We start from the raw sequence: 72,089 nt of genomic DNA, 5'->3' as shown, positions 1-72,089 counted from the left end.
ATTCGGTAAGAACATGGTAACTTATACTACATCAATTTTAAGCATATAAATTACTCAAACACAATCAAATTCACATTCGGTCTTGGTACATAATAAGGTAGCCGACTCTTTTCCCTTAGCACCCAATGCTCACATATGATTATTTGTATAGTTCAAACACTCATCTACCATTGTTCATCTAAATTTAGCATGAAACAACAACCATCACCCTTATTAATTACCATAGCCGAAAGCCCTAATCATTCCCATAATCAAAAATTCAACATGGGTTACTAAAATAACTTGGTATCTCATTCAAGATTAACCAAAATTTCAAGAATTAACATAACTTCTTACCTTAATGTTAACTTAAGGTGACCGAATGCCTTTCTCCCATCTTCCTCTTTACATTCGGCCAAGAAGAAAAAATGCAAGCTTTGTTTTCATCACCCTTCATTTCCTTATTTCAATTACTTTTTTCCTTTTTATTTATTTATGTTATAAAATATAAAGCTACTAACTAATAATTAATACATATTATATGTATATAACCCATCATGGCCGGCCACTACTTATCATAAGTGGAAATTTGACATGCAAACCCATTATTTTATATAACATGAACTAATAGATCCTTATAGATTAACCTATCACATTTCAAAAGTGTCACACATAAGTCCTATTAACTAAATTCACATGCCATCGACTAAATCGAAGCTTAAAACTTTCACACATTCATATTCACATATTTTTGACAATAAATATCATATTCAAATACTTCGGTGACTCGGTTTAGCGGTCCCGAAACCACTTTCCGACTAAGGTCAATTTAGGGCTGTCACAACTCTCCCCCACTTAAGAAATTTTCGTCCCCGAAAATCTTACCGGTAAATAGGTTTGGGTATCGTTCTTTCATAGAGTTCTCGGTTTCCCAAGTAGATTCTTCGATCCCGTGTTTGAGCCATAACACCTTTACTAACGGAACCCTTTTGTTTGGCAACTCTTTTACTTCACGGGCTAGGATACGAATCGGTTCTTCTTCATAACTCATATCGGCTTGAATTTCAACCTCGGAGGGATTTATTATGTGCGAATGATCAGATCTGTAATGTCGAAGCATCGAAACATGAAAAACGTTGTGAATCTTCTCGAGATCAGGGGGTAAAATCAATCTATATGCCACTGGACCAACTCGTTCGGATATTTCATACGGCCCTATGAACCTCGGACTCAGTTTGCCCTTACGGCCAAATCTGAGTATCTTTTTCCAAGGTGAAACTTTAAGAAACACTTTGTCTCCCACCTGATACTCAATATCTCTTCGTTTTAAATCTGCGTACGACTTCTGACGATCTGATGCTGCCTTCAGACTTTCATGAATTATTTTTACTTTCTGCTCAGCATCTTTAATCAAATCAACTCTGAAAATTTTACTTTCGCTGAGCTCGGTCCAAAACAATGGTGTATGGCATTTACGACCGTACAAAGCCTCGTAAGGTGCCATCTTAATACTTGATTGAAAACTATTGTTGTAAGCGAATTCAATCAAAGGTAAATACCGCTCCCATGAACCCCTAAACTCAAGGATGCAACATCTCAACATATCCTCGAGTATCTAAATTATCCGCTTGGATTGACCATCAGTCTGTGGATGAAAAGCGGTGCTAAAATGCAACTTGGTACCCAAAGCTTCTTGCAATTTCTTCCAAAATCGTGAGGTGAATCTCGGATCTCTATCCGACACAATAGAAATAGGTACCCCGTGTAATCTTACAATCTGAGAAACATACAATTCAGCTAGTTTATCCAGTGAATAATTCGTACGTACGGGAATAAAATGAGTCGACTTAGTCAGTCTATCAACAACAACCCAAATCGCATCTTTCTTACTTGCCGACAATGGCAACCCAGATACAAAATCCATCGTGATTCGATCCCATTTCCATTCAGGTATCATGATCGGCTGAAGTAAACCTGTAGGCACTTGATGTTCCGCTTTCACTTGTTGACATATTAAACACTTCGAAACAAAATCGGAAATGTCTCGTTTCATACCATGCCACCAAAACTGACGTCTCAGATCGTTGTACATTTTCGTACTCCCCAGGTGAATTGACATTCGGCTACAATGAGCTTCGTTCAGAATTTTCGAAATAAGTTCTGAATTTCTTGGAACACACAAACGACTTCTGAACCTCAAACAATCGTCATCATCAATTTGAAACTTTGATTCCATATTCGAAACACATTCAGCCCGTTTTGCAACCAATTCATCATCAACTTTCTGAGCTTCACGAATTTGATGAATCAACAATGGTTTGGCCATTAATTCTGCTACTAACACATTGTCGGATAGAATAGACAAGTGTACATTCATCGCTCGTAAAGCAAACAGTGATTTATGACTTAAAGCATCCGCAACCACATTAGCCTTTCCCGGGTGATAGTCAATGACAAGCTCATAATCTTTTAATAACCCAAGCCAACGTCTTTGTCGCAGATTCAAGTCTCTTTGAGTCATCAAATATTTGAGACTTTTGTGATCCGAATATACATGGCACTTCTCACCAAATAAGTAATGTCGCCATATTTTCAAAGCGAATACGATGGCAGCTAGTTCGAGATCATGGGTTGGATAATTCTTCTCATGTGGCTTCAGTTGTCTCGACGCATAAGCTACGACTCGACCTTCTTGCATCAATACACAACCCAACCCAAGTAAGGATGCATCACTGTAAATGACAAACTCCTTGCCTGATTCGGGCTGCACTAGTACTGGAGCTTCAGTCAAATAAGTTTTCAGTTGATCGAAACTTTTCTGACACTTTTCTGTCCATTCAAACTTAACATGTTTCTGAAGTAGTTTCATTATTGGTGTGGCTATCATCGAGAAACCCTTTACAAAGCGTCTGTAGTAACCGACAAGTCCCAAAAAGCTCCGAACTTCAGTAATATTTCTCGGAGGCTTCCAGTTAAGTATGGCCGAAATTTTGCTCGGATCAACTCAAATACCCGATGCAGATACCACATGACCCAAGAAGCTAACCTCTCTTAACCAGAACTGACACTTACTAAACTTAGCATATAACTGCTTATCCCGTAAAATCTGCAACACTAATCCCAGGTGTTCAGCATGATCGATTTCATTTCTCGAATAGACCAAGATATCATTGATAAACACGACTACAAATCGATCCAAATACGGTCTGAAGATCCGATTCATCAAATCCATAAATACTGCCGGGGCATTAGTGAGCCCAAACGGCATCACTAAAAACTCGTAGTGACCGTATCTCGTTCTGAAAGCAGTTTTGGGTATATCTGAGTCTCGAACTCGCAACTGATAATAACCCGATCTCAAATCTATCTTTGAAAACACTGAGGCTCCCTTTAGTTGATCAAACAAATCATCAATACGTGGTAACGGATATTTATTCTTTATTGACACTTTATTCAGCTGACGATAGTCGATGCACAACCTCATGGTTCTGTCCTTCTTTTTCACAAACAATACTGGTGCACCCCAAGGTGAGAAACTTGGTCGAGCGAAACCTCTATCCATCAACTCTTGCAACTGAGCTTTCAATTCCTTTAATTCCGTTGGTGCCATACGATACGGAGCTATCGAAATCGGTGTAGTCCCAGGTACAAGTTCGATGCCAAACTCTACCTCCCGAATAAGTGGTAACCCCGATAATTCTTCGGGAAAAACATCCGGATATTCACAAATCACTGGTACCGATTCAAGTTTCTTTTTTGATTCTTTATTATCAAGTACGTATGCAAGATACGCTTCACACCCTTTTCTCACATATTTTTGAGCTAACATCGAGGATATTATTGTTGGCAATCCATTCAAAACAGTAGACTCAACTCGGATTATCTCATTATTTGCACACCTCAAATCAATAGTCTTACTTTTGCAATTCACAATTGCATCATGTACGGTCAACCAATCCAAACCGAGAATAACATCGAATTCATCAAACGGTAAAAGCATCAAATCGGCCGGAAAGCAGGAACCTCTGATTACTAGGGGACATTTCTTACACACTTTGTCAACCAGTACATAACGACCCAAGGGGTTTGACACCCGAACTACGAACTTAGTAGACTCAACAGGTAAAGTCTTACTGGATGCTAAAGTCTCACATACATATGAATGAGTAGAACCAGGGTCAATCAATGCAATCACCTTAGTATCAAAGAGAGTGAAAGTACCGGTAATAACATCTGGCGAGGAAGCATCCTCTCCTGCACGTATAGCATAAGCTCTAGCAGGAGCACGAGCCTCAGATCTGGTTGTAGCGTCTCTAGATCCTCTCTAACCGCCACTAGGATTTCTCGTATTTCTAGATGGTCTACCTCGAGCAGTAGTAGCACCCGGTTTCCCACTCTGATTTACATTCTGTTCAGACAATCTCGGGCAATCTTTAATAAAGTGGTCAGCTGATCCGCACTTGTAACAGGAGCGGTCATGGAATCTACAACTCCCCGAATGCCATTTACCATAATACTGGCACTCTGTTTTGTCTCGACGATCATTTCCAACACTGGCGACCGAAGTGACTCGTGTACTCACAGGGGGTCGATCACGATCTCGTCTAGAAAATCCTGAAGTGTCTCTAGATCGGCCTAAATCATCTCTAAATTTCTTCGATGACTGTTGAAAGGGCTTTCCTGAAGATCTCTTACGAAACTCCTTTGCTCCCATATTAGCTTTTCTTTTCTCTTTACTGAGCTCTTCGGCTTTGCAAGCTCGCTCGACAAGTACCACAAATTCTCTGATTTCTAAAATGCCAACATACAGCTTTATATCATCTTCAGTCCATCTTCGAAATGTTTACACATCACAGCTTCTGAAGAAATGCATTCTCGCGCGTACTGGCTAAGCCTTACAAACTTTCGTTCATAGTCAGTAATCGACATGGAACCTTGTTTAAGTTCAAGAAATTCTTTCCGTTTTTGATCAATGAATCTCTGGCTGATATACTTTTTTCGAAACTCGGTTTGGAAAAACTCCCAAGTTACTTGCTCTCTGGGCACAACAGAAACCAACGTATTCCACCAATAGTAGGCAGAATCACGTAGCAAGGAGATAGTACACTTTAGGCATTCATCGGGTGTGCAAGATAGTTCATCAAGTACCCAAATAGTGTTGTCCAACCAAAATTCAGCTTGCTAGGCATCGTCGTTGTCTGTAGCTTTAAATTCAGTAGCCCCGTGTTTTCAGATTCTGTCAACCGAGGGCTTATTTAACCTTATCTGGTCAGTTACCGGAGGTATCGCAAGTGCAGGGGTTGTATTTGTTGGGATTGGGGGTTGTCGAACAGCCGTATTAGTTCGAATATACTGATTAAACCACTCATTCATCACGCTATAAAAAGCCTGTCTAGCTTCATCATTCTGATTACTAGCAATAGGCTGAGAGTCCACCGGCATTGTCCCTTGTGCGGGAGCAGGTGCTACACTCTCAAGATCATCAGCTACCGCTCGGTTGGGATCGGGATCCATTACTATAAGAAAACACATTTTTAACTGTCAGAAATCACCACACTATCAAATAAACACACAATGGCATGTATAGCTAGACCCGAACGTAGTACGGTAGTCCTAGAATCGACTAAACCGTAGCTCTGATACCAATAAAATTGTAACGCCCCGTACCCGATACCGTTGCCTGAGTTGAACGTGAGGTGTTAACACGAGTTCCAAAACTCAAAAATTGATTCCGTAAATTTTCCCTGAAACTAGACTCATATGTCCATCTAAAAATTTTTTTCTAGAATTTTTGGTCGGGCCAATTAGTACAGTTTATTAGTTAAAGTCTCCCCTGTTTCAGGGTTCGACTACTCTGACCTTCATGCATTACGACTTAGATATCTCCCTGTACAGGGCTTCAATACTTATGCTGTTTGTTTCTAATGAAATTAGACTCAAAAAGGAATCGTTACATATAAAGAATGACTTCTAATTATTTCTGGTTAATTTATGGAGAATTTCCAAAGTCAGAACAGGGGATCCAGGAATTGCTCTAGCCCTATTTCACGAAAACTTAAACATCTCATAAAATACGGCTCATATGGTCATTTCGTTTCTTTCATATGAAAATAGACTCATCAAGATTCGATTACATAATTTATTCATTATTTTATTGCATTTCTACTATTTTTAGTGATTTTTCAAACTCATATCACTGCTGCTGTCAGCATCTATTTTAAGGTAAATTTCACCTATTTCATAGTTTTCCATGAATCAACTAGCAATTTGACATACTTAGCACCAAATATGATCATGCTTAACCATTCCAATGGCTAGTCATTACCAAGCATTTCCATACCACTCAATAACCATATATACAAAATGATTATAATGTTATGCTCAAAATATATAAGCCATTTTCGCATGGCTATCCGAATATATACATTACCAAAAGGTACTTAATTAACAACAAAGGTCAGTCCTATACATGCCATTATCAAAGTTCAACTAAAAGAGTACCAAAAGGGCTTAGATAGTGTGGATGACTTCGAATTTGACAATCCCGAGTCCGATAGCTGACAAACAAAATCTATAAAACAGAGAATTAAAGAAACAGAATAAGCATTTAATGCTTAATAAGTTTGAGTAATGAAATTATTTACGACTGAAGTATGGCGTTCATATGACTAAACGAATAATTGCATATATGCATGTTCTCAAAATCATACTTACTTCACGCTTCAACCATTATATTCATACACAGGGAATCAAACCTAACTAGAGGCTGGAAGTTCGTTAATCAATTGAGTGAATACTATTTAAAAGGAATCAACCTTTCAGATGCATATACGAAACATACCTTATCGTTTGGATTTTATGAGCGTATTAATTGAAATTATTACAGCAAGATCGCTCACTTCCAAACCCAAGTACCTTCGGGATTTAGCCGGATATAGCAACTCGCACACATGCCTTCGGGTCTTAGCCCGGATATAGTCACTAGCACAAATGCCTTTGGGACTTAGCCCGGGTATAGCAACTACTCGCACAAATGCCTTCGGGACTTCGCCCGGATATAGTCACTAGCACAAATGCCTTCGGGACTTAGCCCGGATATAGTCACTAGCACAAATGCCTTCGGGACTTAGGCCGGATATCATCCGAATAATCATGCACATATATCAAAAAATCATGACACATCTATACTTCATTTTCACAACTAGAATTCAAACACAAGACACTTATCAACCAGTACCATTTTCGGCTCAATAACCACATACAAAGAGCATGATTTTGATTTGCTTTATAACATGATCTCTATACGTATTCGGCTGTCCGTCATAAGTATAAACTAATCACCTCAATATATAATTCAAGTAGAATCATTATATCTCCGTTTATTTGTTATGCTATATGTCATGACTTAATCAAATCATAAACTAAGTTCCATTACTCGAAAACTTACCTCGGATATTGTCGAATGATTTCAACGGCTATTCGATCACTTTTTCCTTTCCCCTATCCAACTTTGATCCTCTAAGCTCTTGAGCTAAATCAAACAATTTACTTCCCAATCAAACACAATCATACAGCATTCATATACATTTTAGAATCAATTCATTTGAATCAATTTACCACTTAAGTCTATCACCATTCCACTTTCAAATTTGTGTTCTTGGTAAGTCACATTAGATTACTACGAATATAACTTTAATACATATTTATTTTCGAATGTCTCAATGACACAAGGTGTATACATAAGGCACTAACATACATATAAGTATATATATTTTAGTCGATTACTTAAGTTATGCACAACCACGTATTTATATACACTTCATATTCATTATTATGAATATTGCCGAATACTTAACACAACTAAGCTAAGAATTTACCCAATATCATCTTAATTAATTTCTACTTATACATCAAAATTTCCAATACAAAGTATTTAGCACCTATGCACTTAAACCGGATTTGCAAACACCCATAGACTATGCCCGAATGCCATTTAAATACAAGTCAACAAAACCTCATGATTTCAAATCAAACCCTTAGCAAGAATGCACAATGCCGAACCCTTAGATGATTAACATCTAATTTAGACAATTTAGAACACCTAAACGACACTTGTTCAAAACATTAAACAACTACATGTTCGGCTATTACCATAGGTGCATTAGAAATTTATACTATCAATAAGCTCAATTCCTTAGCTCCTAAACGGTACACTAAGACCATCTTAACTCATTTCTCATCTTGTTAACAAAAACATAGTAAAGCAAATCTTTATACACAATTATTATCAATTCATCCATCCACTAGGGACATAGCCTAATGTTCAATAGCAAACTCCTCCTTTATTAAATACATATTCGGTAAGAACGTGGTAACTTATACTACATCAATTTTAAGCATATAAATTACTCAAACACAATCAAATTCACATTCGGTCTTGGTACATAATAAGGTAGCCGACTCTTTTCCCTTAGCACCCAATGCTCACATATGATTATTTGTATAGTTCAAACACTCATCTACCATTGTTCATCTAAATTTAGCATGAAACAACAACCATCACCCTTATTAATTACCATAGCCGAAAGCCCTAATCATTCCCACAATAAAAAATTCAACATGGGTTACTAAAATAATTTGGTATCTCATTCAAGATTAACCAAAATTTCAAGAATTAACATAACTTCTTACCTTAATGTTAACTTAAGGTGACCGAATGCCTTTCTCCCATCTTCCTCTTTACATTCGGCCAAGAAGAAAAAATGCAAGCTTTGTTTTCATCACCCTTCATTTCCTTATTTCAATTACTTTTTTCCTTTTTATTTATTTATGTTATAAAATATAAAGCTACTAACTAATAATTAATACATATTATATGTATATAACCCATCATGGCCGACCACTACTTATCATAAGTGGAAATTTGACATGCAAACCCATTATTTTATATAACATGAACTAATAGATCCTTATAGATTAACCTATCACATTTCAAAAGTGTCACACATAAGTCCTATTAACTAAATTCACATGCCATCGACTAAATCGAAGCTTAAAACTTTCACACATTCATATTCACATATTTTTGACAATAAATATCATATTCAAATACTTAAGTGACTCGGTTTAGCGGTCCCGAAACCACTTTCCGACTAAGGTCAATTTAGGGCTGTCACACCTATGAAGTTCAATATTAGTCCACATGGGCATTCCACAGTACTAGATTCACAATAATTAATCATGAATACTTTATTTCACGATTTTCATGTTTTCATTACTCTTTTACATTTATTTCATTCTAGTCCACTATTTGATATTATATTAACATATAACTTTGAACATCAAGATTTCAAGAACTTTATCTTTATTCTTCCATCTCCTGAATAAGTATGATCTTATTCACAATGGTATTTATTTCATGATTTTCATATTTTAACATAATTTTGCTTCAATTACAATTTGGTCTTTAAATCTTAAATCTTAACAATTCAAAGCAGTGTAGTCCACTACGTAGCTGTCAGGTTTTTATTTATTTCTCATTCATCGGAATTGATAATTAATTTCTATTTGAAACTTTCAAAACTAGACTCCCCTTCCTTAATATAAAAAATGTGATCAAAATTTTAATTCAAGCCAATTAATACATTATTTTCTTCAAATCTTCCCATGTTCTGCTGCTAGGTAGTTCTGACTCATCTCTACTAAAAAATATTTATCTTACAGTAACGATATTGTATAATATTTCCATTTGTCACTATTGAAAATAGACTTATTACTCTTTTTAGACATATAAAGATCAACTCCTAAATATTTTTGTAAAATTTTTAATGATTTTTCAAAACCAAAGCAGGGGAACTCAAAATCAATCTAACCTTATCTCACTTAAATTTATTTATCTCATAATATACAATTTCATAACTTACATCGTTTCTTCTCAATAGGCTTCAGTTTTATGCTTGGTTAAATATTTAAATCAATTTCTATAATTTCTTTAGAATTTTCAAAGTTGAACTACTACTACTGTCCAAAATTATTTTAGTGAAAATTTTACTTATTCTCACTCATACCAACATTTAACACTTATTTTACTTATCAACTATTAGATTGTTATACAATATAATTTGATTTTACATAATATTGTAATTTTGATTACTATTCAATTTAGTCCCTTAAAGCTTACATGTAAATTGAATTGCATCATCACTTCAAATATTATAATTCATATCAATTTCTCTTCATAGGTTACAATTTTTCTATTACTTCTTTCATTCTCACTTCATGAACACATTAAAACTATCAATTCCATATTAATAATGTAACAACCCATTTTTCAGTGGTGTCGAAAACAGTGGTTTGGGGCCACAAATCTGATGAGAAAGTTCATAAATATTAAATAATAATATTTACAAGTCAAATATGGTATTTAAATAAATGTTGAATTGGTAATTTATGCTATTTGAGAGAACAATTAGGTTCAAGTGGTATGATCATAAAGTCAAGTGATTTTTAAAAATAAGGTATCGGGATCTCGTTTCTATAAATCGAATCATAAATATTTTAATAAATATTTATGGAGTATTATTAAGGTTGTATTAAAGTTTCGTTAAGAAATTTTAATATTTAGATAGTTAATTAATTAAAAAGAACTAAATTATAAAAGATGCAAAATTTATTAATTAATGCATTTAGTGACTAAATGACTTAATTACTAAATGACTTAATTATTAATTGAGAAAGGAGCTATGTGGCAGTTAGGCCTTAATTAATGTGGTGGGACGACATTAGTAAGGAAAAAGATAAAAATATTATGTAATTAATGGCAAAATGGTAAATAACTTGAAATTAAGTAAAACAAATTGAAAACCTAAACAATTCCTATTCATATTTGTTCAACCTTAGCCGAATTCACCATTAAGGAGAGCTTCAAGCTTTGGTTCTTTCATCCTTATGCATGTGAGCTTAATTCTCATCTATTTCTTGCAATTTTTATATTTTTGAGATCATTGTAACTAGGTACATCTAGCCCGTACCTTCGTTTTTGATTCTATTAAATTTTTTAAAGTTTCCATTGGTTAATTTTGAATTTTTATAATGAATACCATGTATTTGGAGCTTTGATTGTGTTGTTTGATGATTTTGTAAAGTGATTTTTGTTAGATTTTGATTTTAGGATTAAATTGTGAAAATGTCAAATTTTAAGGTTTGATAGTGAATTTAATGTTCATTAGGGACAGTTTAAAGGCCTAGTATATTTGGATAGAATATTTACTTGAGAAAATTTTTTAATTTGATAAATTTCAAGTTAAGGGACTAAATTATAAAAATAGTAAAAGTTTAGGGTAATTGTGTAAATTTAAAAAATAAAAGGGTATTAAGTGTTAAATGGATTGGAATGTGAAATGTAAGTTGATAATTGAAATTTTTCATATTTTAGATCAAGGTCCCGTAGATACTCGTGGAAAAGAAAAAATTACGAAATAGTCCTTGAACTTCTGCAACTACAACAATTCAGTCCAAGTAAGTTCATACGATTTAAAATCTAACATCTATTTGAATTTTTGAATAGTATAACATGATATAAAATATATATATTTAATTGTTGAAAATGAATGATTATTTGAGATATGTTATTGAATTTGATGTTCTGATTGGATTGAACGTGAGATAGAATACAATCATGGTATGGTATGTTGTGGGGGATTAAAGTGGAGATGGGTTGGAGGGATGTACATATTTATTTCCAGAGTAAACCAAGATTCAACATTTGATGTGAACTCTCGTGTTATACTCTATGTTTGGCGTGTTTCGGTTGGACTAGCTCTGATGAGCATTGGCGTGTTTCAACTGGACTAGCTCTTATGAGCATTGGCGTGTTTTGGTTGGACTAGCTCTTATGAGTATTGGCGTGTTTCGGTTGGACTAGCTCTTGTGAGAATTTGGTGTGTTTTGGAAGGATTGGCTCGTAGGAGCATCTAGCGTGTTATGGTTGGACTGACGATATGCTCCTATCCGTAAGTCGTTTTTCGAATTGAAAATCTCTGTAATGTAATTTTTTTAATGAATTGGATAGACTTGCTATACATTTGAGTATCAAAATGAATATATGTGATTTATCCGTTGAGATTGTGTATGACAGGAACACATATGGTCTATTTTTATGTTATACTTTGTACTATGCAAATGAAATGAGTAAGAAAAGGAATGGAATGGTAAATGACTTAATGGAAAGGTTCATAATTATAAGAAAAGGTTTATGCTTATGTAATGTATTCTATGAAAGTTATTTATGCTATAATTTAGTTTATATGATTGTTAATAAATCTACTAAAATATGAGTTTGATGATGCTTGAATAGGCTTATATTAAACTCATGGTATTGGAAACGGTAAGTAAGAAAATGTAATGAAACATGATCGTATGGTAACAATGATGAATTAAATGTTATGTTTATATATATATGGTCGATTTCATATGTATCTTGAACAAGTATGCTAACTTGAGAGTTGGTGTTATATAAGCTTTATTAATCCTCTGACATTGGTAAAGGTTTATATAATTTTGTAAAGTTCATTATCGAAATGGTATATTATGTTAAAGTTTATACGAGTTTACTAAGCATTCATTGCTTACATAATTATTTTTCTTTACTTTACAGATTATTGAAAGCTCAATCAGTTCAAAGTTCGTCGGAGATCTATCATCCTGTTCACAAGACAATTCGAGTATTTTGGCTAAGGTTTATAATGGCATGTATAGGACAATTTTTAATGGTATTATAGTGCATGTGTTAATGATTCTTTGGTATGTTTAAGCTTTGGAAAGTTATATTGATTTGGAACACCTAGATACCTTACCAAGTTATGTGATGTTGATTACTTTAAAGTGTTTGTTGGTATGATTCACTTGGTATGTTGATGATAGTTTGAAAATGGTTTGAAAGTGATTTGGTATGTATACGTTATGTAAGTTAACTATGTTGGTGCTTTTAATGCTTTGCTAGTTTGTGTCATTGTGACTATATCATGTTGTATGTTTTGAATAGTTCAAATGGCATATTTTGTGATAGAGGTGTTAATAGTTATAATTGTAGCATGTTTGATTAGAAGTTGAATTATGTTTGATGATGGAAATGTGAATAAATATGCCTGTGTAAGTAAGCTTTGATGTTGCTTGTGAGGTGTCTTGAAATGGCATATTGGTTAGTTGTTTTGAGGCTATTGAATTGGTCATTATATGCATGTTTAAGTAAGGTTTTTATGTCTTGATTACGTGCACAAAATTCCTTTATGTGTATGCATGGTTTGGTGTTGGAAATGACTTGAATTTGGGCAAATTCATGTCCACACAGCCAGAGACACGAGCATGTGACTCAGCCAGTGTGACACACGGCCTGGGGACATGACCGTGTGTCCCCTATAGGTTTTATTGCATGCAAATTAGGCAGTTACACGTCCTAGCACACGGCCTAGCACACGAGTGTGTTGGGTTATTTTGAATGTTACACAACCTGAGACACGGGCGTGTAAGGCACATCGCCGTATGACCTTTGTAGTCAAAATTTTGTAAATTTTTCTTAACTATCCAAATGTTTTCGATTTAGTCCCGAGTAATTTATAAGATATTTTTAGGGTCTCGAGGGCTCGATTTCGAGATGATATGTATGTGAATGATTGTTTTATAATACAATTATAATTATGTATGAAATGCATGTGTTATGTGATCCTTTTGTATGGTAATGCTCCGTAACCCTATTCCGAAGAAGGATATGATTAAGGGTGTTACAAATAAACTATCATATTGCAACAACATTGCTACCAATAGTTGCATATTAGAGGGAATAATTATTCTGGCTCTTCATTTCATTGCTATTAATTTATGTTACTATTTTTAAATTGCTTTGCATATTTCTTTGCATTCAACCAACTTTATTTCTTTATTTTCCAAGTTGTCATTTGTTAATTTTGCAATTTTTGTTCTAAAATCAATCTTTTTGGAGACGATAACTCTAATATTCAATACTATATTTATTTCTAGTGATTGTGTACACTTGCACATCATAAGAAAATTGACGACAATTGCTTTTCTACTTTGTTCATCACTAGTGCCTGAAGCAGTTAGCACTACTCTTAAGCATTGCTTCTGTCACTACTCAAAATTGCATGTAAGTATCATTTTAGAACTTTTAATTGGTATTATAGCCTACCACTTAACACATCTAGTGGATTTACTGGTGTTTGTATTTTCTTATAATGGAAGGTCCATAAATGTTTCATCTCCTATGCTCAATGGTTCTAATTATGCTTACTAGAAGGCAAGAATGGTGACTTTCATAAAGTTATATAACAAAAAATCCTAGAGACCAATTCTTATTGGATGTGAGTGTCCATTCACTAAAGTTGATGGATTCATGATGCTTGAGTCAGAATTGACTTGGACCACTGATGAGGAGAAGCTTTCTAATGCTAACTCAAAAGCTCTCTATGCAATTTTCTATGAGTAAATGTTCAAGAATTTAAGAGAATCTCCAAATGCACCATTGCTAAGGAAGCTTAGGGGTGTTCTTAAACAACTCATGAAAACAATAATACTATGAAGTAATTAAAGTTGAAAAGGCTCATAAAAAATGTTGGAAACCTTGAAGATGTAGGAGAATGAGACAATTTGCGAGTTCTATGCCAAACTTTGTGATTTATCCAATCAAGATTTCATCTTTCGAGATGAGCACTCAAATTCAAAGTTTTTCAGAAAGGCACTTCATTTCTTGCATAAAAAAATTTAGTACTAAGGTAACAATTATTGAGGAAGAAAAATGTAACACCCCTCACCCGTATTCAACTCCAGAATAGGGTTACATAGTATTACCGAACTTACAAAACAATTTAAACCTTCATTTCACATACGTTTTCTAATTTCATAAAAATTATCATTCAATAACATTCATAGTGTCCCTAATACGAGCCTACGAGGCCCAAAACATGCATTCGGGGTGGTTCGGGACTAAACCAATAACTCAAGAAATTTTTACAAAACTTAGAAAATTTTCCAAACTACAGGGGACACACGCTCGTGTGGCCCGGCTGTGTGTTTCATATGGCCAGAGACACGCTTCTGTCGCAGGCCGTATGGACATTCAACATGGAAGCACATAGCTGTGTCCCAGCTCATGTCTGACCCCATGTAACTCTCTGACTTGGGTCACACGGCCAACACACACGCCCGTGTGCCCTAAAAATGGCCACACACGCCTGTGTGCCAGGCCGTGTGCTAGGCCGTGCCAAACCTATAGGGTATACTAACTTATGCCACACAGCCAAGTCACACGCCCGTGTGTGAGATAGTGTGGAGTATATTGACTTGATTTTAATCTCAACACCAGAGGACACATGATCGTGTACATGACCGTGTATCACACAAGGCTAAGACACACGCCCGCGTCTCTACCCGTGTGGACAAAAATAGGCTATTTACCAAGCCAATTTGCCACCCAAACTTGCAGAAACCTTTACCAAACCAAATTTCACAATTCATAGCATACATAGGCCTTCAAACCAACTAAATCAAGCCTAATTCATGCAAACTTAATAGTGTTATCCACAATGCACACAAGTCACAAAATAGACCAATCCATTTATACCAATTTCACATACACATTTCAACTAATTAGACATTCCCAAACATGCATCATTATGCTCAAATTCATAAGCCTACATCTTCTCAAATATTATCCATTTGACATTCATAATTCCTATTGTCAATATGCATCACAAAACCAACCTCAATCACATAACATAAGCTATATGCACACATATATAAACATAACCAAACCAACTAAGTTAAGCCAACTCTCATGGCTATATATATACAAATCAAAACATAGACATTTACAAGCTAATTCAAATGGTAAAACTCAATACCCAACTACATATTAAAATAACCATAGTCCTATACATACCATATGACCAAAACTTAGTTTCAAAAGTACCAAGATGATAGTTGGGTAGTGTGACGAAATCTCCGACGATCCCCGTATTCGAGCTATCTTTGATATCACTATAAAACACGGAAAAATAAACAATGTAAGCTATAAAGCTTAGTAATCTTATATGAAAATAATAAGCAAGTCTCACCATTCATTTATCAATTCAATTTAAATGACATAATATGCAACAATACATTAATCTCAAGCTAACATGAACTTAACCACATACTTAATCATAAACTTACAACTTTCTTTAATCCATTGCTCGTATAGATTTTCGAACATACTTGTACCAATACGTATCTATTTCTCACCATTTCACATCATCATTATACCAATTGAATCATTTAAATATCGATGGATACTCTTATTTCAGATCAATTCTAATAATAACCATAAGTCTTTCAATATTAATTTCATATGTCACTTACCAAGTCTTTCCGAATCAAAGAACGGCTTACGGATATAAGTACATCATTTTTCTTGTGTCATAGTCCAACTATGGTCTTACACATATATTGCCATGGCCCTTCCATGGTCTTACATCCTAGTGCCATAACCCAGTTATGGTTTTATCATTAGAATCCCATAACCCATCTATGGTCTTACATATAAATAGTGTCATGGTCCAACCATGGTCTTACGTTCAAGGTGCCATAACCTAGTTATGGTCTTTTCATTAAAATGTCATAGCCTAGCTATGGTCTTACATAAAAATACTGTCATGTTCCAACCATAGTCTTACGTTCAATTCATCCTTTGTCATAAAACGGTTGTACTCAATCTTGCATTGTACTTGTTTTGAACATTTAATTCAATTTCATAATTCAACAATAGATATGAATAAATACATAATACCATTAATAAATTTAATAAATAAACATTAAAGTTTAACTATACGAATTTACCTCGAATGTAAAAACGGCTAAATAGATCGATTAGTCGAGTACTTTGTTTTTCTCTCGATCTAGATTTGGATTTCGCTTTTCTTGTTCTATATTTAATCAAAATCAGCTTATTTAATTATTTCACTATTCAATTTAGTCCAAAATTCACATTAAGGCACTTTTACACATTTTCCCTTAATGTTTTACATTTTTACAATTTAGTCCTTATTTCATAAAATCACAAATTCATGCAATTTGATACCAACCCATGCTAGCCGAATTTCCCTAGTGCACATATCAGTCCATATTTTTCATTTATTTCACATTTTAACCACAAAGTTTCCACATTTCACAATTTAATCCCTAATTTGCATTTTCACTAACAATCACTTAACAAAGCTTGTATAACTAACATCAAACATTCATTATCTATCATTAAACACCACAATACTCATGTAGTCATCAATGGAAACATCTAAAATCTTTAACAATTTTTTAAAATAGCCCCTGGGCTAGCTAGACTAAGCTGCAACGATCTCAAAAACATAGAAATCATTAAAAACGGGACAAAAATCGTACCTAATTGAGCATAGATGTCATGGCCGAATGAAAACCTAAGAATTTTGGCTTTTCTTCCTTCTAAAATCGGTTTGGAGAAGATGATAATGAGTGTAAATTTTGCTTTATTTATTTTATTAACCTTATTTACTAAATTACCTATTCAACCTTTAATATAATTCATTAAAATTCATTTATGCATGTCCATCTTTTTCCACTTACAAATAAAATGGAATAATTTCAACATAAATCCATCAACTATTTAATTTCATAGCTATTAAACCCTTTTAGCTTATAGAGCTCCAATTTTTCACTTTACGCAATTTAGTCCTTTTTCTCAAATTAACTAACCAAACAATAAAATTTATAAACAAAACTTTCACATAATCATTCTATCATGCTTTAAAAATTAAAATGATAATAAAATAATTATTTTGACTTTAGATTTGTGGTCCAAAACTACTACTCCAATTTGACTAAAAACGAGTTGTTACAAAAAAAGCATTGATGCTATGCGTATTGATGATTTGATTGGTTCTTTACAAACCTTTGAGATCAATTTGGATGAAACATAAAAGAACAAGATCAAAAGAGAGTAGAGAGTTGCTTTACAAATGATTGAAACAATGCCCACTAATCAAAACACTTAATAGAAGAGCTGCAATAACAAATAGTTTTACTAACCCAAATCTTCAGTAGGGCATTAAAGAGACAATCAAGAAGAATTCAAAAGTTTGAAACCTTTAAGAATGCTAAAAAAATAATCCAAAGGAGTATTCATTAATGAAGAAGCAACCAAAGACAAGAAAAATAAGGATCTAATGTCATGAATATCATAGTTTTGGGCACATCCAAGTAGGGTATGCAAACACTTTAAAGAGAAAGAAGTCTTTATGTCACATGGAGTGATTAGAATTCCACAAGTAGCTCCGATTCTAATGAGTAGCATCAAAGTAATTATGTAGCATTTACTACCAGGGTGCACATAGTTATTGCAACTAAGAGTAACACCAATGAATTTTTTAAGGTGAATCAAATGTTGATTTCTTAAAGACCTAAAAAATAATTCTTGACAAGTGGGAAATGGTGTGTAATGTCAACTCTAGATTAGTTATTAAAATACTCAGTTAAAAGAAGGAATTTAAAGCTGATCAAACAAGTGAAAGTTGATCAAATAATTGGAAAAAAAATTCCCAACTTGCTAATGATTTAGAAAATTTGGAGAACATTCAGAAAGAGCTTAAATCAACAAATTAGATTCTTGAGAAATTAAATGCTAGCAATGAAAAACTCGACGAAATTTTAGCTACAAAAAGAGAAAGTCCTGGTAACGAAGGATTGGGTTATGTTGAGGAAAAAAGTATAGTCGTTGCTGAAGTTCCTACCATGTATGTTAAATCTATAAATGAAGATCAAGGTGAAAGCTCAAAAAATCCTACTATTGTCAATGTTGATAAGAAGGTATTCTTTAAACATTGAACTATTTTTTATTATTATGAAATTCCAAGCCACATTAGGCCAAAACATTTTAAAATGTTGCATGACTTGAGATGGAAGTGAGCAATGCTAATCCTTATTCCCATTAATGGAATCACTATAGAAATAAATAAGAAAAATATCGTTTGGAGAAGACAGGATCAGAGATGTTTTCTTGTTGCCCATCACTCTTTGTAGACCATTGTAAATCATGTATAGTATTTTGGTAGTGGATGTTCTCACCAAATGACTAGTAATGCTATTTTTCTTTCTAATTTTGATGAAAGCCATGGTGGTCATGTAACCTTTGTGATGGCAAAAGAGGTAGAAATCTCAGCACAAGGATTCTAAATGTTCCTAACTTACTGGATTTAAAAAATTGTATTCCTTATTTATGGATTGAAGGCAGCTTTGATTGGTATCAGTTAGTTATGTGATCAAAAAATGCTTTTCAATTTCACTAAAGATAGGTGTTTTGTAACCATTAAATTGGGAGATGGTCCAATTGAAGGAGCAAGAACATTGGAAAATTTCTATAGGGTTGTTTAGGCATTTTGATGCAGTAAAGATGGTATCTTTACACTTGTGTAACAGCCCTAAAGTGACCTTAGTCGGAAAGCAGTTTCGGGACCGCTAAACCGAGTCACCAAATTATTTGAATATGATGATTATTGTCTAAAATATGTGAATATGAATGTGTGAAAGTTTTAAGCTTCGATTTAGTAAATTGCATGTGAATTTAGTTAATAGGACTTATGTGAGAAAATTTAGAAATGTGCTAGGCAAATGTAAGTGGCCTATTAATGCATGTTATAAAGGTGATGGGTTTCCATGTCAAATTACCCAAAATTTGACTAGTGGCCGGCCATGTTATGGGATAAAAGGTATTATAAACCTTTTATGTTAGTGTTTTATGTTAGGAAAAATAAAATAAGGAGCATGGGCAATAAAATAATAATGGTTAGTAGGATGATGAAAAAAAAAGTTCTCATTTGTTTCTTCTTGACCGAAAAATCAAAGGAAGGAGGGGAAGAAAAGGTTGAGGAGGTTCGACCATACTTGTATCTAGATTAAGGTATGTTTGATGATGTTCCATGAGATGCATGCATGTTTTAGTTGTTAGCTCGAGTTCTACCTAGCCCATGGTTTAAATCTTTGCTATGTGATGGACATGATATTCGGCCATGGGTGTTGTCTTCTTGGTTGGTGTTTGATGTTGTGGTGATGATGCATGAAGATGAGTTAAGTTTCGGCTAAGGTGGATTTGTGTTGATGTCATTTGCATGCTAAATGTGAAGCTTTGTAATGATACATGTGATGGTGGTTTGATGCCTCTTGGATTTTCTTTTTTAGCATTTTTTTGAGTTAGACATTAGGTTCTTTGTTTAACCCATGACCAAAATTGAAATGGTATGGTGTCTTGATGCATTCGGCCATAGTAGGAAATATGGTTGTTGTTCATGTTATTTGCATGAGAAATGGTAGTAAGGTGAACTGCAAATATTAGTATTTGATTACTAGTGTATTTAGGTGTATTAGCCGAGTTTTGAACTTGAAACAAATGGTATGTAGTTAATACAAGTAACCATATTTGTAGGAAGTATTAAGCATATAATTGGCCTCAACATAGACATGCATATTCGGCCACATGAGATAGATTGGTGTTGCATGTATTCGGTTAGGGGCAAGCATATTGATGCTTTTATCTTAACTTAGATAATCGGCTCAAGGAGAATTTGTTAAAGTGCTTAGTTAATTGATATTAGGTTAATGATGTGTGTATTCGGTCATGAAGGTGCACATGAGGAAATGTTAGATTAATTGTATTAAATTGCTCAATGTGATTAAAAATGCGTATGACCACTTTGTATTTGAGCTAAAGGTGGCCATATGACCTATCAACTCCTTTTCATATTTGGCCATAAGCTAGCATAATGAGACTTTAATAAGCTAAATTTGCTTGAATTAGCTCAAGAGCTCAGAGGACCAAAGTTGGACAAGGGAAAGGAAAAAGTGATCGAATAGCCGCCGAAATCGTTCGACAACATCCGAAGTAAGTTTTTGAGTAATGGATCTTAGATTATGATTCGATTAGATCATGTTTTAAGTAAATTAAATCATGCTCTTTGTATGTAACTATTGAGCCGAAATGATAATGCTTGATAAGTGACTTGTGTTTGAATTCTAGTTATGAAAATGAAATATAGATGTGTCATGATTTATTGATATGTGCATGGATATTTGGATGATAACCGGGCCAAGTCCCGAAGGCATTTGTGCTAGTGACTAATTCCGGGCTAAGCCCGAAGGCATTTGTGCGAGCTACTATATCCGGGCTAAGTCCCGAAGGCATTTGTGCGAGTTACTATAACCGAGCTAAGTCCCGAAGGCATTTGTGCGAGTTACTATAACCGGGCTAAGTCCCGAAGGCATTTGAGCAAGTAGCTATATCCGGCTAAATTCTGAAGGTACTTGGTTTGGGAATGAGCGATCTTGCTGTAATAATTTCAATTAATACGCTCGTAAAATCCCAACGATGAGGTACGTTTCGTATATGCATTGGAGTAGTTGATTCCTTTTAAATATTATTCGCTGAGTCAATTAATGAGCTTCCAGCCTTTGGTTAAGTTGATCCCTTATGTGTGAATATAAGGGCTGGAAATGTGAAGTAGGACTGATTTTTGAGAATATGTGTATATGAAATTATCCGTTTAGTTATATGAATGCTATACTTCAGTTGTGCCTAATTTATTGCTCAAAACTTACTAAGCATTAAATGCTTACTCCGTTCTTTGAATCTCTGTTCTATAGATTTTGGTTCGTCAGCTATCGGACTCGGGATTGTCGAAGTCGAAGTCGTCCACACTATCAAAGCCCTTTTGGTACACTTTTGGTTGAACTCTGAAAATGGCATGTATAGGACTACCCTTTTTGTTGTTGGTCATGTACCCTTTGATTTTGTATAAATTTGGATAGCCATGCGAAAATGGCTTATATACACTTTGAGCATAGCATTATAATCATTTTGTATGTTGTTCATTGAGAGGTATGGAAATGTTTGGTAACGATTAGCCATTGGAATGGTTAATCATGATCATTTTGGTGCTTTGTATGACAAATTCTAGTTGATTCATGGAAAACCATGAAATAGGTAAAGTTTACCTTAAAAACAGATGCTGACAGCAGCAGTGGTGCGGATTTGAAAAATCACTAAAAATAGTAGGAATGGAATTAAATAGTGAATAAATTATGTAATCAAACCTTGATGAATCTAATTTCATATGGAAGAAACGAAACGATCATATGAGTTGTATTTTAAGAGATATTTAAGTTTTTGTGGAACAGGACTAGAGCGATTTCTGGATCTCCTGATCTGACTTTGGAAATTCACTATAAATTAACCAGAGATAATTATAGGTTATTCCATATATGTATGGATTCCTTTTTGAGTCTAGTTTCATTATAAATAAACGGTATAAGTAATGAAGCCCTGTACAGGAAGATATATAGTCGTAATGTATGAAGGTCAGAGCAGTCAAACCCTGAAACAGGGGAGACTTTAACTAATAAACTGTACAAATTGGCTCGACCAAAAATTCTAGAAAACAATTTGTAGATGTATATATGAGTCGAGTTCTGGAACTCAAGATATGAGTTTTAAGGTAATAGTGACGCAGTTAGCCAGCTTGTCTGGAAATTTTTAAAATGGATTGTGAAAATCAACGAAATAAGTCCGTAAATACCTCGTGTTCGACTCCGGCAACGGTCTCGGGTACGGGGTGTTACAATTTTATTGGTATCAGAGCTACGGTTTAGTCGATTCTAGGACTACCGTAATACGTTTGGGTCTAGCTATACATGCCATTATGTGATTATTTGATAGTGTGGTGATTTCTGACAATTGAAAATGTGTTTATTTATAGTAATGGATCCCGATCCCAACCGAGCGGTAGCTGATGATCTTGAGAGTGTAGCGCCTGCTCCCGCACAAGGGACAGCGCTGGCGGGACAGCGCTGGCGGACTCTCAACCTATTGTTAGTAATCTAAACGATGAAGCTAGACAAGCTTTTTATAGCGTGATGAATGATTGGTTCAACCAATACATTCGAACTAATACGGCTATTCCACAACCTCCATTCCCGACTAATACCACCCCCGCACCTACAATACCTCCGGCAACTGACCAAATAAGGTCAAATAAGCCCTAGTTGATAGAATCTGAAAACACGGGGCTACCGAATTTAAAGCTACGGACAGCGATGATGCCGAGCAAGCTGAATTTTGGTTGGACAACACTATTCGGGTACTCGATGAGCTATCTTGCACACCCGATGAGTGCCTAAAGTGTACTATCTCCTTGCTACGTGATTCTGCCTACTATTGGTGGAATACGTTGACTTCTGTTGTGCCCAGAGAGCAAGTAACTTGGGAGTTTTTCCAAACTGAGTTTCGGAAAAAGTATATCAGTCAGAGATTCATGGATCAAAAACGGAAGGAATTTCTTGAACTTAAACAAGGTTCCATGTCGGTTACCGACTATGAACGAAACTTTGTAAGGCTTAGCCGGTACGCTCGAGAATGTATTTCTTCAGAAGCCGTGATGTGTAAACGTTTCGAGGATGGGCTGAATGATGATATAAAAATGTATGTTGGCAGCAAAGGAGTTTCGTAAGAGGTCTTCGGGGAAGCCCTTCCAACAGTCATCGAAGAAATTTAGAGATGACTTAGGCCGGTCTAGAGACACTTCGGGTTTTTCTAGACGAGATCGCGATCGACTCCCTGTGAGTGCACGAGTCACTTCGGTCGCCAGTGTTGGAAATGATCGTCGAGACAGAACGGAGTGTCAGTATTGTGGTAAATGGCATTTGGGGAGCTGTAGATTCCATGACCGCTCCTGTTACAAGTGCGGATCAGCTGACTATTTTATTAAAGATTGCCCGAGATTGTCTGAATAGAACGTAAATCAGAGTGGGAAACCTGGTGCTACTACTGCTCGGGGTAGACCATCTAGAAATGCGGGAAATGCTAGTGGCGGTTAGAGAGGATCTAGAGATGCTACAACCAGATCTGAGGCTCGTGCTCCTGCTAGAGCTTACGCTATACGCGAACGCGAGGATGCTTCCTCGCCAGATGTTATTACCGGTACTTTTACTCTCTTTGATACTAATGTAATTGCTTTGATTGACCCTGGTTCTACTCATTCTTATATATGTGAAACCTTAGCATCCAGTAAGACTCTACCTGTTGAGTCTACTGAGTTTGTAATTCGGGTGTCAAATCTTTTGGGTCATTACGTGCTTGTCGACAAAGTGTGCAAGAAATGTCCCCTAGTAATCCGAGGTTCCTGTTTTCCGGCCGATTTGATGCTTTTACCGTTTGACGAATTTGATGTTATCCTCGGTATGGATTGGTTGACCGTACATGATGCAATTGTAAATTGCAAAAGAAAAACCATCGATTTAAGGTGTGTAAATAACGAGGTAATCCGAGTTGAGTCTACTGACTTGAATAGGTTGCCAGCTGTAATATCATCGATGTTGGCTCAGAAATATGTAAGAAAGGGGTGTGAAGCATACCTTGCGTATGTACTTGATGACAAAGAGTTAGAAAAGAAGCCTGAATCTGTGCCAGTGGTTTGTGAATACCCGGATGTTTTTCCCGAAGAATTACCGGGTTTACCACCCGTTCGGGAGGTAGAGTTTGGTATTGAGCTTGTACCTGGGACTACACCGATTTCGATAGCTCCGTATCGTATGGCACCAATAGAATTAAAGGAATTGAAAGCTCAGTTGCAAAAGTTGACGGATAGAGGTTTCGCTCGACCAAGTTTCTCACCTTGGGGTGCACCAGTATTGTTTGTGAAAAAGAAGGACGGAACCATGAGGTTGTGCATCGACTATCATCAGCTGAATAAGGTGACAATAAAGAATAAATATCCGATACCGCGCATTGACGATTTTTTTGATCAGCTAAAGGGAGCCTCAGTGTTTTCAAAGATAGATTTGAGATCGGGTTATTATCAGTTGCGAATTCGAGATTCGGATATACCCAAAAAAGCTTTCAGAACGAGATACGGTCACCACGAGTTCTTAGTGATGCCGTTTGGGCTCACAATGCCCCTGCGGTATTTATGGATCTGATGAATCGGGTCTTCAGATAGTATCTAGACCGGTTTGTAGTTGTGTTTATTGATGACATCTTGGTCTACTCAAGAGACGAAACCGAGCATGCTGAGCACCTGAGATTAGTGTTGCAGATTTTACGAGATAAGCAATTATATGCTAAGTTCAGTAAGTGTGAGTTCTGCTTAAGAGAGGTGAGCTTCTTGGGTCATGTGGTATCCGCATCGGGTTGAGTTGATCCGAGCAAAATTTCGGCGATACTTAGCTGGAAGCCTCCGAGAAATATTACTGAAGTTCGGAGCTTTTTGGGACTTGCCAGTTACTACAGACGCTTTGTAAAGGGTTTCTCGATGATAGCCACACCAATGACGAAACTACTTCAGAAAGATGTTAAGTTTGAATGGACAGAAAAGTGTCAGAAAAGTTTCGATCAACTGAAAACTTGTTGACTGAAGCTCCAGTACTAGTGCAGCCCGAATCAGGCAAAGAGTTTGTTATTTATAGTGATGCATCCCTACTTGGGTTGGGTTGCGTATTGATGCAAGAGAGTCGAGTTGTAGCTTATGCGTCGAGACAACTGAAGCCACATGAGAAAAATTATCCGACCCATGATCTTGAACTAGCTGCCATCGTATTCGCTTTGAAAATATGGCGACATTACTTATTTGGTGAGAAGTGCCATGTATATTCGGATCACAAAAGTCTCAAATATTTGATAACTAAAAGAGACTTGAATCTGCGACAAAGACGTTGGCTCGAGTTGTTGAAAGATTATGAGCTTGTCATTGACTATCACCCTGGAAAGGCTAATGTGGTTGCGGATGCCTTAAGTCGTAAAACACTGTTTGCTTTACGAGCGATGAATGTACACTTGTCTATTCTATCCGACAATGTGTTAGTGGCAGAATTAAAGGCCAAACCATTGTTGATTCATCAAATTCGTGAAGCTCAGAAAGTCGATGATGAACTGGTTGCAAAACAGGCTGAATGTGTTTCGAATATGGAATCAGAGTTTCAAATTGATGATGACGATTGTTTGAGGTTCAGAAGTCGTTTCTGTGTTCCAAGAAATTCAGAACTTATTTCGATGATTCTGAACGAAGCTCATTGTAGCCGATTGTCAATTCACCCGGGGAGTACGAAAATGTACAACGATCTGAGACGTCAGTTTTGGTGGCATGGTATGAAACGAGACATTTCCTATTTCGTTTCGAAGTGCTTAGTATGTCAGCAAGTGAAAGCGGAACATCAAGTGCCTACGGGTTTACTTCAACCGATCATGATACCTGAATGGAAATGGGATCGAGTCACGATGGATTTTGTATCTGGGTTGCCAGTGTCGGCAAGTAACAAAGATGCGATTTGGGTTGTTGTTGATAGACTGACTAAGTCGGCTCACTTTATCCCCGTACGCACGGATTTTTCATTGGATAAACTAGCTGAGTTGTATGTTTCTCAGATTGTGAGATTACACGGGGTACCCATTTCTATTCTGTTGGACAGAGATCCGAGATTCACCTCGCGATTTTGGAAGAAATTGCAAGAAGCCTTGGGTACCAAGTTGCATTTTAGCACCGCTTTTCATCCCCAAACCGATGGTCAATCCGAGCGGATAATTCAGATACTCGAGGATATGTTGAGATTCTGCATCCTTGAGTTTAGTGGTTCATGGGAACGGTATCTACCTTTGATTGAGTTCGCTTACAACAATAGTTTTCAGTCAAGCATTAAGATGGCGCCTTACGAGGCTTTGTACGGTCGAAAATGCCGTACACCATTGTTTTGGGCCGAGCTCAGTGAAACTAAAATTTTCGGAGTTGATTTGATTAAAGATGCTGAGCAGAAAGTAAAAATAATTCGTGAAAGTCTGAAGGCAGCATCAGATCGTCAGAAGTCATACGCAGATTTGAAACGAAAGGACATTGAGTATCAGGTGGGAGATAAAGTGTTTCTTAAAGTTTCACCTTGGAAAAAGATACTCAGATTTGGGCGTAAGGGCAAATTAAGTCCGAGGTTCATCGGGCCATATGAAATATCTGAACGAGTCGGTCCAGTTGCGTATAGATTGATTTTGCCCCCTGAACTTGAAAGGATCCACAACGTTTTTCATGTTTCGATGCTTCGACGTTACAGATCTGATCCTTCGCACATAATAAGTCCCTCCGAGGTTGAAATTCAAGCCGATATGAGTTATGAAGAAGAACCAATTCGTATCCTAGCTCGTGAAGTGAAAGAGTTGCGAAACAAAAAGGTTCCTTTAAAAGTGTTATGGCTCAAACACGGAATCGAAGAAGCTACTTGGGAAACCGAGAACTCTATGAGAGAATGATACCCAAACCTATTTACCGGTAAGATTTTCGGGGACGAAAATTTCTTAAGTGGGGAGAGTTGTGACAGCCCTAAAGTAACCCTAGTCGGAAAGCGGTTTCGGGACCACTAAACCGAGTCACCAAATTATTTGAATATGATGATTATTGTCTAAAATATGTGAATATGAATGTGTGAAAGTTTTAAGCTTCGATTTAGTAAATTGCATGTGAATTTAGTTAATAGGACTTATGTGAGAAAATTTAGAAATGTGCTAGGCAAATGTAAGTGGCCTATTAATGTATGTTATAAAGGTGATGGGTTTGCATGTCAAATTACCCAAAATTTGACTAGTGGCCGGCCATGTTATGGGATAAAAGGTATTATAAACCTTTTATGTTAGTGTTTTATGTTAGGAAAAATAAAATAAGGAGCATGGGCAATAAAATAATAATGGTTAATAGGATGATGAAAAAAAAAAGTTCTCATTTGTTTCTTCTTGACTGAAAAATCAAAGGAAGGAGGGGAAGAAAAGGTTGAGGAGGTTCGGCCATACTTGTATCTAGATTAAGGTATGTTTGATGATGTTCCATGAGATGCATGCATGTTTTAGTTGTTAGCTCGAGTTCTATCTAGCCCATGGTTTAAATCTTTGCTATGTGATGGAGATGATATTCGGCCATAGGTGTTGTCTTCTTGGTTGGTGTTTGATGTTGTGGTGATGATGCATGAAGATGGGTTAAGTTTCGGCTAAGGTGGATTTGTGTTGATGTCATTTGCATGCTAAATGTGAAGCTTTGTAATGATACATGTGATGGTGGATTGATGCCTCTTGGATTTTCTTTTTTAGCATTTTTTTTTGAGTTAGACATTAGGTTCTTTGTTTAACCCATGACCAAAATTGAAATGGTATGGTGTCTTGATGCATTCGGCCATAGTAGGAAATATGGTTGTTGTTCATGTTATTTGCATGAGAAATGGTAGTAAGGTGAACTGCAAATATTAGTATTTGATTACTAGTGTATATATGTGTATTAGCCGAGTTTTGAACTTGAAACAAAATGGTATGTAGTTAATACAAGTAACCATATTTATAGTAAGTATTAAGCATATAATTGGCCTCAACATAGACATGCATATTCGGCCACATGAGATAGGTTGGTGTTGCATGTATTCGGTTAGGGGCAAGCATATTGATGCTTTTATCTTGACTTAGATAATCGGCTCAAGGAGAATTTGTTAAAGTGCTTAGTTAATTGATATTAGGTTAATGATGTGTGTATTCGGTCATGAAGGTGCACATGAGGAAATGTTAGATTAATTGTATTAAATTGCTCAATGTGATTAAAAATGCGTATGACCACTTTGTATTTGAGCTAAAGGTGGCCATATGACCTATCAACTCCTTGTCATATTCGACCATAAGCTAGCATAATGAGACTTTAATAAGCTAAATTTGCTTGAATTAGCTCAAGAGCTTAGAGGACCAAAGTTGGACAAGGGAAAGGAAAAAGTGATCGAATAGCCGCCGAAATCGTTCGACAACATCCGAAGTAAGTTTTTGAGTAATGGATCTTAGATTATGATTCGATTAGATCATGTTTTAAGTAAATTAAAATCAAGCTCTTTTTATGTAACTATTGAGCCGAAAATGATAATGCTTGATAAGTGACTTGTGTTTGAATTCTAGTTATGAAAATGAAATATAGATGTGTCATGATTTATTGATATGTGAATGGATATTTGGATGATAACCGGGCTAAGTCCCGAAGGCATTTGTGCTAGTGACTAATTCTGGGCTAAGCCCGAAGGCATTTGTGCGAGCTACTATATCCGGGCTAAGTCCCGAAGGCATTTGTGCGAGTTACTATAACCGGGCTAAGTCCCGAAGGCATTTCTGCGAGTTACTATAACCGGGCTAAGTCTCGAAGGCATTTGAGCAAGTAGCTATATCCGGCTAAATTCCGAAGGTACTTGGTTTGGGAATGAGCGATCTTGCTGTAATAATTTCAATTAATGCGCTCGTAAAATCCCAACGATGAGGTACGTTTCGTATATGCATTGGAGTAGTTGATTCCTTTTAAATATTATTCGCTCAGTCAATTAATGAGCTTCCGGCCTTTGGTTAAGTTGATCCATTATGTGTGAATATAAGGGTTGGAAATGTGAAGTAGGACTGATTTTTGAGAATATGTGTATATGAAATTATCCGTTTAGTTATATGAATGCTATACTTCAGTTGTGCCTAATTTCATTGCTCAAAACTTACTAAGCATTAAATGCTTACTCCGTTCTTTGAATCTATATTCTATAGATTTTGGTTCGTCAGCTATCAGACTTGGGATTGTTGAAGTCGAAGTCGTCCACACTATCAAAGCCCTTTTGGTACACTTTTGGTTGAACTCTAAAAATGGCATGTATAGGACTACCCTTTTTGTTGTTGGTCATGTACCTTTTGGTTTTGTATAAATTTGGATAGCCATGCGAAAATGGCTTATATACACTTTGAGCATAGAATTATAATCGTTTTGTATGTTGTTCATTGAGAGGTATGGAAATGTTTGGTAATGATTAGCCATTGGAATGGTTAATCATGATCATTTTGGTGCTTTGTATGACAAATTCTAGTTGATTCATGGAAAACCATGAAATAGGTAAAGTTTACCTTAAAAACAGATGCTGACAGCAGCAGTGGTGCGGATTTGAAAAATCATTAAAAATAGTAGAAATGGAATTAAATAGTGAATAAATTATGTCATCGAACCTTGATGAATTTACTTTCATATGGAACTAACGAAACGATCATATGAGTTGTATTTTAAGAGATATTTAAGTTTTCATGGAACAGGGCCAGAGAAATTTCTGGATACCCTGATCTGAATTTGGAAATTCACTATAAATTAACCAGAGATAATTAGAGGTCATGCCATATATGTATAGAGTCCTTTGTGAGTCTAGTTTCGTTATAAATAAACGTCATAAGTAATGAAGCCCTGTACAGGAAGATATATAAGTCGTAATGCATGAAGGTCAGAGCAGTCGAACCCTGAAACAAGGGAGACTTTAACTAATAAAATGTACAAATTGGCTAGACCAAAAATTCTAGAAAAAAATTTGTAGATGGATATATGAGTCTAGTTTCAGGTAAAATTTACGAAACTGGTTTTCGAGTTCTGGAACTCAAGATATGATTTTTAAGGTAACCGTGATGCAGTTAGCCAGCTTGTCTGGAAAATTTTAAAATGGACTGTGAAAATCAACGAAATAAGTCCGTAAATACCTCGTGTTCGACTCCGGCAACGGTCTCGGGTACGGAGTGTTACAACTTGAATTATGGCTTGAAAAGCTTAGGCATATTCACTGCAAGGGTCTCAAACACACAGGCAGATATGAGCCATCTTAAGGGATGCCCAAGTTAAGAGAAGCAGTTCTTAAGGTGTGTGGAGACTACTTAAGAGGAAAGTAACATAGGGAGTCACATAAGTAGTTACAATTGGTGCAAACCACTTCTCCACTAAAATTATTCCATATGGATCTTATATATCTAATACAAACTAAGAGTATTGAAGGTGAGCAATAAATTCTTGTCTATGTTGATGATTATTCTAGATTTACCTGGGTGGTATTTCTCAAGGAAACACAAGACATATTTGGGAAGTTTAAAAAGCAGTGTAGAAGATTAATAAATAAGAGGGGGAGCACCACTGACACAATTGTAAGAATCTAAAGTGAAATGGTCAAGAATTTGAGAATGAAAAGTTCCCAAAATTCTATGATGAAGAAGGAATAAAGCATGAATTTTCAAATACGAAGACTTCACAGTAAAATGGTGTAGCCGATAGAGAAAACAAGACCATTCAAGAAATGACTCGAGTTTTGTTAAGTAGCAAGAACATTCCACACATATTCTAGCTAAAATTGTTTACATATTTAGGTTATCAATAGAGTTCAATTAAAGCCAAAGACACGCATGACTAAATATGAAATATGGAAAAGAAGGAAGCTAAATGTGAAGTGCTTTCATGTCTTTGGGAGTATCTGCTACATTCTCAAAGATAGATAGTATCAAGGAAAATGCCAAAAGTATTAAAGGGATTTTCATAGGCTACTCTTACTCAATCAAAACTTTTTGAGTATACAAAAATGCAAATTAAAAAGGTCATGGAGTCTATTAATTTTGCTAGCAATGATGAATCTATTTAGATGGTTGCTACAAAAGGAGTGGTGCATCTAGTGTAAGAACTAGTGCCCACTACTCTAAACACTAGGTAGCTTAATAATAGGGGCGAACAAAACTTGATTTGACTTGAAAAAATAAAATAAAAATTCTAACTTTGAGTTAATCGGTTTTCAAGTCAACTCGAATAAGTAATTTGAGTTTTTCGTTCGAGTCGAGCTGAATTTTACAATTCAAATAAGTTGAACAATTCGAATAACTGAGCAAATTGGTCTCTCTTTGTAACACCCCATACCTGACCTGATTGTCGAGTCTGAGCTACGGGATGCTACATTCATTGTCAAAACAACTACATTCACAAATTCTATAACACCCCTTGCTCGATCCGATCATCAGGTTTGGGCTACCGAATGCTACACTAGTTACCAGAGTAATTGCAAACAATTTGTAATTAAATTCACACTATTAACATTCAATTACAATCAATTTAAGTATATAAAATACTATACATGCATTTCAGGGTCTTATGCGAGCTTACGAAAGCTCTAACGCTAACCCGAGATCAAATTTGGACTAAACTGTAACATTTTCAGAACTTCAAGTTGATGTCGTGATGCAACATATAAAGTAGATCTCGTTGTAGTTACCAATAGTCAATGTCACATCGTGACATGGTACCTAATCTCATAGCGACGTGACAAGTTGTTCCTACAATTTCTAATGAGACTTCAACCTGTAATTTTACAACTTACTAATTTACACATTCAAACCATATTTTCCACCCAAAACATACCATTGTTATGAATCAAATATGAATAAGCAATTTGATCATTAGTGTACCAATGTCACATTACCTAACTTAAAATAATCAAACTCGTAAACCATATCTTAATCATTCACTTGACCATTTTACTTATGCCGAACCTAATAGAATATGACAACATGAACATATACACTTTAAAGTTTAACCATTCAACTTACAGTATTCCTAAACATTAGTTCTAATTAACCAATTCATATAGCCTAAATGGTAGTTTTAACATACCAAGCCAACCAAAGAATTCACTATTCACAAAAACACTAAAATTAAAACATAATATGCATCCTTAAATTTCATACCAAATGTTTCACTCAAAATCAACCATTACTATCATTAGCGTAAGACTACCAAAACTAAAAGTGATCATTTACATACTAGGGGCCTTATGTCAATGCCACATAGTCTAGATTCAAAATGACTTTATAACTTCTGACTTGAGATAGTGTGTGCTTCTCCGCTGATCTGGCTCACCAGTTCTGCAAGGTGAAAATATACAAGGAGGGAAAACAACCAGTGGAAGCATTCAAAATGCTTAGTAAATTCAAACGAAAACTAAAACGTACCTTAATCATTAAGATAGTTAAATAATCTTTTGACATTCAACTTAACTATACTTTGGCACATTATGACATATCTAAGTGTAACAGCTCGATTTTGGGTCTAGTCGGAACAGTGGTTTTGGGACCACAAATTTGATGCAGAAAGATTTATTTTTCTAATATTTTTATGGTCTACAATTTCATGGAATGATTCTGTGAAAATTTCATTGCCAAAATTTTAACGTTTGAGCACTCAATTTAGCAAAAAGGACTAAATTGTAAAATGTGCAAAACTTGAGTTCTAGAAGCTAGAGGTGTCTAATTGCTATGAAATTTTAAATTAAAGGTCCTTAGATGTTAATTAGGCCATTTTTTAAGTTTGTGGACAAAAATGGACATGAAGTAAGAGAAATTTTATGTTTTAAGTTAGGAGTATTTTGGTCATTTAGTAATTAAATGGATTAAAAAGAAAAAATCAAACCAAAATCTTGTCCATCTTCTTCTCTAATGGTCGAATATCCCTAAGGAAGACATAGCTAGGGTTTGTTCATCTTCAAAGCTCGATTGTAAGTCCGTTCTTGCCCCGTTTTTAATGGTCTTTACATTTTTGAAGTTATTGTAACTCGATCTACCAATTTCTAGCACTAACTTGAGGTATGATTAAGGTTTGAACCATGTTAGACATGTGTGTATTTTGATGGCTAATGGTAGAAAATGCATGTTTGTTGTTAGAAAAATAACTTTTGCTAAGTGATATTCAGTAAAAATGTCAAAAAGGACCTATTTGTAGAAGTTATAAAATTAGTAAAAGTGTGATTAAGTGGAAAATGTGGGCTGGTATGAGTATGAAAATGGTTCGGCTAGGCTTGGGTTTTGAAGAAATGGAATACATTTCATTTTACGAGCCTAGGGGCTAAATTGTAAAAAATGAAACATTAGGGGAAAAATGTAATTTTGCCATAATATGATTTTTGGACTGAATTGAATAATGTGAATATTAAAATAGTTAAATTTGTTATTATAAATCAAGAAAAACGAGGTTCGTACCTAGATCGGGGGAAAAATAAAGTGTTTGACAATTAGGTCCAATTCTACTATTTTTGTACTGAGGTAAGTTCGTATGTAAATAATGCATTGTTATATTTATGTTTTAAATGCTTTAATATTATATGAATTGTGATTGACTCTTAAGACGTACTCGAAAAAATTTCTGACAAGCGAGAAATCCGGTTTGAACCTTAGGAATAGAATAGGATACGAGTGACAAGTCACTAAGAACCCATGTGTTTATGTGATCCGGATGCTGGTCTTGTACGTCCTACCACTGGCTGGGTAGTCCGGCATATGTTGTGGATACTTGACAGCTTGTGTAAGCAGCACTGTGTAGCTACATCCTGACTGATAGCTTGTGTGAATAGGCCGGTGAGTAGCTTGAAAATGAGCCTATATGTATTATGAGATATGAGGTAGCTTTGGCTACTTATATGGCACTTATGTGAAAGATTTTCGAGTATCCGTTAATATTCCAAGTGCTTAATGGGAATGTCAAAGTTGTGAAAGACTATGGTTATATTGCGAGTTGGTACAGGTATGTACGCAAAACTCATACGTAATGAGCTCAATATGTGATAAAACATTGGTAAGATTGTGATTGAGTAAGTATGACTATAAGATTTTTATCACATTCATACCAATTTTCATTATGTTAAATGTGTGGATATGATGCTTATTATTTGCATAGGAACTTACTAAGCTTTATAGCTTATTCCCCTTCCTTTCCCTTGTCTTATAGTGTCACCAAGCTAGCTCGGGGATCAGAGATCGTCGGAGATCCACTCACACTATCAACAATTATTTTGGTACCAATGATTTCAACATTTTGAGTTATGGCATGTATAGGGGACATGGTCATTTTGTTATGTGTCATAATTGATTTGGCCAAATGTGTTGGCTTATATTGGTTAAAAGTTCATTTTGTATAAGGCCATTTGAAATTGGCTATTATTAGTATAATCCATTTATATGATGATGTTTTTCATGGATGTGGGAATTTACTTGATTGAGTTGATAAGTATATGATGTTTGTGCATGATAAACGGTAACATGTGAATGATGTGTTGATGTCTTGGTTGTGGCTAATTTTGTTGTATATAAATGTTTGGATTGGTGCTATGTTTTGTTGGGTAGGTGTGTGCAACAAAGGGTGGCAAAATGTCTTGGTAAATAGCCTTAATTTTGTCCACATGGGTAGGCACACGGGCTTGTATCTAGGCCGTGTGTGACACATGGCTTGCCCCACGGGCATGTACTTACGCCGTATGTCCCCTGCACCTTAATTTTGAGAAATAGAATGCTCAGAATTGAGCACACGGGCAGAGACACGGGCGTGTGTCTCAGCCATGTGGATGACACGTCCTTAGGCACAGACGTGTGAAGTCTGCACCTATTTTATGAAAAATCATAATTTTTAAATCGACCATACGGTCGAGCACACAAGTGTGTGACTTGGCTGTGTGTCTTCAATTTGTGCTTGGGTGACACACAGAGAGTTACACGTGCTAGGGACACGGGCGTGTGTGACCACACAGCCTGCCTACACGGGCATGTCTCATAGCCACATGGACGTGTGATCCCTGTTTAGTGAAAAAATTTCTAAGTTTTGTAAAATTTTCTAAGTTCTCGGTTTAGTCCCAAACCACTTCCAAAGCATGTTTTGGGTCTCGTAGGCTCGTAATAGGGACATTGTGGTTGAATATGAATGGTTTTAATTTGGACAAAAATTTATGGCTCGGAAATGTATGTTTGCTTGTGTTTAAGTCTGGTAACGCCTCGTACCCTGTTTTGGTGTCGAATACGGGTAAGGGGTGTTACATTAAACATATAACAACATCAACAAACAAATGCATTAGTCATCTTCCCAAATCATAAGTAATATCAAAACTTAAACGAAATCATGTAACATTCGAAATATCAAATATCAAAAAGTACCATTTCATTTTCATTCCATCATTAAATTTACATTTCCAATCAATTGAATGTCACTTGATGGAACTATAGTAAAACGTACTCGGATACACAGGAATAAATTGCTTACACAAACTGACAATATATTAAGGTTGCTCACATAAGCTGACATTATAACAATATTGCTCATACAAGTTGACATTATATTTAAGTTACCTGTTCGGGCTAAACCTACGCTACATATAATGTAACACCCCAAACCCGGCCTAGAGGTTATGGCTGAATCTGGGAATGTTACGAAGAAGGGTTTTGAATCTAGTCTTATCATGTTAAAAACCACATATAGTTTACTACTAAAAAATTCCAAATTTTGTAAAACGTATTATTATATTTATTAACAAAACCACCAATAGTTTGCTCTTTTAGAAAACATAATTTGCAGCAGAAGTTTTAAAAGTCGTTATATTTGAAAACCAAGCTTGTGTTTTCAAAAAAAAATTGTTTATGTAAAACCCTTGTTTTGTCATACGTCACAAGATAAAAACCAAAACATATCCAAATCCAAAAATTATAAACAAACAATCCAGAGAGTCCCAAAATTACAAAATTCTCAAGGACAATCGAGAAAATTAAATAAATTATTAATTAAAAATAGTTCCTGGACTAGTGGTCACCACTGAGCCTTCATCGCACCGACCCACCTATGCCTTAGGATTACCTAAACAGAAGAGACAAACAAATGTGAGTTTTCAAAAACTCAGTGTGTAACTCAACAGAAACATACATGCATATAATCTCATATTTCTCACATAGCAGAATAAATACAGACATAAGTCCTAAACAAAATCAGAATATAACAGAATCATGCAGATATGCAAAATCTTAACCCCATCCTCTATACACCAACTTCGACCATCCCAACACACCGCGTGGGGTATAAAACACCTACCCATTCCTACACACCACATAGTTTCCGTACGAAACTTATAAAAAAAAATTGCAGCCATACTACTAGTATATTGGCGAAATGTCGCCTCACAAAATACTTCCTCCAAATATACACATCCCACCCCATACACAGATACAAATAATAGATCAATAGATATATCAGAATTAAAATGTCCCGCATGCTCAAATACAGATATTACATCTGTTTATACAGAACAATTAGATCATACATATTGTACTTCATAATACTCAAACCAGGCTATCAAAATAGCATATTTCATGCATTAGGGTTTGTTTTAACCTTGCCGACCTTACTGAAGGTCTACAGTCAATCAGAATGACATGTGCAACCCTAGGCAAAAATTCTAAATTTTGGGCCCACATGCCCGTGTGGCATACACGTCCAAATCGGCTTAGGCCATGTGACCAACACAGCCACACACTCACCTGTCAGACGGTCGTTTGTCACACACGGCTAACCACACGGCGAGGAATATGCCTGTGTGGCTTCGATGGGCTAGCTTTTTGGCTTTTGTCGAATGTCATTTTCTCAAGTTTTTGTTACACACTTGGTTCGATTTTGGTGCCACAACAATCCCGAGACCTCCAAAACCTAAAGACAATATCTCAAACACCGTTAGTAGTATTATGAATTTAAACAAGGATTTGATCTCGATTTAAGGCCTCTCAAAACCGAACTACATGTAAAATACTTACCACCAATGAGCAGGAACCACTCAATGTTCAAATCGTTGGATAAGCACCAGCAACTTCTTGTCTTTCCCCTAAATGTGAAATAACAAAACACCAACAATGGATTCCGTTAAACATAATTAAAATCCCTCCAACGCTAATGAAAAAAAAACTACTCAGTAGCTTACCTATTCAAAACGGATTGAAGAACCCCCAAAAGTGCAACGACGACAACATGAATGACGATCAAAATTGAAGAGGGAAGCAACAAAAAATTTTGCAGAGAAAGGAATGGAGAGAGAAATGTCAGAAAGCAAGGTTTTGGGAAAAGAAAAAAAAGTCAAAAGAGGAGAGGAATTTTTGGAAAGTTAAGAAAAATAAAATAATAAAAATTAAAATTAAAACACCCAAAATCCCAAATCCCCACTAACCAACCTATCCCACTAAAACCGACATCATATTCTCATCTAACAACCTCAGAGTTTAAGTTCCCCCGAACCTCTACTACAGAACTGACACACACTTATAGAAGCAAAAATAACATCCTTCACTCACATAGGGATTCGAACACACAACCCTAAGGCAAACTAACACCTTATCACTTGAACCAATAGGCTCATTCTGATATGAGTTCACTGAAAATATAACATAAGCCCACCCGATAAGGATAAGGCTAGGATAAAAAAATAACAGAAGACTTGAACCCAAGACCACAAACACACAATCAGAACACCTAGCCACTATAGCAGATACATATTTATGTCAGAATTCGCAAAAACAAAGTTAAATAATTCAAGGCATTACAACTTTACCCCCTAAAAGAAATTTCAGCCTCGAAATTTACCTGATCTGAACAGATGAGAATACTGCTTGTAACACCCCAAACCCGAGACCGTCACTGGAGTCGAACACGAGGTGTTAACAGACTTTAAACCACTTATAAAAAATTTCCCAGACACTGCCAATCTGCATACTAGTCGCTTTAAAAATCATATCTTGAGTTCAGAAACTCGGAATCCAGTTCTGTAAATTTTCCCTGAAACTAGACTCATATGCCCATCTACATATTTTTTTATAGAATTTTTGGTTGGGCCAATTAGTACAGTTTATTAGTTAAAATATCCCATGTTACAGGGATCGACTACACTGACCTTTGCGCATTACGACTTGGATATCTCCCTGTACAGGGCTTCAATACTGATTCCGTTTGTTTCTATAGAAACTAGACTCAGAGAGGAATCTATACATATATGGAATGACTCCTAATTGTCTCTGGTTAATTTATAATGAATTTCCAAAGTCAGAACAGGAAATCCAGAAACTGTTCTGGCCCTGTCTCACGAGAACCTGAATATCTCTTAACATACTGTCCATATGACCGTTTCGTTACTTTCCTATGAAATAAATTCATCAAGGTTCGTTTACATAATTTATTCACTATTTAATTCCCTTCCTACTATTTTTAGTGATTTTCCAAATCTACATCACTGCTGCTGTCAGCACCTGCCTTTAAGGTAGACTTTACCTATTTCATAGTTTCCATGATTCAACTAGCCCTTTTAGCATAAATAGCACGAATTATGATAGTGATTAACCATTCCCATGGCCAATCCTTGTTAAGCATATCCACACCTCTCAATAACCATGTCCATACCAAATGATTATAACATTATACTCAAACATATATAAGCCATTTTCGCATGGCTATCCAAAATTATACAAGTCCAAAGGGTCCATGACCCACAACAAAAAGGGTAGTCCTATACATGCCATTTCGAAGTTCAACCAAAATTGTACCAAAAGGGGGGGGCTTTGATAGTGTGGGCGACTTCGACTTCAAAATCCCGAGTCCGAAAGCTAGAGAACCAAAATCTATAAAACAGAGAATCAAGGAGACGGAGTAAGCAATTTATGCTTAGTAAGTTTTGAGGAAGGGATTCCAGCACAACAAAAGTATAGCATTCATGTAGCTAAACGGATAATTTCATATGCACAATTTTTCAATATCATACTTACTTCACATTACCAACCCTTTTATTCATACACAAAGATCAACTTAGCCAAAGGCCGGTAGCTCATTTATCAACTGAGCGAATACTTATTTGTAAGGGCTCAACTAATTCAAAGCACATACGAAACATACCTCAATGTTGGGATGTTTCAAGCGTATTAACTGAAATTTTTACAGCAAGATCATTCATTCCCAAATCACGTACCTTCGGAATTTAACCGGATATAGCTACTCGTTCAAATGCCTTCGGGACATAGCCCGGTTATAGTAACTCGCACAAATGCCTTCGGGACTTAACCCGGATTTAGTAACTCGCACAAATGCCTTCGGGACTTAACCCGGATTTAGTAACTCGCACAAATGCTTCGGGACTTAACCCGGATTTAGTAACTCACACAAATGCCTTCGGGACTTAACCCGGATTTAGTAACTCGCACAAATGCCTTCGGATCTTAGTCCGGATATGGTCACTTAGCACAAAGCCTTCGAGACTTAGCCTGGACATCATTCAAATAACCATGCACATTTAACAATAAATCATGGCACATTCGCATTTCGTTTTCGTTAGCAAAACTCAAACACAAGACACTTATCATTCTTGCAATTTCGGCTCAATAGCCACACAAAGAGCATGATTTTAATTTGCTTAAAACATGATCTAATCAAATCATAATTTAAGCTCTTTTACTCAAGAACTTACCTCGGATGTTGTCGAACGATTCCGATAGCTATTCTACCACTTTTTCCTTCCCTTTATCGGATTTAGTTCCCCTTTGCTCTTGAGCTTAATTAAACAAATAAATTGATTTAATCATTTGAGCATCGAAAAGAGGAACACAAGGCACTTAGCCCATATTTATACATTAGACATTAAAGTCACATATGTACGAAATCATGAATCAAACTCAACATTTTGGCTAATTTTCCCCCTTGGCCGAATTTTCTAAGCCAAGACAAAAGCATCAATATGCTTGCCTCTGACCGAATACATGCAACACCAATCTCCTTCCTATGGCCGAATATGCATGTCTATGTTGGGGCCGATTGCAACACTTAATACATTCTACAAGTATGGTCACTTGTACTAACTAAACACCATTTTGTTTCAAGTTCAAAACTTGGCTAATACACACATATATACACTAGTGAAGCATCCTCTCCCTTTCCATCAATTTAACACATGCATTACTCATTAATATACAAAAATTATATTTGGCCTTAGCACACAACTTGCTAGCCGATTCTTCTCCATCTAGCAACCAATGCACATATGTGCTCACTCAAAAATGCTAAAAAGAAGATTCAAGAATCATCAATCCACCATCACATGCATCATTAACAAGCTTCATATTTAGCATGCAATGGCATTAACACAAAATCCACCTAGGCCGAATATCATCCCCATGACATAGCAAAGATTTGAACCATGGGCTAATTAGAACTCAAGCTAGCAACTAAAAAAAACATGCATGAATCTCATGGCACAACCTCAAACATACCTTGATCTAGATACAAGTATGGCCAAACCTCCTCCTAATCCTCTTCCAAACCAAACATGAAGCAAGAACTCCTTCCTCCTTCCTTAGAATTTTCGGCCAAAAGAAGATGAAAAAGGATGAACAAAATTTTTCTTTTCTTTTCTTTTACTCACGGCAATGGGGGGGGGGAAACAACCACACACTTTTTTTTTTGTTTTCATCATATTCCCTTTCATTATTTTATGCCCATGCTCCTTATTTTATCATACTTCCCATGACACACTAACTCAACATGTTTATGACATGTTCTTGCCCATCACACTTGGTCTACCATGCTTGTCATGGCCGGCCACTACTAATTAGGGGGGGAATTTGACATGCAAGTCCCCCCTTTTTATTTCATGCACTAATAGGTCCTTATGCTTTGACCTATCACATTTCAAAATTTTCTCACATAAGTCCTATTTACTAAAATTCACCTACAATTAAACAAAATTCAAACACGAAATTTTCACACATGCACATGTACATATAATGAGCATCAATTATGACGGTTAATTATTTTTATGACTCGGTTTAGCGGTCCCGAAACCACTTCCCGAATAGGGTCAATTTTGGGCTGTCACAACTCTCCCCTACTTAAGAAATTTTCGTCCCCGAAAATCTTACCGGTAAATAAGTTTGGGTATCGTTCTTTAATCGAGCTCTCGGTTTCCCAAGTAGCTTCCTCGACCCCATGTTTGAGCCATAACACCTTAACTAACGGAACCCTTTTGTTTCGCAACTCTTTCACTTCACGAGCTAGGATACGAATCGGTTCTTCTTCATAACTCAAGTCAAATTGAATTTCAACTTCTGAGGGATTAATCACATGTGACAGATCGGATCTATAACGTCGAAGCATCGAAACATGAAAGACATCGTGAATCTTTTCAAGTTCAGGGGGAAAAATCAATCTATACGCAACCGGACCAACTCGTTCGGAGATTTCGTACGGCCCAATGAATCTTGGGCTTAACTTGCCCTTACGGCCAAATCTGAGTACCTTTTTCCAAGGCGAAACTTTAAGAAACACTTTATCTCCCACCTGATATTCAATGTCTTTTCGTTTCAAATCCGCATACGATTTTTGACGATCTGTGGCTGCCTTCAGACTTTCACGGATTACCTTTACTTTCTGTTCGGCATCTTTAATCAAATCAACTCCGAAAATTTTACTTTCACCGAGCTCGGTCCAAAACAATGGTGTACGGCATTTACGACCGTACAAAGCCTCGTAAGGTGCCATCTTAATACTTGATTGAAAACTATTGTTGTAAGCGAATTCAATCAAAGGTAAATACCGTTCCCATGAACTACTGAACTCGAGGATGCAACATCTCAACATATCCTCAAGTATCTGAATTATCCGCTCGGATTGACCATCGGTTTGGGGGTGAAAAGCAGTGCTAAAATGCAGCTTGGTACCCAAAGCTTCTTGCAATTTCTTCCAAAATCGTGAGGTGAATCTCGGATCTCTATCCGACACGATAGAAATAGGTACCCCGTGTAATCTCACAATCTGAGAAACGTACAATTCAGCTAGTTTATCCAATGAAAAATCCGTACGCACGGGGATAAAGTGAGCCGACTTAGTCAGTCTAACGACAACAACCCAAATCGCATCTTTCTTACTTGCTGACAATGGCAGTCCGGACACAAAGTCCATTGTGACTCGGTCCCATTTCCACTCAGGTATCATGATCGGCTGAAGTAATCCTGAAGGCACTTGATGTTCCGCTTTCACTTGTTGACATATTAAACATCTCGAAACAAAGTCGGAGATGTCTCGTTTCATACCATGCCACCAAAACCAACATTTCAAATCGTTTTACATTTTCGTACTTTCCGGGTGAATTGACATTCGGCTACAATGGGCTTCGTTCAGAATCATCGAAATGAGTTCTGAATTCCTTGGAACACACAAACGACTTCTGAACCTCAAACAATCATCATCATCAATTTGAAACTCCGATTCCTTGTTCGGAACACACTCAGCCCGTTTTGCAACCAATTCATCATCAACTTTCTGGGCTTCACGAATTTGATGAATCAATAATGGTTTGGCTTTTAATTCAGCTACTAACACATTGTCGGGTAGAACAGACAAGTGCACATTCATCGCTCGTAAAGCAAACAATGATTTCCGGCTTAAAGCGTCCGCAACCACATTAGCCTTTCCCGGGTGGTAATCAATGACAAGCTCGTAATCTTTCAACAACTCAAGCCAATGTCTTTGTTGCAAATTTAAGTCTCTTTGAGTCATCAAATATTTGAGACTTTTGTGATCCGAAAATACATGGCACTTTTCACCAAATAAGTAATGTCGCCATATTTTTAAAGCAAATACGATGGCAGCTAGTTCAAGATCATGGGTCGGATAATTTTTCTCATGTGGCTTTAATTGTCTCGACGCATAGGCCACCACTCGACCTTCTTGCATCAATACGCAACCCAACCCAAGTAGGGATGCGTCACTATAAATGACAAACTCTTTGCCTGATTCGGGTTGCACTAAAATTGGAGCTTCAGTCAAATAAGTTTTCAGTTGATCGAAACTTTTTAGACATTTCTCCGTCCATTCGAACTTAACATCCTTTTGAAGTAGCTTCGTCATTGGTGTGGCTATCATCGAGAAACCTTTTACAAATCGTCGGTAATAACTGGCGAGCCCCAGGAAGCTCCGAACTTCGGTAATATTTCTTGGAGGCTTCCAGTTAAGTATGGCTGAAATTTTGCTCGGGTCAACTCGAATACCCGATGCGGATACCACGTGACCCAAGAAGCTAACCTCTCTTAACCAGAACTCACACTTACTGAACTTAGCATATAACTGCTTATCCCGCAAAATTTGCAACACTAATCTCAGGTGCTCAGCATGTTCGGTCTCATCTCTTGAATAGACCAAGATGTCATCAATGAACACAACTACGAACCGATCCAAATATGGTCTGAAGATTCGATTCATCAAATCCATAAATACCGCAGGGGCATTAGTGAGCCCAAACGGCATCACTAAGAATTCGTAGTGACCATATCTCATTCTGAAGGCAGTTTTGGGTATGTCCGAATCTCGAATTCGCAACTGATAATAGCCCGATCTCAAATCTATTTTTGAGAACACTGAGGCTCCCTTCAGTTGGTCGAACAAATCATCGATACGCGGTAACAGATATTTGTTCTTTATTGTCACTTTATTCAGCTGACGATAGTCAATGCACAACCTCATGGTTCCGTCCTTCTTTTTCACGAACAATACTGGTGCACCCCAAGGTGAGAAACTTGGTTGAGCGAAACCTCTATCCGTCAATTCTTGCAACTGAGCTTTCAACTCTTTTAACTCGGTTGGTGCCATACGATACGGAGCTATCGAAATCGGCGTAGTCCTAGGTACAAGCTCAATACCAAACTCTATCTCCCGAACAGGTGGTAAACCCGGTAATTCTTCAGGAAAAACATCCGGGTATTCACAAACCACCGGCACAGATTCGGGTTTCTTTTCTAATTCTTTGTCATCAAGTACATACGCAAGGTATGCTTCGCACCCTTTTCTTACATATTTCTGGGCCAACATTGAGGATATTACAGCTGGCAACCCCTTTAAGTCCGTAGACTCAACTCGGATTATCTCGTTATTTGCGCACCTCAAATCAATAGTCTTGCTTTTGCAGTTCACAACTGCATCATGTGCGGTCAGCCAATCCAAACCAAGAATGACATCAAATTCATCAAATGGCAAAAGCATCAAGTCTGCTGGAAAACAGGAACCTCGAATTACTAGGGGACATTCCTTACACACTTTGTCGACAAGCACGTAATGACCCAAGGGATTTGACACCCGGATTACGAACTCAGTAGACTCAATAGGTAAAGTCTTACTGGATGCTAAGGTTTCACATATGTAAGAATGAGTAGAACCGGGGTCAATCAAAGCAATTACATTAGTATCAAAGAGAGTAAAAGTATCGGTAATAACATCAGGCGAAGAAGCATCCTCGCGGGCACGTATAGCATAAGCTCTAGCAGGCGCACGAGCCTCGGATCTGGTCGTAGCATCTCTAGATCCTCTCTGACCACCACTAGCATTGGCCGTATTTCCAGATGGTCTACCTCGAGCAGTGGTAGCACCCGGTTTCCCACTCTGATTTACATTCTGTTCAGACAACCTCGGGCAATCTTTAATGAAGTGGTCAACTGATCCGCACTTGTAACAGGAGCGGTCAGGGAATCTACAACTCCCAGAATGCCATTTACCGCAATATCGACATTTCGTTCTGTCTCGATGTTCATTCCCAACACTGGCGACCGAAGTGCCTCGTGTACCCACAGGGGGTCGATCACGATCTCGTCTAAAAAGGCCCGAAGTGCCTCTAGACCGGCCCACATCATCTCGAAATTTCTTTGATGCCTGTTGAAGAGACTTTCCCGAGGATCTTTTACGAAACTCTCCAGTTCCCACATCAACTTTTTGTTTTTCTTTTCTAAGCTCTTCGGCTTTACAAGCTCGCTCGACAAGTACTACGAACTCTCGTATTTCAAGAATGCCAACGAACATTTTTATATCTTCATTCAGCCCATCCTCGAAGCGTTTACACATGATAGCCTCGGACGAAACACATTCCCGAGCATACCTACTAAGTCTAACAAATTTTCGCTCGTAATCAGTAACCGACATAGAACCTTGCTTAAGCTCAAGAAATTCCTTCCGTTTTTGATCAACAAATCTCTGACTGATATACTTTTTCCGAAACTCAGTTTGGAAAAACTCCCAAGTTACTTGCTCTCGGGGCACAACAGAAGTCAGAGTACTCCACCAATAGTAGGCAGAATCGCGTAGCAAGGAGATAGTACACTTTAGGCATTCATCGGGTGTACAAGATAGCTCATCGAGTACCCGGATAGTGTTGTCCAACCAAAATTCAGCTTGCTCGGCATCGTCGCTATCCGTAGCTTTAAATTCAGTAGCCCCATGTTTTCGGATTCTGTCAACTGGGGGCTTATTTGACCTTATTTGGTCAGTTTCCGGAGGTAGTGTAGGCGCGAGGGTTATATTTGTCGGGAATGGAGGTTGTGGAACAGCCGTATTAGTTCGAATGTATTGGTTGAACCAATCATTCATCACGCTATAGAAAGCTTGTCTAGCTTCATCATTCGGGTTACTAGCATTAGGTTGAGAGTCTGCCGGCGCTGTCCCTTGTGCGGGAGCAGGCGCTACACTCTCAAGATCATCAGCTACCGCTCGGTCGGGATCGGGATCCATTACTATAAATAAACACATTTACAATTGTCAGAAATCACCACACTATCCAATCATCACATAAAATGGCATGTATAGCTAGACCCAACGCATTACGGTAGTCCTAGAATCGACTAAACTGTAGCTCTGATACCAATCAAATGTAACACCCCGAACCCGAGACCGTCACCGGAGTCGAACACGAGGTGTTAACAGACTTTAAACCACTTATAAAAAAATTTCCCAGACACTGGCAATCTGCGTACTAGTCGCTTTAAAAATCATATCTTGAGTTCAGAAGCTCGGAATCCAGTTCCGTAAATTTTCCCTGAAACTAGATCATATGCCCATCTACATATTTTTTTCTAGAATTTTTGGTTGGGTCAATTAGTATAGTTTATTAGTCAAAGTCTCCCATGTTACAGGGATCGACTACATTGACCTTTGCGCATTACGACTTGGATATCTCCCTGTACAGGGCTTCAATACTGATGCCGTTTGTTTCTATAGAAACTAGACTCAGAGAGGAATCTATACATATATGGCATGACTCCTAATTGTCTCTAGTTAATTTATAATGAATTTCCAAAGTCGGAACAGGAAATCCAGAAACCGTTCTGGCCCTGTCTCACGAGAACCAGAATATCTCTTAACATACTCTCCATATGACCGTTTCGTTACTTTCCTATGAAAATAGATTCATCAAGGTCCGTTTACATAATTTATTCACTATTTAATTCCCTTCCTACTATTTTTAGTGATTTTCCAAATCTACATCACTGCTGCTGTCAGCATCTGCCTTTAAGGTAGACTTTACCTATTTCATAGTTTCCATGATTCAACTAGCCCTTTTAGCATAAATAGCACGAATTATGATAGTGATTAACCATTCCCATGGCCAATCCTTGTTAAGCATATCCACACCTCTCAATAACCATGTCCATACCAAATGATTATAACATTATACTCAAACATATATAAGCCATTTTCGCATGGCTATCCAAAATTATACAAGTCCAAAGGGTCCATGACCCACAACAAAAAGGGTAGTCCTATACATGCCATTTCGAAGTTCAACCAAAATTGTACCAAAAGGGGGGGGCTTTGATAGTGTGGGCGACTTCGACTTCAAAATCCCAAGTCCGAAAGCTGGAGAACCAAAATCTGTAAAACAGAGAATCAAGGAGACGGAGTAAGCAATTTATGCTTAGTAAGTTTTGAGGAAGGGATTCCAGCACAACAAAAGTATAGCATTCATGTAGCTAAACGGATAATTTCATATGCACAATTTTTCAATATCATACTTACTTCACATTGCCAACCCTTTTATTCATACACAAAGATCAACTTAGCCAAAGGCCGGTAGCTCATTTATCAACTGAGCGAATACTTATTTGTAAGGGCTCAACTAATTCAAAGCACATACGAAACATACCTCAATGTTGGGATGTTTCAAGCGTATTAGCTGAAATTTTTACAGCAAGATCATTCATTCCCAAATCACGTACCTTCGGAATTTAACCGGATATAGCTACTCGTTCAAATGCCTTCGGGACATAGCCCGGTTATAGTAACTCGCACAAATGTCTTCGGGACTTAACCCGGATTTAGTAACTCGCACAAATGCCTTCGGGACTTAACCCGGATTTAGTAACTCGTACAAATGCCTTCGGGACTTAACCCGGATTTAGTAACTCGCACAAATGCCTTCGGATCTTAGTCCGGATATGGTCACTTAGCACAAAGCCTTCGGGACTTAGCCCGGACATCATTCAAATAACCATGCACATTTAACAATAAATCATGGCACATTCGCATTTCGTTTTCGTTAGCAAAACTCAAACACAAGACACTTATCATTCTTGCAATTTTGGCTCAATAGCCACACAAAGAGCATGATTTTAATTTGCTTAAAACATGATCTAATCAAATCATAATTTAAGCTCTTTTACTCAAGAACTTACCTCGGATGTTGTCGAACGATTCCGATAGCTATTCGACCACTTTTTCCTTCCCTTTATCGGATTTAGTTCCCCTTTGCTCTTGAGCTTAATTAAACAAATAAATTGATTTAATCATTTGAGCATCGAAAAGAGGAACACAAGGCACTTAGCCCATATTTATACATTAGACATTAAAGTCACATATGTACGGAATCATGAATCAAACTCAACATTTTGGCTAATTTTCCCCCTTGGCCGAATTTTCTAAGCCAAGACAAAAGCATCAATATGCTTGCCTCTGACCGAATACATGCAACACCAATCTCCTTCCTCTGGCCGAATATGCATGTCTATGTTGGGGCCGATTGCAACACTTAATACATTCTACAAGTATGGTCACTTGTATTGACTAAACACCATTTTGTTTCAAGTTCAAAACTTGGCTAATACACACATATATACACTAGTGAAGCATCCTCTCCCTTTCCATCAATTTAACACATGCATTACTCATTAATATACAAAAATTATATTCGGCCTTAGCACACAACTTGCTAGCCGATTCTTCTCCATCTAGCAACCAATGCACATATGTGCTCACTCAAAAATGCTAAAAAGAAGATTCAAGAATCATCAATCCACCATCACATGCATCATTAACAAGCTTCATATTTAGCATGCAATGGCATTAACACAAAATCCACCTAGGCCGAATATCATCCCCATGACATAGCAAAGATTTGAACCATGGGCTAATTAGAACTCAAGCTAGCAACTAAAAAAAACATGCATGAATCTCATGGCACAACCTCAAACATACCTTGATCTAGATACAAGTATGGCCAAACCTCCTCCTAATCCTCTTCCAAACCAAACATGAAGCAAGAACTCCTTCCTCCTTCCTTAGAATTTTCGGCCAAAAGAAGATGAAAAAGGATGAACAAAGTTTTTCTTTTCTTTTCTTTTACTCACGGCAATGGGGGGGGAAACAACCACACACTTTTTTTTTGTTTTCATCATATTCCCTTTCATTATTTTATGCCCATGCTCCTTATTTTATCATACTTCCCATGACACACTAACTCAACATGTTTATGACATGTTCTTGCCCATCACACTTGGTCTACCATGCTTGTCATGGCCGGCGACTACTAATTAGGGGGAATTTGACATGCAAGTCCCCCCTTTTTATTTCATGCACTAATAGGTCCTTATGCTTTGACCTATCACATTTCAAAATTTTCTCACATAAGTCCTATTTACTAAAATTCACCTACAATTAAACAAAATTCAAACACGAAATTTTCACACATGCACATGTACATATAATGAGCATCAATTATGACGGTTAATTATTTTTATGACTCGGTTTAGCGGTCCCGAAACCACTTCCCGAATAGGGTCAATTTTGGGCTGTCACACTGCTGACGAATCGAGTCCTTAGGTTCCAACGTGGCTTCTTCAGTGCCATGATTCCGCCACAGAACCTTATCTAATAAAATAGACTTCCTCCTCAAAATCTTTACATCTCGATCCAAAATCTAAACCAGCTCCTCCTCAAATGTCAGATCCGGTCTAATCTCGATCTCCTCAACAGAAACAACTTGAGAGAGGCAGACCGATACCGCCTCAACATAGAGACATGAATTTCGTCATGGATATGGTCTAACTCCGGAGGTAGCTCTAACTGATAAGCGACCGGTCCCACACGCTTCAGAATCTGATATGACCCAATGAACCAAAGGCTCACTTGTCCTTACGTCCGAACCGCAGATCCTGCTTTCACAAAAACACATTAAGGAATACATAATCACCCATAGAGTACTCAATATCCCTCCTTTTCAGATTCACGTAGGACTTCTATCTATCAGAAGTTGCCTTAAGATGATACCAAATTAATCTGACTTTGTCTTCAGTCTTGGAAACCAACTTAGGACCCAAAACTCGTCTTTCACCCAATTCAGTCCAACACAGTGGAGTACAACATTTACGACCATACAAAGCCTTGTAAGGTGCCATATGAATGCTAGATTGAAACTATTGTTGTAGGCGAACTCAGCTAAAGGTAGAAAATCCTCCAAACTCCTTAGAAATCAATCACACAACCCGAAGAATATCCTCCAGTATCTGAATCACCCTCTCAAATTAACAATCGATCTAAGGATGGAACATAATATTGAAGTCCAATCTTGAACCCAAAGCCTCATGAAGCTTTTTCCCAAAACTGAAAAGTGAAGCAAGGATCCCTATCAGAAATTATCAAAACCAAAACCCTATGAAGTCTCACAATCTCATAAATGTATAGCTTTGCCAACTTTTATAGTGAACAATCTATCCGAACCACAATGAAATAGGCGGACTTGATCAACTGGTCCACGATAACCCATACAGAATCCTTCTTAGTAGGTGTTAAAGGAAACCCACTAACAAAAGTCTATAGTCACACACTCACATTTCCATAAGGCAATCTTAACGGGTTGGAGAAAACCTAAAGGCAACTAGTGCTCAGCCTTAACTTGCTGGCACGTCTGACAACGAGAAACAAAATCCGTTACCTCTCGTTTCAAACCCGACCACCAGTACAGTTCACGAAGATCCCAATACATCTTATTTCCACTGGGATGCATGGCATAAGGGCCACTATGCGCTTCCCGTACAATCGACTATCTCAAATTGGAGTCATTTGCCATACAAACTCGTCCTCAAAAACACAGAACCCCATCGCTATTTAGCCTAAAATCAAACGTACTACCACTCTCTACCTGACGAAAATGCAGAACCAAGGAATCATCCCTACTACTTATCCCGAATCTAATCAATCCAAGTCGGCTTAACTTGCAACTCAGCTAACAGACTCCTATACTCAAACAGACTTAGGTGAGCAAGCATCGCCCTCAAATCAAACATTGCTCTACGACTAAGAGCATCGGCCACTATATTGGCCTTACTAGGATGATACTATGTCGTGAAATTGTAATCCTTGATCTACTCAATCCATCTACACTGCCTAAAATTCAACTCCTTTTTAGTAAGGAGGAACTTAAATCTCTTGTAATTGGTGTAGATGATACACCTCTCACCATACAGATAGTACCTCTAAATCTTTAGGGAAAAAACCATGGCAGGTGACTCGATATCGTGCATCAGATAATTTCCTTCATGTGACTTAAGTTGTCTGGACGCATAAGCCACAACCTTACCATCTTGCATCAATACACATCCCAAACTAACATGCAAATCATTACTGTAAACCACGAACTCCTTAATAGATTCAGGCTGTATCAGAATAGGAGCCTGAGTTAAAATAGACTTAAGTTTTTCAAAGCTCGATTGTTGCTCAACAATCCAGAAAAAATGAGCATTCTTGTGCAAAAGCTTAGTTAGAGGGGCTATAATTAATGAGAACCCCTCAACAAACCTTCGATAATAACCACAAAACCCAGAAAACTACGAATTTCAGAAACATTCTTAGGCTATTTCCAATCAAGCATGGCCTCAATCTTTTTAGGATCAACCTAGATCCTTCCAGTAGAAACTACGTGCCCCAGCAACGTTACTTACCATAATCAGAATTCACACTTGCTCAACTTAACGTAGAGTTGTTTCTCTTGAAGTAACTAAAGGACTACTCTAATATGCTCATCATGATCATCCTCGATCTTAGAGTATACCAGAATGTCATCGATGAAGACTATGATGAATTGATCCAAATACGATAGGAAACCCTGGTTCTTCAGATCCATTAATTTAGCCGGAGCATTCGTCAAACCAAAGGGCATGACTAAGAACTTGTAGTACCCATAATGAGTCTTAAAAGCCATATTATGAACATTAGCTTCCTTAACCTTAAGCTGATGATACCAAGAACAGAGGTCTATCTTCGAGAATACTGAAGCCCCTTGAAACTAATCAAATAGATCATCGATCCTCGGAAGTGGGTACTTATTCTTCACAATTAGCTTATTCAACTATCGATAATTAATGCACATCCTCATTCTACTGTCCTTTTTCTTCACGAACAAAACTGGTGCACCCCACGGAGACATACTAGGATGGATGGATCTACGATCCAAAAGCTCCTGAAGTTGAGCCTTTAGCTCCACAAGCTCCTTCAGTGCCATACAATAAGGAGCGATAGACACCGGAGCTGTAACTGGTAGAAGCTCAATGCCAAACTCAACCAATGAAGCTGATAACAAGCCGAATAACACGCCCATAAAGCTGATCGTATGTCGCACATGGCCTAGACACACGCCCGTGTGTCTACCCATGTGGACAAAAATAAGGCTATCTACTAAGCCTTTTTGCCACCCTTACTTGCATTAACTTATACCACATCAATAATACCACTTCCTTTCATCAGCATAAGGCCAATTCAACCCCAACATGATAATTAAAAACAACCCTCATTACACTATAACAATGCAAGAATGCACTTATTCATTCATCCAATTTTCCCATCCATAAAACATCATCAATTGCATATCATAGATAAATATTAGCCATAACTTATGGCCTTATACAAAATAAAGGGGTTTCACCCCAAGAAACACATTTGACCAATTAACAAAGACACAAAACTCAAAAGTCACGATCCTATACATGCCATAATCAAAATAAAAGAACTACTTATACCAAGCTTCAAATGATAGTGTAAACGATCCGATCCACGGGCTAGTTTGGCGGCACTACAAGGAAATGGAAAGGAAAAGAGGTAAACGTAAAGCTTAGTAAGTAGCATGTAAATAATGAATAACTACAAGTTGCCTCCTTACTTCCAATATAACTCAATCTGCACATGAAAATGAAGATTTATGAATATTATTTGTTCATATTCGTCTCCCACCAAGCATACAATGTCTATTGAATTCACATTTCATACTTCATGTAAAATACACAAGTGCTCATAACCATAACTTACTCATTTCCTTCCTTACTAAACATGCAATGTAAATGAAGCTCGTATTTCGTAATTCTCATTTATGTACCTGTACCACTCACCACATAGTCATAAGTTCTCTCATTTCGATATATATACCATAAATCTCCCGTTGAACCATTTGGAACACTACAGGATATTTATTAGCCCTAAACATGGGATAAGATGATGGCGCCATGTCCCAGACATGGTCTTACACTGGCTAGCACATCAAAGTCGATGTCGTGTCCCCGACAAGTCTTACACTAGCTCTCATCTATCGGCGTCGATGCCATGTCCCAGACAGGTCTTACACTAGCTTGTATATCTCTAGGCCGATGCATGTCCTAGACATGTCTTACACTAGCTCTAATCTCAATGCCGATGCATGTCCCAAGCATATCTTACATTGACTTACATCTCTCGAGGCTGATGTATGTCCCAGAGATGTCTTACACAGGCTCTCGTAATTTAGCGATGCCTATCTCAGACATGTCTTACACTAGCACACATATCACCCAATGTCATGGTATGAATATCCAATTCTATTCCTAATGTTCCACCGGGAGTCTTTATTACATTAATTTCTCAACATGCATACTCATATTCACAATCAAAACAATTTATGCAATATCAATTCAATCATACATCATAACAATATAGTTGTATTATTAACATACAACTTACCTTAGCTTACAAAATGTAGGCAACTAGTCGATTTAATCTACTGCTTGGCCTTCCCCCGATCCAGGTCCGGATTTTGTATTTCTTGATCTAAAATAATAAAAATTCACTCATTTAATCACTAAATAAATTTAGACAATCAAAAATTCACATTTTTGGCAAAATGACCATTTTGTCCCTAGATTTTCACAAAATGACCATTTTACCCCCAGACTTGAAAATCAATTTTTATCGAATTTCTTCATGTCTTAAGTCAGCCGAACCCTTTTTACTATTATAGCAACCCAAAATTTCCATTATTTCACAAAAGGACCACCTATTTTACAAACTTTACAAAATGGTCTTATTAGGCTTTTCATGACAAGTCCTTTCACAAAAGTTGTTTATTTAACAAACAATGTTTATTTTCTTCCATAAGAAACCCAGAAACCATCATAAATTCTTTCATGGAAAATCCCTAGACTATCAACCATTTTGCAAAATGGTCCCCTTAAGAGTTAGCTCATGCTATAAGGGTTCCAAAAGTACAAAAATTATTAAGAATGGTTATGAAAATCACTTACTTGAGAGAGGAATAAGTGGTTGAAAGTTTTCAAGCTTTCAAAACCCTTAGAATAGCTGAAACTTTCGATGGCGAAGAAGGTGAAAAGATGATATCCTTCTTTCTTTATTTTATTTTTATTTCTAGTGAAAATTTAGTCACCAACTCACCTAACCATTTGACCACTTGATTTTTCTTGTCCTTATGGCCGGCCATCATCTATAAAAAGGCCTATTTACACTTTAAAGACCCCTAATTGCGGTTCTCTAGCTATTTGGTACATCTATCTAGTAAAATAAGACTTTTGTTTTTTTATACGATTTAGTCCTTTTTCACAATTAAGCATACAATCGCTAAAATTCACTTACCAAATTTTTCATGCACTCATATAATCATCCTATGACACCAAAATAATAATAAAAATAATTTTTGGTCTCATATTTGTGGTCCCAAAACCACTATTCTGACTAGGCCCAAAATCAGGATGTTATAATTCTCCCCCTTAGGGATTTTCGTCCTCGAAAATCTTACCAGTAAATAAGTTGGGGTATTGATCTCTCATGGTTTCCTCAGGTTCCTATCTGGCTTGCTCGACTCCATGTCTATGCCGCAAAACTTTCACGAGTGCTATACTTTTATTCCTCAATTGTTTGACCTCTCGAGCCAAAATCTTGACTGGCTCTTCGCCATAAGCTATTTCCAGATGAATCTCAACCTCTGTTGGCGCAATCACATGTGAAGGGTCTGATCTATATCGACGTAACATGGACACATGAAACATGTCGTGAATCTTTTCCAACTCTAAGGGTAAAGCCAATCGGTAGGCAATAGGCCTTACTCTCTCGGTAATCTCATAAGGTCCTATGAATCGATGACTCAACTTGCCTTTTCTACCGAATCTGAGGCCTTTCCTCCACGGGGATACTTTCAAAAAACACCCTATCACCGACTTGAAACTCAATTTCCTTTCATTTCAAATCTGCGTAGGATTTCTGTCTATCCGAAGCGGCCTTCAAACAGTCCTTAATCACCTTAACTTTCTCTTAGGTTTCTTTGACCAATTCAACCCCGTGAATCTAATTTTCTTTAAGTTCGGTCCAATATAAGGGCGTCCGACAGTTGCGTCCATATAAAGCCTCATAAGGCGCCATTTTCAGACTTGACTAATAACTATTGTTGTTGGCAAATTCAACCAATGGTAAGTACTTTTCCCAATTGCCTTGAAACTCCAGAACACAACACCACAACATGTCTTCTAAAGTCTGAATCACTTTTCTGATTGACCATCGGTGTGCTAGTGAAATGTAGTGCTACAATTCAGTTTTGTTCCCAATGCCTCATGTAACTTCTTCCAAAACCGTGAGGTAAACCTCGGGTCTCTATTTGAAATAATCGACAAGGGTACTCCATAAAGTCTCACGATCTCAGAAACATATAATTCAGCCAATTTATTAAGGGAATAGTCGGTATGCACAGGTATAAAATGTGCCGACTTGGTAAGCCTATCAACAACAACCCAAACGAAATCCTTTTTTCCTTGGTGTCAAAGGCAAACCTAACACAAAATCCATGGTTACATGGTCCCATTTCCATTCGGGAACCATCACAGGTTGAAGTAAACCTGAAGGTACTTGGTGTTTGGCCTTCACTTGCTGACAAACTAGACACTTAGAAACAAACTCCGAAATGTCTCTTTTCATTCCCGACCACCAGTACATTTTTTTTAGGTTATTATACATTTTCTCACTACCCGGATGGATAGACTAGCAACCACTATGTGCCTCTCGTAAAATCTTCTGAATAAGTTCATTGTCCTTAGGTACACAAACCCTATCTTTGAACATTATACACCCATCCGTACCAATCCGAAAGTCTGATTCATAATCTGTCTTGTCCTGAGTCATCTTGGCTTGCAATTCCTTGTCACCCTTCTGAGCTTCATAGATCTCTTGAAGGAACATCGGTCTAGCTCTCAGTTCTGCTAGAACCGAACCATCATTGGCCATAGAAAATTGAGTGTTCATGGCCCTCAAGGCGAATAATGACTTTCTACTCAGCACGTCAGTGACTACATTCTCCTTTCCTGCGTGGTAGTCGATTATCAACTCGTAGTATTTTATAAACTCCAACCATATCCGTTGTCATAGGTTCAACTCCTTCTGAGTCATCAGATACTTGAGGCTTTTATGGTCGGTGAACACTTGGCATTTCCCGCCATACAAATGGTGTCTCTAAATTTTCAACGCGAACACGATAGCGGCCAACTTTAAATCATGCGTCAGGTAGTTTTTCTCATGTGGCTTCAGCTGTCTCGAAGCGTAAGGTATGACCTTACTTTCTTGCATGAGTACGCACCCCAACCCACTCAAGGAGGCGTCACTATATACCATAAATGCTTTTCCCGATTCTGGTTGTACTAAAACTTGGGTTTCGATCAATAAAGCCTTTAATGTCTCAAAACTCTATTGGCACTTATCATTCCACTCAAGTTTGACCTCATTTTGTCTAGTCATCGGAGTAGCTATAATCGGGAACCGTTTAACAAATCGTCTATAGTACCCAGCTAAGCCTAGAAAGCTTCTAATCTCTAACACATTCCTCGATGGTTTCCACTCTACAATAGCTGAGATTTTACTTGGGTCAAAAATCTAATTCCATCACTCGACACGATGTGCCCTAAGAATCCAACCTCTCGGAGCCAAAATCCACTTTTACTAAACTTGGCATACAGCTGCTTATCCCTCAAGATCTGTAAAACAGTTCTCAAATGCTCTGTGTGTTCACTTGTATCTCGAGAATAATTCAATATATCATTTATAAAGACCACTACGAACTTATCCAAATACGACCAGAAAATGAGGTTTATCAAGTCCATAAACACCATAGGGGCATTCGTTAAACCAAAGGGCATAACAAGGAACTCGTAGTGCCCATACCTCGTCCTAAAAATGGTTTTTGGTACATCTTGTTCCTTTACTCTGAGCTAGTAATAACCGGACCTTAAGTCTATCTTGGAAAACACGGTGGCTCCTTTCAATTGGTCAAACATATCGTCTATCCTTGGCAAGGGATACTTATTCTTTACAGTCACCTTGTTAAGCTATCTATAGTCTATACATAGCCTCATCAACCCATCTTTCTTTTTCACAAAAAGTATCGAAGCACCCCACGGAGAATAGCTTAGTTTCGCAAAGCCTTTATCCATTAACTCTTGTAGATAAACTTTCAACTCCTTTAACTCCATCAGAGCCATCCTATACAGAACAATCGCGATGGGTGTCATACCAGGGACTAACTTAATCCCAAATTCAACTTCCTTCACTAGAGGCAATCTAGGTAATTCCTCCGGAAACACATCTGTGACCTCACATACCACTGGTACTGACTTGATCTTCAATTTGGATGCTTGAGTATTCAATACAAAAGCGAGGTAAGCTTCACCATTTTCTCAAATATCTCACTGCCGACATGAACGATATCACTACAAGCGAATTGTCTAATTCACCTGTTTCAACCCGAAGAACATCCCCGCTCCCATATTTCAACTCGATAACTTTTCGTCTACAGTCAACTACAACACCATGAGAAGTTAACCAATCCATCCCAAGGATTACATCAAATTCATTAAACGGAAATAACATCAAGTTAGCTGGAAAACAATGACCTCTAATTGTTAAAGGACAATATCTACATATTTGGTCAACTAACACATGTTTGCCTAACGGGTTGGACACTTTTACCACAATTTCAGTGGACTCGACTAGCATTTTTATATGGGGGACCAATTCCATAAAAATATAAAAATGGGTAGACCCTGGGTCAATCAAAGCAACGACAGATATATCATGGATAGAGAAGGTACTCGTAATCACATCGGGAGACTCTACCTCCTCTCGGGCACATATGGCATAAGTCCTTGCAAGTGCTCTACACTTGGACCTCAGAGTAGGATCTCTGGGTGCACCTCTACTGCTAGTCCCACTTCTCGAGTTCTTCTATGGTCTACCCCTCAAAGGAGCGTTACCCAATCTCACAGCTTGATCTCTATTTTTCTCGCCCATCTCAGGACAACTATGGATAAAATGGTCAAGCGACCTGCATTTGAAACTGCCTTTTTCACTTCCTTGGCATTCACCAACATGACGTCTACCGTACTGAAGAGACTGTATCTGATCTGAGTGAGCACTAGTGACACTCGAGATAGAAGTGGTTTGGGCTTTTGTCACCACATACTACTTATTCTTACTCTTGCTCGAGAACCCCACTGACGCATTTGATCGAGCAGGAAACTCCTTTGATCTTTTAGATGAGGTCTGATGTGACTTCCCATCTATCTCTTCCTTGAGTCACGGGACTCAATGTCCACTCTTCTCTTTTCCTTGGCCAATTCTTCGGCCTTGCAAGCTCTCTCAACAAGTACCATGAATTCTCTTAACTCTAAAATGCCAACCAATAGTCAGATGTGTTCATTTAATCTATCCTCAAACCTCTTACACATAATGGCTTCTGTAGATACATACTCTCGTGCATATTTACTTAGTCTCATGAACTCGCGCTCATATTCTGTCATTGTTATATGGCCTTGCTTCAGTTCGAGAATTTCCTTCCTCTTTTGATCGATGAACCTTTGACTATGTACTTCTTACGGAACTCTTCTTGAAAGAATTCCCAAGTTATCCGCTCTCTCAGTACAACTGACACGAGAGTATTCCACTATTGGTAGGCCGAATCTTGTAGGAGTGACACTACACACTTCATACACTCCTCTAGCGTGCACGATAATTTGTCAAATACCCTAATGGTATTTTCTAACCAAAACTCTGCCCTCTCTAGATCATCATCAATATTTTCCCGAAATTCTTCGGCTCCATGCTTATGAATTTTGTCTACTGGAGGTTTCTCTCTCCTAATCATGTCAGCTCCATGGGGAGCCATAGGGGCATGCTGAGAAATCGGAGGAGGTGGGGGAGGTGGAGTGTTCAGATTTGCACGAACGAACTCCGAGTACCATGCATCCATCATGTGGAGGTAAGCTTCTCTAGCCCCTCCACCCTGACTCATTGTCACGGGCCCACTATCTACCGGCGCAGTCCCTTCTGCGGGAGCCGGCGCATTACTTTCCACATCATCCACTGTAGCCACGTTAGGATCCATTTACTATATATAAAAACACAATTTATTTCATCAGGAGTCATCACACTATCAATATACAACTATGGCATGTATAGCTAGACTCATACTCATGCTAGGTTAGTCTTAGAATCGACTAAACCATAGCTCTGATACCACTAAATGTAACACCCCTTACCTGAGTCCGAGGCCGGGACTGGGCACGAGGCATTACCTGACTTAAACATATGCATACAATCATTTTGGGTCATAAAAATTTGATCAAATTTAAAACTTTTCAATCTTAATCTAGAAATTCTTAATATGGGCCTACGAAGCCCAAAACACACGTTGGAAACAATTTGGATTTAATCCAAACACCTTTGAAAACATTAAAAAATGTCACTTGAAAAAAGAACACATGCCTGTGTGAAAGGGCAACATGCCCGTGTGGCCATTTTGACATGGCCATGCTAAAGGCCCGTGTAGTTCACACGGCTTAAGCACAAGGGACACGCTCATGCCCTAAACCCGTGCGAAATTAATTCTAAATTTGAACCTACAGGGGTTTTCACACGGCTAGGCACATGCCCATGTCTATAGGCAGTTTCCCTCACATGGCCATGACACGCCCGTGTCGCAGCCCATGTGTAAAAACCTTGACATTTTGTTTCTAAAGTCAGCAACCAATTAGGGGCACACGGCCAAGGCACACGCCCATGGCCAGAGGTCGTGTTCTCCACACGGTTGAGACACACAGCTGTGTCTCTGCCCGTTTATTTACTACCATACATACTGACTTGCAAATTTGAGGTGCATGGGACACATGACCGGACAACACCCCCATGAAGTTGACCGTGTGTCGCACACGACCTAGAAACACGCCCGTGCGTCTACCCATGTGGACAAAAATAAGGCTATCTACCAAACCTTTTTGCCACCCTTACTTGTATTAACTTATACCACATCAATATTACCACTTCCATGCATCCGCATAAGGCCAATTCAACCACAACATGATAATTAAAAACAATCCTCATTACACTATAACAATCCAAGCATGCACTTATTCATTCATGCAATTTGCCCATCCATGAAACATCATCAATTCCATATCATAGATAACTATTAGCCATAACTTATGGTCTTATACAAAGTAAAGAGGTTTCAAACCAAGCCAACACATTTGACCAATTAACAAAGACACAAAACTCAAAAGTCACGGTCTTATACATGCCATCTTTAAAATAAAAGAACTATACCAAGCTTCAAATGATAGTGTGAACGAGGCCTCTGATGCTATCCGATCCATGAGCTAGTTTGGAGGCACTACAAGGAAATGGAAAGGAAAAGAGGTAAACATAAAGCTTAGTAAGTCGCATGTAAATAATGAATAACTACAAGTTGCCATAAGGAATCATACTTCTAATATAACTCAACTTGCACATGAAAATAAGGATTCATGAATATTATTTGTTCATATTTGTCTTTCAACAAGCATGCAATGTCTATTGAATTCACATTTCATACTTCATGTAAAATACACAAGTGGTCATAACCATAACTTACTCATTTTCCTTCCTTACTAAACATACAACGTAAATGAAGCTCGTATTTTGTAATTCTCATTTAGGTACCTGTACCACACACCACATAGTCATAAGTTCTCTCATTTCAATATATATACCAGAAATCTCTCATTGAACCATTTGGAATACTACAGGATATTTATTAGCCCCAAACATAGGATAAGATGCCGACGCCATGCCCCAGACAGGTCTTACACTAACTTTCATATATCGAGGCCGATGTCGTGTCCCAGACAGGTCTTACATTGGCTCTTATCTATCAGTGTCGATGTCATGTCCGAGACAGGTCTTACACTAGCTTGTATATCTCGAGACCGATGCATGTCCTAGACATGTCTTACACTAGCTCTCGTCTCAATGTCGATGCATGTCTCACACATGTCTTACACTGACTTGCATCTCTCAAGTTGATGCATGTCCCAGACATGTCTTATGCTGGCTCTCGTAATGTGGTCGTTGGACATGTCTCACACTAGCACACATATCACCTAATGTCATGACATGAATATCCAATTCTATTCCTAATGTTCAACCAAGAGTCTTTATTACATTAATTTCTCAACATGCATACTCATATTCACAATCAAAACAATTTATGCAATATCAATTAAATCACACATCATAACAATATAGTTGCATTATTAACATACAACTTACCTTGGCTTACAAAATGTAGGCGACTAATCGATTTAATCTACTGTTTGGCCTTCCCCCGATCTAGGTTCGAATTTTGTATTTCTTGATCTAAAATAATAAAAATTCACTCATTTAATCACTAAATAAATTTAGACAATCAAAAATTCACATTTTTTGGCAAAATGACCATTTTGTCCCTAGACTTTCACAAAATGAACATTTTACCCCTAGACTTGAAAATCGATTTTTTTATCAAATTTATTCAAGTCTTAAGCCTAGCCGAACCCTTTTTACTCTTATAGCAACCTAAAATTTCCATTATTTCACAAAAGTACCATTTCTTTTACAAACTTTACAAAATGGTCTTATTAGGGTTTTCATGACAAGTCCTTTCACAAAAGTTGTTTATTTAACAAACAAGGTTCATTTTCTTCGATAAAAGAACCCAGAAACCATCATTAATTCTTTTATGGAAAATCCCTAGACTATCAACCATTTTAAAAAATGGTCCCCTCATTAGTTAGCTCATGCTACAAGGGTTCCAAAAGTACAAAAATTATCAAGAATGGTTATGAAAATCAAATACTTGAGAGAGGAATAAGTAGTTGAAAGTTTTCAAGCTTCCAAAACCCTTAGAATAGCTGAAAATTTTGATGGTGAAGAAGGTGAAAAGATGATATCCTTCTTTCTTTATTTTATTTTTATTTCTAGTGAAAATTTAGTCACCAACTCACCTAACCATTTGACCACTTGATTTTTCTTGTCCTATGGCCGACCATCATCTATAAAAAGGCCTATTTGCACTTTAAAGACCTCTAATTTTGGTTCTTTAACTATTTGGTATATCTATCTAGTAAAATAAGACTTTTGTCCTTTATGCGATTTATTCTTTTTTTCACAATTAAGCATGCAATCGCTAAAATTCACTCACCAAATTTTTCATGCACTCATATAATCATACTATGACACCAAAATAATAATAAAAATAATATCTTGGCCTCAGATTTGTGGTCCCAAAACCACTATTCTGACTAGGCCCAAAATCGGGCTGTTACACGAAGTACTCTCAACAGTAATTCCCAAATTATCATAGATAGAGCTAGCTATGTAAGAGTTTGTTGACCTTATATCTATCAATGTAACAGAAGCAACATCATAAATAAGGAACGTACCCGTAATCACATCAGGGGCGTCTCTGTCCTCACGGCGTCGAGCAGCATATACTAGCGTAGGCTACCTTCCTCAGTCTGATTAGCACCTTTGCTCGGTGCTCTCTATTCTCTACCCAAACCATTTCCACCCCTAGCTAGACCACAGCACCTAATGTAACACCCTGAATTTGGGCCTAGAAGTTTTGGGCCTTGAGCATGGGAGCAGTTGAAGGCAGCTTATAATATTCTGTTGTGCATGTAAATTTCGTTAATGAAGGCTTGTTTTAGTGGTTAAGTGTGCTGAAAAGTGTTGGAGAAGTCCTGGGTTCAAACCTGGACTCTAGCAAAAATTTTGGTTTAAGGTGAATCAAACCCTGGGTGTAGTAGGTAGGCCTTAAGAGTATTGTTGGAGAAATTGTGACACAAAAAGCCTTGTGGCTTAGTGGCAAGTAGCGTGTGGAGCATTTAACGGGAGGCATGGGTTCGAATCCCATGGCAAGCAAAGAGCATTTATTTTGCTAACAGGGGGCGGCAAGAGTTGGTGTTGAATTTAAACTCTGATGATGGAGGGATCCCACATTGGGGAGCTAACATAAGAGTGGATGCGAAGCTGGTTTTAAATAGAGAGAACCATGAGGAGAGTAAAGGTACCTTTCTTGGTTGATCCCTTTCGCTTTATGGCGTGCTCGTTTGGGTTGGGCGTCGGCTAAGAGTGCTCGGAGCGCAGATTAACTCCAGTCTCCTATCAGGTGTGTATTTCTCACTACTCTAGCTGTAGGATGGCTACTTCGGGCCGCGATGGGCCAAAAGGGGCAATGTGGGCCTAATGGGCCTACGGGCCCAATTGGATAAGTTGTTTGATTGTGTAGTAAATATTGGACTAGGCTAGGTGAATCTCATATTTGTGGCTAGACTTGGGCTAAAAGGGCCACACGAGCGTGTGGGCCTATTTGGGCCGAGAATAGGCTTTAGGGCCATTCGTATTGTTATCCATGTTTAGAATACTTTAGCTTACCAAATTACCAAAATACCCCTGGTTTGTAAAATTACTAAAATACCCTTGGTTTATAAAATCACCAAAATACCCCTGGTTTGTAAAATTACCAAAACACCCTTGGTTTACAAAATTACCAAAATACCCCTGGTTTGTAAAATTACTAAAATACCCTTTGTTTATAAAATTACCAAAATCCCCCTGGTTTGTAAAATTACCAAAATACCCCTGGTTTGTAAAATTATCAAAATACCCCTAATTTGTAAAATTACCAAAATACCCCTGATTTGTGAAATTACTGAAATACCCTCGACCTGTAAAATTATTAAAATACCCTCGACTTGTAAAATTACCAAAGTACCCTTGATTTATAGAATTACTGTTTTACCCTTGATTTACAAAATTACCGAAATACCCTTGTACGGTAGAAATGCCGAAATACCCTTATAGGGTAGAAATACCGAAATACCCCTGTAGGGTAGAAATACCAAAATACTGAAATACCCCTGTACGGTAGAAATACTGAAATACCCTTGTAGGGTAGAATTACTAAAATACCCCTGTAGGGTAGAATTACCGAAATACCCTTGTAGGGTAGAAATACCGAAATACCCCTGTAGGGTAGAATTACTGAAATACTCCTGTAAGGTAGAATTACCGAGATACCATTGTGGAGTAAAATTACCATTTTACCCCATAGGGTGTTAAATGACTGTTTTGCCCTTGTGGGCAAGTGACTGACTTGGACTGTGTGGTTGACGGATTTGATTGTGAATATATGTTGGTGATATGAATGACTTGACTGCGATTGTTTGATTCAAATATGGACATGATATTTTGATTCTGTATGTTGTATGCCATGACATGTATATTTGTTGCATGGGATATGGGTTATATTGATGGAGGAAGGGTTCTGGCAGCCTCACTGCAATCTGGTGGCCTAGCCACATATATCTGTTCTGGTGAATTTGTCACAATATCTGGCAGCCTCGTTGCAATCTGGTGGCTTCGCCACATATATATATCTGTTCTGGTGGCCTAGCCACAATATCTGTATCTGGTGACTTCGTCACAATATCTGGCAGCCTCGCTGCAAATTCTGTGGTGTGTAGCGGATGGGTGGGTCGAGTTGTCTCTCCACATGGTGTAAGGTTGGTACGGGGGTGTATACGGCTGGATTGGGTTGGGATTGCATTCATATTTTGATTTTGATTCTGTTACCTGATACTAATTCTGATTCTAATTCTGTCACCTAATTCTGATTCTGATTCTGATTCTGATTCTGTCACCTAATTCTAATTCTGATTCTCATTTTGATTCTAGTTTTGATAATGCTTCTTATTCTGTAATGGGCTAAGGCCCATCTGGTACTGTCTGTTGTAGTGGGCTAAGGCCCAATTGATATTGAAACTGTAAGTAAGGCTGGGGCCAGACTTTTAATTCTTTTATATGACTGACTGTTCCTTTTATAGTAGGGGATTTCACACTGAGTTTTCGTAAACTCACCCCGTTTATTAACCTTTCAGGTAATTTCCAGCCTTAGACGGATCGGAGCTGCGAGGGGCTCGAAGGAAGCCACACACACTGTTTATGTTATAGTTTTGATTATTGCTTTTAAATGTTTTTATGTGGGTTGTAGTAAAGCCATTGTAATTTTCTGGATTTCAAATTTGGAATTTTACTTATTGTCCTTATAATTGCTAGTATTAGAACACGGTTTTCCAAAGCAACTACTGTTGTTCAAAACATCACGTAACCGCAATTGTTTTTAAATTAAGCTTCCGCAACTGCTAGGATTTTTTACAAAGTTGTTAAGAATTTTATTCAACTGAGGTTTTTTAACAAGGTTTAAAAAGGGCACAAGTTTTTAATTATTAAGAAGGGTTTTTAATGGAAACATGGTTTCCGAAAAACACTTCAATGTGACACGCCAGATTCGAGCCAAACTTTCAGGCCGAGTTTGGGGTGTTACACCTAAGCAGATGTTGTATTGCCCTCTAGGGCTGAACAAAACCCAGAACCAAAGCCTGCATCTGATCAGAACGCTTTGGATAGCCTCTAATACGATGCTCCGTTGAGCCACAACACAAACATGCTCTGAACCTCCTCTAAAACTCACTCGGATGGCGCATACCACAGTCACTTCATGGCTAGGCCACAGTAGGAGCAACTGAAACTCTAACCCTGGAAGGCCCATCAAGTCTGACCCGTTTCGTAGGCCTCTGAACAGAACTAGAAAGCTTCGAATCCCTCTTATTCTTGCCCCTCTCTCGATCCCTATTTTGGAGCTCTACTCGCTTAACCTCTTCAGCGATTTTTGCCTTGTCCACTAGAGCAGTGAACTCCCGCTCCCTCTACGGAGCAATTAGTACTCTCAGACTATCCCTCAAACCACCCTCAAAAGAAGCCACCACCCCTCGAGCATAACGGCTCAATCTCAAAAATCCGGCCTCATACTCAACCACTATCTTATCTCCCTGCATGAGATTCATGAACTCACGCCTGCGAGCATCCACATACCTTGTTCTTACATATTTCCCTTGGAAGGCGGTCTTAAAATACTCTCAACTAATCTGATTTGACTGAGTACCCTCCTCAACCGATATCCACTACTGGTATGCCTCATTGCGAAGCAAAGATACTCCACCCTTCAGTTTCTGTTCAAGAGTGCAGTCAATATCATTCATTGTTCTCTCGATGTCCTCAAACCAGAATTCAGCCACAATAAGGGCGACTCTAATGACACCTCTAAATAGTTCACCACCATTAGACCAAAGTCATTCACTTACAGACCCACGACCTCGAGAACCAAAATGGGGTCCAACGACCCTCTTCAACACCCTCAACATGGCTTGGGACAGTGCGTCCTTCCTAGCCGAACGGCTTTAAGACCCGGTCTCGATAGTAGGTGTAGCCAGTGTCTCACTTGTATCCAAATTCGGTATACTGCCCAATAAGAAAGACTCAGCCTAAGTCCTCCTACGGTGCCCACCGTGCCCATGAATACCACAACCACGCGTTCCATGAGCACTCATAATTTTCAAATTTTTATCTACATTACGAAATTTTTATGCATCAGTTTCAGTGTTTATTAGCAAGTATATTATGCTTCAAGCATTTATCAGAAGTTTCAGAAATTTTCTAAAAGTTTCAGTCCCTAACTAACTTAGTATAGTTTCAGACAATTCAGAGTTTTCTAACTACAATATTTCTAAGTTTACAATACTTACAATATCGGCGCTGGAGACTTGGTGTACCACATACTTACTCAAAAAGAAACAAAATTTATTTGAAAACCAGTTATTTCACCAATACAATTTTGAACCCAAAATTCACAACGCGAGTTTTGCAACTTAGCTCTGATACAACTAAATGTAACACCCTAAACCTGGCCTAGACGTTATGGCTGAATCAGGGGATGTTACGAAGAAGGGTTTCGAATCCAGTCTTACCATGTCAAAACCTCATATAGTTTATTACTAAAAGAGTCCACATTTTATAAAACGTATTATTATATTTATTAACAAAACCACCGACAGTTTGCTCTTTTAGAAAACATAATTTGTAGTGTAAGTTTTAAAAGTAGTTATATTTGAAAACCGAGCTTATGTTTTCAAAAACATTTTTTTGTGTAAAATCGCTAGTTTATCATACGTCGCAAGATAAAAAAACCAAAGCACATCCAAATCCAAAAACTATAAACAAACAATCTTGAAAGTCCCAAAATTACAAAACTCTCAAGGAGAATATAGAAAATTAAATAAATTATTAATTAAAAATAGTTACCGGACTAGTGGTCACCATTGAGCCTCCGTCACACCGACCCACCAATGCCTGAGGATTACCTAAATAGAAGAGACAAACAAGTATGAGTTTTCAAAAACTCAGTGTGTAACTCTATAGAAACATACATACATATAATCTCAAATTTCTCACATAGCAGAACAAATACGAACATAATTCCTTAACAGAATCAGAATATAACAGAATCATGCAGATATGCAAAGTCCAACCCCCATCCTCTACACACCAACTTCGACCATCCCAACACACCACATGGGGTATAAAACACCCACCCATCCCTACACACCACATAGTGTCCGTACAACACTTATTAGAAAAAAATTTGCATCCATGCTGCCAATATATTGGCGAAATGTCACCTCACAGAATACTTCCTCCAAATATAAACATCCCTCCTCGTACACAGATATAGATAATAGATCAACAGATATATAGAAATTAACATGTCTCGCATGCTCAAATATAGATATTACATATGTTTATACAAAATAATCAGATCATACATATTGTACTTCATAATACTCAAATCAGTCTACCAGAATATAAAATTTCATGCATTAGGGTTTCTTTTGCCCTTACCAACCCTACGAAAAGACCACAGTTGATCAGAGCGTCATGTGCAACACTAGGAAAAAATTTTGAATTTTGGGCTCACATGTCCTTGTGGACCCACATGCCCAAATCGGCTTAGGCGATGTGTCGCACACGGCCGACCACACGGCTGGGCACATGCCATTGTGGTGTCAACAGGCTAGTTTTTCGGCTTTCGTCGAACGTCATTTTCTCACGTTTTCATTACACACCTGGTTTGATTTTGATGCCATAGCAATCTCAAGACCTTCGAAACCTAAAGACAGTATCCCAAACACCGTTAGTTGTAAATTTACAAATTTAAACAAGGATTTGATCCCGATTTAAGGCCTCTCAAAACCAAACTACACGTAAAACACTTACCACCAACGAGCAGGAACCACTCAATACTCAAATCGCTGGAAGAGCACCAGCCGCTTCTTGTACTTCCTCCTAAACGAGAAATAATGAAACACCAACAATGGATTCCATTAAACATAATTAAAATCCCCCCAAACGCAATACTAAAAAAAACTACTCAGTAGCTTACCTACTCGAAACGAATCAAAGAACCGCCAAAAGCGCAATAACAATAACATGAATGACGATCAGAATTGAAGAGGGAAGCAAAATAAGTTTTTGTAGAGAAATGAATGGAGAGAGAAATGTCAGAAAGAAAGATTTTGGGAAAAGAAAAAAATTAAAAGAGGGGAGGAATTTTTGGAAAATTAAGAAAAATAAAATAATTAAAATTAAAATTAAAACACCCAAAATCCCAACTCCCCACTAAAACCGATATCATATTCTCATCCAATAACTTCAGAGTTTCAATTCCACCAAACCTCTACTACAGAATTGACTCGCACTCACAGAAGCAAAAAACAACGTCCTTCACTCACACAGGGATTCAAACACAAGACCCTAAGGCAAGCTAACACCTTACCACTTGAACTAACAGGCTTATTCTTATATGAGTTCACTAAAAATATACCATAAGTCCACCTAATATGGATAAGGCTAGGATAAAAAATAATTGAATTTTCCAAAAATGAGACTTGAACCCAAGACCTTAAACACACAATCAGAACACCTAGCCACCATAGCAGATACATATTCTTGTCAGAATTCACAAAAACAAAGTTAAATAATTCAAGGTGTTACATATAACCCGAGAATCTACAACAAATGCTAGATCTCGCAATAACATGTAAAGTCCTTGATCAAACACGTATATGCTCTTAATGCCATGCCATACGTATCCTAACCTTTTACTATGTTCACACGGGCATAATTTCTGTTTACTATATCATTTTCGGTATTTGAAGACATTTACATATTTCATTTACCAGTCCAGTAATCAATCAAAATTTACATTTGTACTATGTACTACCTCATAATATCCTGTATTCTAGTAGGTTTTCAATTCAATCCAATATAAACCATATGAGCCAAATTCGTTAAATTCTATTTAAATCTAACATATAAACAAATTCAAAAATAATTCAAACATAACATAAAATAGAGTGGTAAGTCCCATCTGAACTTACATGTTCAAAATATGTAAAGTGGATACTTTAGGGGCTATTTCGCAATTTAGCTTTTCCCTGATCAACTCTATTTCGACTCGATTCTTGATCTAAATGATAATATTATATCATCGGTCAATACCAAATATTTCCATTTTATTCTATGATATGTATAAAGCTATAGAACTTAATTTTTTTAATATCACTAAAATTTTGCATTTTATTCAATTTAGTCCCCGAACTCGAGATAGTCATAAATTTTAATTCCTAACTTTACATTTAAAACCTATTTTCATATATTCTCACTAGGGACCTTATACTTTCTACTTCTAACATAATTTCATAACAAGTTTAACATTTATTGAATTTTGTCCCTAATTTAACAAAGTTAACAAACAATCTAAATGAACTTTACAATCTAGTCTTTTTCATAATCGAGGCTTAAAATCTATCAATTTCAAGCCTAATTCTTCAAGAAATCAACAATAATAACTTTTTAAAATTTTAACATTTTTACAAACTAATACATGGGCTTGCTAAATCAAGTTCTCATGACCTCGAATCTATAAAAATTATAAGAAAAAACTTGAATTTACCTTCCAAAGTGTTGGTTGAATGTTAACAATGGCTCCCTCGATTTTCTTCTTCTTTTTTATGGAAGAAAGGATGTGGAAGATGAATTCTATATTTTTTTTATTTTAATTTAGCTTATATATAATTTTTAGGATTTAATTAATTAAGTTTATTAACTTAATCATAATATAATTAATTTAATTATATCATTAACTATACTTAGTTAAAAATGTCATCATCATCCACCAATATTCATTGAAAAATGGTTTATTTACCATTTTAAACCTTTAGCTAATTGCTATTTAAGTCTTCAAGCTTTTGGCCAATTAAAAACTTGTAGCGATTGGATTTTACGATTTAGTCCTTAAGCCTTAATTAACTATTAATTCGACAAAATTGCTTGACCAAATTTTGATGTAACAATATATTACACACTTAAATATTAATATTTAATATTTACAAATTTGATTCACAAAAATGGGGTCACAAAATCACATTTTCCGATACCATTGAAAATCATGTCATTACAATTCTCCCCATCCTTCCTTAAGAAATTTCATCCTCAAAATCTTTACCTAGAAATAGGTGGGGATATTGAGATCTCATAGTTTCTTCTGCCTCCAAGGTAGCCTCATCTACATTGTGACTGTGCCATAACACTTTTACAATACCACACACTTATTTCTCAGTTCTTTCATTTCCAAAGTTAAGACTTTTACTGGTTCCTCTCCATAGGTCAAATTACTTTGCAAATCAATGTCGTTGGGAGTTAAAACATGGGAAAGATTGTGAATTTTGTCTAATTCTAGAGGTAGAGCTAAACAACATGCTATAGGCTCAATTCAGTCAAGAATTTCATATGGCAGGTAAACAACATGCTATAGGCTCAATTCAGTCAAGAATTTCATATGGCCTAATAAACCTCAGACTGAGCTTCTTTTTTTTACCGAATCCTAGAACTTTCTTCCAAGGTGAAACTTTTGGAAAGTCTTTATCACCAGTTTGAAACTTGATATCCTTTGTTTTTCATATTAGCATAAGATTTCTCTCTATCAGGTGCAGCTTTGAAGGAATCTCGAATGATCCTGACTTTATCTTCCGTCGTTTGCACCAAATCGGTTCCTACTATCTTTCTTTCACCGAACTCTGACTAGCACAGAGGAGTTCGACATTTATGGCCATATAAAGCTTCATGAGAGGCCAATTTGGTGCTTGATTGATAGCTATTGTTATAGGAAAATTCAACCAACAATAATAATATTTCCTAGTTTCTCTCAAATTCAATAACACAACAACGCAACATGTCTTCAAGTACTTGGATTTCTTGTTCAAATTGATCATCAGTTTGTAGATGAAATGTCATACTGAAATTCAACTTAGTTTCTAAAGCTTCATGCAATTTACCCTAAAGTCTAGAGGTAAACCTCGAATCTCAATCTAAAATGATAGATAATGGCATACCATGCAGTCTCACAATCTTTAAAATAAACAATTCGACCAGTTCCTCAAGCAAATAGTCAGTTCTCATTGGGTTAGAATGGGTAGAACTCATCAACTTGTCAACTATCACCTAATAGAGTTTTTCGTTTTCGGTGTTAACATCAACCCTATCACAAAATCCATAGAGACTTGTTCCCACTTCTATTCAGTAATCATTAAATGTTGTAATAATCCTAAAAGGACTTGATGTTCTACCATAACTTGTTGACACACCAAACATTTGGCAATGTAATTAATTATCTCCCTTTTTATGCCCGACCACTAATATAATGTTTCAAATAATTATTAATTTTGTTTCCACCTGGATGCATCGCACACAAACTACCCTGAGCCTCAT

Source organism: Gossypium hirsutum, chromosome A02 (genome assembly GCF_007990345.1).
Source record: "Gossypium hirsutum isolate 1008001.06 chromosome A02, Gossypium_hirsutum_v2.1, whole genome shotgun sequence".
NCBI classification, from domain to species: Eukaryota; Viridiplantae; Streptophyta; class Magnoliopsida; order Malvales; family Malvaceae; genus Gossypium; species Gossypium hirsutum.
The sequence above is the reverse complement of the archived record's forward strand: the minus strand, read 5'-3'. Positions refer to the sequence as shown.